Genomic DNA, 61,263 nt, shown 5'->3' on the forward strand with positions numbered 1-61,263 from the left:
GCTGTGGCAAGGAACCCGACACGGCAGAATCAGGCCCCAAACACTCGCACATGTCCTGTGGCGGAGGAGGAGTGCTACGGGAACCTACGGTCTGTCATACACTTTCTGGGGACCAAGGGAATCAGGCCTCCGTGGGGCCGGTGTGCGGTGGCCTGAAAACCCCCAGCCAGGGGGCCCTGGAGCCCTGGTGCTCGGGGCGGCGGCTCGATTCTATCCGATTGGTAGTATTATGATGGCTCATATGTATTTTATGTGCCATTGTTGATTACCCCTATCACGCTGTAAGTCTGTTTTTCCTGAAAATACGAATCCTGTGTTCAATACCTACTCCTGTAGCAGATAATCCCCCAGCTGCTGCTACTCCACAGCGGGACACATAATTGATACACAGTAAATTAGGTGTGGAATGAATGAAAGATTGAACAGGTTACTTATGTTCCTGTGTCCCTCAGTGCTCTTGCCCATATGCAGTCAGTATCAGCTTGTGGAAAAAGAGTGGCCTGTCCTCTCAGTAAACAAAGGAAATTGCAGCCATTAAGCCATCAGCCGTGGCAGCCACCCTGACTGTGCACACTGAGGGGATTCAGGTGGAGAGAAATAGGATACTGGCCCTAGTGAGTTAAGGTGCACATCCAAGAGACCACACTATTGCTTCCTCCCATACACAGAAAAGTTTGACATTCGTTACTTGGATGTCTGTTTTTCCTCAATTAACAGTCATCTTTTCATGTTCAAGATTTTGTTGTTGTTGTTGCAAAAAACTCGTATGTATCCTGGCTGTCCCCTTACCTCTTCAGAGCAGTCCCTCAGAGTGATGTGAGGGGCCGTCTTTTTGGCTTAAGTCTTCAGAAAGTCCAGGGAATAGAACATCATTCTCAACTGTTAGGTTGTGCATTTTTTTTCAGTGGAAACCCCCTATGCAAATAACTACAAGATTTTCTATTTCTAGGCATGTGTTCAAGACTTACAACTCCACCTTCCTAGGGGACATCTTCAGAGAGCTGTCCCACTGCCACCTCCAGGTCAACATGGCCCAAACCATCCTGATCAGCTTCTGCTCATGACCTGGGACATTTAACTTCTAATCCTTTTCACCCCCCTCTTCCTCACCCCTCACGTTTCTATCAGCAGCAGCATGGGCTGAAATTATGCTTGCATGGATCTCATTTCTGTCCCTGCCTTTTAACAATTTCCTCTCGCTCCCTTGGGGAGCATTCGTCTTGGTGTAACCTGCTCACAGAGGTCTATGGAATCTCCAGGGTCTCTAAGTCCAGTCTACTGCCAGGGCCCAAGTCCTTTTTCTAGCCTTTGTGGCAGCTGGTCATGCTTTGAGGTCCTGCTTTGCAAGGATTAGATCTGATAGACAGAGTGCCTAAAGAACTATTGACAGAGGTTCGTGACATTGTACAGGAGGCAGTGATCAAGGCCATCCCCAAGAAAAAGAAATGCAAAAAGGCAAAATGGTTGTCTGAGGAGGCCTTACAAATAGCTGAGAAAAGAAGAAGATAAGTGAAAGGCAAAGGAGAAAAGGAAAGATATACCCATTTGAATGCAGAGTTCTAAAGAATAGCAAGGAGAGATAAGAAAGCCTTCCTCAGTGATCAACGCAAAGAAAGAGAGGAAAACAATAGAATGGGAAAGACTAGAGATCTATTCAAGAAAATTAGAGATACCAAGGGAACATTTCATGCAATGATGGACACAATAAAGGACAGAAATGGTATGGACCTAATGAAGCAGAAGATATTAAGAAGTGGCAAGAATACACAGAAGAACTATACAAAACAAGATCTTAATGACGCAGATAACCACGATGGTGTGATCACTCACCTAGAGCCAGACATCCTGGAATGTGAAGTCAAGTGGGCCTTAGGAAGCATCATTATGAACAAAGCTAGTGGAGGTGATGGAATTCCAGTTGAGTTATTTCAAATCCTAAAAGATGATGCTGTGAAAGTGCTGTACTCAATATGCCAGAAAATTTGGAAAACTCAGCAGTGGCCACAGGACTGGAAAAGGTTAGTTTTCATTCCAATTCCAAAGAAAAGCAATGCCAAAGAATGTTCAAACTACTGCACAATTGCACTCGTCTCACACGCTAGCAAAGTAATGCTCAAAATTCTCCAAGCCAGGCTTCAACAGTACATGAACCGAGAACTTCCAGATGTCCAAGCTGGATTTAGAAAAGGCAGAGGAACCAGAGACCAAATTGCCAACATGCGCTGGATCATCAAAAAAGCAAGGAAATTCCAGAAAACCATCTACTTCTGCTTTATTTACTATGCCAAAGCCTTTGTGTGGATCACAACAAACTGTGGAAAATTCTTAAAGAGATGGAAATACCAGACCACCTTACCTGTCTTCTGAAAATCCTGTATGCAAGTCAGGAAGCGACAGTTAGAATTGGACATGGAACAACAGACTGGTTCCAAATCATGAAAGGAGTATGTCAAGGCTGTATATTATCACCCTGCTTATTTGACTTCTATGCAGCGTACATCATGAGAAATGCTGGGCTGGATGAAGTACAAGCTGGAATCAAGATTGCCGGGAGATACCACCTTCATCTGGCTCCCAAGCAGCTGTGGTTCTCCACAGAGAGGTGAGGGGGGTGCAGGTGGGTGGTTGTCTGAGACCCGCCCCCCTCACCCCAATCAGTGCAGGCCTGCCCTCTCCACATTCCTGCAGGGCAGGGTAGAGACACAGGCCCCAGCCCTCTGCCCTCACCCCCTGTCATCTGCCCCTTTGGGAATTCAAGACCGAATACCACTTCTCTCTCTTCCCACCCACCCCCACACACGCAGAAAACTAGCTCTTGCCAGTGTCTTCAGCTTCAGATGTTGTGAATTACGGCTTCACTCAGCACCTCACTGACTGCTGTGTTCAGGCTGTCTCCACCTTCTCCTGAGCTCATTAGGGCATTAGACCCATGGGGAGAGAACGAAAAGCTCCCAGAAGAAAAAGAACCCCAGCTTCAAGTTTTAAACCTTCTATAACCCATATGGTGGTGGTTTGGTGGTTTAGTCGCTAAGTCGTGTCTGACTCTTGTGACCCCCATGGACTGTAGCCTGCCAGGCTCCTCTGTCCATGGGATTCTCCAGGCAAGAATCCTGGAGTGAGTCCCCATGTCCTTCTCCTGATAACCTATATGCCTCCTCTCCAAATAAATGGAGGTCAAAATCTGTGAGTAAAAGCCAAGGCGACATGGGTCTAATTTGCCCCAATCCTGATGTAACTTGAGCAAGGAGAAGCAGGGGTCCCTCGTCATAGCTCAGAGTAACTCACCACATCAGTCAGTGTTTCTTTGTTTCCACACTGTCCCACAGAGAAAATCACAGGGTCACCCTGCCTTCCCCTGAATCCAGTAGAGGCACAGACCACTTGAGCTCCTGCTTTTATCCATAAAATCTGGGGCCGTTTTGAAGTTGGCACCATTGTCATGATTTGTGCTGTGGGTTCTTATCATAAAGACTTTGTTTTACAGGAAGCTGGGCTTCTGTGCTCAGAGTCTGCTGGGCTGGTTTTGTGTCATGTCTGAGGTACTTTCTGCAGGTGTCCATGTGGGGACGATGGTGCAGGCTCAACAGCAGTGATTTTTGGGGGGTGTTCCAGTCCCAGGCCCTCTGTGTGCAGCTATCCCCCATGGTCCCTAACCTCTGGAGGTCACTTTTTCCCATTCTGCCTAGCCCACCACCCCCAGTGGCCTGCAACTTGGCCACACCAGTGGCATCTCAGCAGAGTTGACAGGCATTTGGTGGGGATCCTGATGGGCAGTGGCCTGGGAGATGCAGCTCCATGGACACAGCTGGCGTTGGCTTCTCGGGAGGGAGGCAGAGGGGAGAAAAAGCAGAGGATGTGATTCTAATGAGGAAGAGGGACATTGAGACTATTTCAGCATTTTCCCTGCACTTCTCCACGTGGGGGCAGAGGCGGCACCTGAGGTTGACACGATCGTGGAGGGGGGGTGCTCTTTAAGAAAGAACACTGCCTGGGGAGAGATCCCTGGTGTTCTCCTTACTTGATGCAAGTAATCAATCCTTTCTTCTCCTGGCCAAAAAAAAAGAGAGAGAGAGAGAATACAAAATTATGTGGACATAATTAGTTATAACATAAATCACAACAGATTACATATTTTAAAAAGCTAACAAATAAAATCAGATTACATATTTTAAAAAGCTAACAAATAAAATCAGATTACATATTTTAAAAAGCTAACAAATAAAATCACAAAATCCAGGAAAAAAAGACTGCCAGGAGAAATATCAATAACCCCAGATATGCAGATGACACCACCCTTATGGCAGAAAGTGAAGAGGAACTAAAAAGCCTCTTGATGAAAGTGAAACAGGAGAGTGAAAAAGTTGGCTTAAAACTCAACATTCAGAACACTAGATCATGGCATCTGGTCCTATCACTTCATGGCAAATAGATGGGGAAATAATGGAAACAGTGACAGACTTTATTTTGGGGGGCTTCAAAATCACTGCAGATGGTGACTGCAGCCATGAAATTAAAAGACACTTGCTCCTTGGAAGAAAAGCTATGACCAACCTAGACAGCATATTAAAAAGTAGAAACATTACTTTGCCAAAAAAGTCCATCTAGTCAAAGCTATGGTTTTTTAGTGGTCATGTATGGATGTGAGAGTTCGACCATAAAGAAAGCTGAGCACTGAAGAATTGATGCTGTTAAATTGTGGTGTTGGAGAAGACTCTTGAGAGTCCCTTGGACTGCAAGGAGATCCAACCAGTCCATCCTAAAGGAAATCAGTCCTGAATATTCATTGGAAGGACTGATGCTGAAGTTCCAATAGTTTGGCCACCTGATGCGAAGAACTGACTCAATGGAAAAGACCCTGATGCTGGGAAAAATTGAAGGTGGGAGGAGAAGGGTACAACAGAGGATGAGATGGTTTGATTGCATCACCGACTCGATGGACATGAATTTGAGCAAGCTCTGGGAGTTGGTGATGGACAGGGAAGCCTGGCGTGCTGCAGTCTATGGGGTTGCAAAGAGCTGGACATGCCTGAATGACTGAACTTAACTTTGGGTACGTCTGGTGACACTGTCAGGAAAGGATCTGATTGGGAAGTTCTCATTGTTAGAAAATTCATTGTTATACTGAAGTTATTTGTTTTCAGACATGTATACAGTATCTTTCTGTTGGAACATGACAGGCCTGAAAATGTGTGAAGATGTATCTAATCCTCTGTGGTTTTAGTGTTCCTCTTGTTGCCTAATCTCCCTCTGGTCAGGAGGATTATACTTGGCTTTGTGCCAGTGAGACATGGTTGGAGAACTAACTGATCTATAGAAGCTGAGAGGGAGTGGCAGGTGTCACTTCTTGGTCGAAGTTCTGAGAGCCAGCTTGTGTGTGTGTTTGTTTCAGCTGTGCCCTGCCTCTTGTGGGATCTAATAAGTTCCCAAACGATGGATTGAACCTGGGCCCTGGGCAGTGAAAGCACAGAATCCTAACCGCTGGACTACCAGGGAAGTCCCCAGAGCCAATTTAAATGACCCCTTTCCCTCTACCATAAGCGAAGCTCAGCTCATGACAGAGGCTGATCCATCAGTCTGAGTTCCAGTGCCAAGGGGACATAGAGCAGAAGCTCTGCCAAGCGTCGAGTGACCTGTGATATGAACAGGGTACAGGAGCACCTCATGTCCTTGAAGTGACTGAAGATAAAAGTCCATTGTTCACAGAACGTCACCTAAGCCACCTCACGGTAGTCTGGCTTTTCTCTGACTCACTTAATCATTCTTGGCAGGTCACAGTTTCAGTTCCTCAGCATTCTGACCATAGTTCCCAGGACGGCACTCATTCTTGCGAATTTGCCCTTAAAATGTGAAGTCCGGGTCTGAATCCAGTGTTCCAGGTGCAATCCCACTAGGGCACAGTTGACCCTTTCACCTGGGATCTCCTCTGAGTAGCCTGAAGTTGCTTTTGTCTTTGTTTCTTCATGTGTGCTTTCATTGTCTGTTGTGTCATTGCTGTTGTGAAGTCTCAATGAAGTTGTGAACCAATAATTAGAGCCAAAGGCTTTTCCCATTGGTCTCTCACTGTTTAGCTGGGGAATGGATTTTTGGATCTGTCAACAAAGCATGAATAGTCAGCCTCAGAAAGAAATGGAAAGTTTCATTTGAGCCAACCTGAGGATGATAACCTGGGAGACAGCCTCTCAGAGAGCTCTGAGGACAGTTCTGAAGAGGGGAGGGGAGGGGAGGCCAGTATGTCTGTGACTTTAGAATTCAGGGGGTACAGTCAAGCATACATCTTGCTGGAAGGCTACTGCTCTTCATTCAGGAATAGACATCTGAGTTAATGGTTTTAGTGCTTTTCCAAGTATGGGAAGATGCAGGAAACTGGGTTCATAAAATTTTCACCCAAAAACGCCTAATGATACCTGGCATCAGTTCAGTTCAGTTCAGTCACTCAGTCATGTCCGACTCTTTGCGACCCCATGAATTGCAGCACGCCAGTTTTGTCAATTTTCCGAGTACAAAATTCCTCACTCTGGTCTTCACCCTGAATTCCTTTTAGGGTATAATTTAGGTCAGTGATTGCAATAGCTCACAACTAGATTCCTGTAGGACTGGATGGTGGGCAACAATCTTTGTTTCACAGACTCCTCCATTTACGTCTTAACTTCAACCAAGGTTTGAGAGGCATTGTGTGACTAATTTGACCCACAACACTAGGAATGCTCATTCCCAGTTCAGGCCAGGATTTCTTTGATAGGACCCTGCATGTGCTATTAGTGGACTAGGCCCTTCTGACAGTAGTCCACAGCGTCTGGATGGCTTGTCTTGCTGGTCTGTTACAGTCAGCAAATGAGTCCCTCTTCTTCCCATAGCTGCTGCTGCTGCTGCTAAGTCACTTCAGTCATGTCCGATTCTGTGCAACCCGATAGATGGCAGCCCACCAGGCTCCCCCCTCCCTGGGATTCTCCATGCAAGACACTGGAGTGGGTTGCCATTTCCTTCTCCAATGCATGAAAGTAAAAAGTGAAAGTGAAGTCGCTCAGTCGTGTCTGACTCTAAGTGACCCCATGGACTGCAGCCTACCAGGCTGCTCTGTCCATGGGATTTTCCAGGCAAGAGTACTGGAGTGGGGTGTCTTCCCATTGCTAGAGTTCTCCTATTACCATCATTGATCTTAGAGAGCTATCTGTTGGGTGAATGGTTTCAAGTCACTTAGTTATTGCTGTTTTTATCAGAGGCTCAGTCACACATCTGGTAATGCAAGAAACTATCATGTCGTCAAATAGGCAGGATATGAACAGTATAGCTAGTGAGATCAGTATGGTCTTAAGCAAGTATTTAAAGTGAGAATTTCTGGTAGGTGTGGCTCCATGTCTCCTCAGGTCCTGTGACTTCGTCTGTTCTGTACCAGTCCCTATCTTTAAAAGAAATGATCTACTGGCATTGTATGTGAATTTCACCAAAGATGTATGTACATCCCAGAGTGCGTGGTGGGTCATGGTGATCCCTTGCAGGATTGAGAGATTCATGTTATCTTTTAAGGAGTTTCCATGGCTGGCACTAGAAGAATTGATCTTTCTCATTGAGCAGGTGTGCCATTGGGTCAGATCAGTGCATAGGGCAGATTCACAGTGCACACACGAGAGAAAAATTGTTGAAAGTTTTCTTGTCTTGCTTTAAAATATGAATTTATCAGACCCTAGCTCAGACAGACCCGGAAGCCTTTTACAACTATTATACGATTTCTTAAAGACAATTTTGCAGCAGAACCGTCTATAGAAACCAGATGTTTTGTCTTTTGGCCCTTGTGTGTTAGTCACTCAGTCGTGTCCGACTCTTTGCGACCCCACAGACTAGCCCTCCAGGCTTCTCTGTCCATGGAGTTCTCCAGGCAAGAATACTGGAGTGGATTGCCATCCCCTTCTCCAGAGGAGCTTCCCAACCCAGGGATTGAACCCTGGTCTCCTGCCTTGCAGGCAGATTCTATACCATTTGAGCTACAGGGAAGGAAGGTAGGTGTTTTGTCTTTTGGCCCTTACCCAGCTATTAATCTTGGAAAGTATGGTTAGATAGCATCATCAACTCAGTGGACATGAATCTGAGCTAACTAGGAGAGATACTGAAAGACACGGAAGCCTGGCTTGCTGCAGTCCTGAGTTAGCAAAGAGTAGGAGGGGACTTAAGAGACTGATCAACAAGGCTATTAATCTTCATCATTCCGTGTGTTGAGCGAAGGCTGTTAAGTTGCAGCACGGGCAGGGTTGGATACCCAGTAAGATTCGCTTTGCACGGTATCCATTGTGCGTGGCTTAAGCTGGGTAGGAAAACTAGTTCCAACCCCCTCCCCTCGTCTGCCTCAAAGTGTGGCCCCACTTTCCCACGCAGGCGCCCTGGGGTCTACGGCGCCTCACCCGTCGGGGGCGTGGTGACGCGAGTATTGCTCAGCCGCGGCCTCTGGCTCCGACACCCAATGGCCGGCCGTCGTTCCCTTGGGTGGGCGGGGCACACCCTGGGAACCATCCTGGTTGGCTTGCGGCCGGGCGCGGCGCATGACGTGTTTCCGTCGCGTCGCGCACCCATTAAGTGGAAGCGTCAGCTCAGGGCACCTGAAGGAGACTTGGCCGCACCTGGGCCGCACTCCTCGGCTCATTGAAGGTTCGCAGCTGCAGCCACTGCCTGCGCTCCATGAGGAAGATGCTCGCCGCCGTCTCTCGCGTGTTGTCGGGCGTCGCCCAGAAGCCGGTGAGTCAGAGTGAACGACCCGGGGTGGGCGCGAGACTGGAGGACGGCAGAGGGCAGGGCGCGTGGGCTCAGTGGGCCGGGCGGCCGGGTCTCGTGCAGCCGCGGGCCTTTGTTTAGTTTCTACGTCTTGTCGCGAGAGTAGCTATGGTTCGGCCTCTGGCGCCGACCAGGGGGAGGGGGCGGTTTACAATGTCCGCGTGGCGGCCAGCCGCGGCTGCGGATGTCTGAGTAATCGAATCGCTCCGGAAGGGCGCGTTCGTTTACTACAGTCAGAAAAGGAGGCACTTGGGCTTCCTTGAGCGTACAGTTGACTGCCTCTTACTGGCCCACTCCTTTTAAATGTTCGTAACTTTGCTTGACTGGGAATCCGGAGACTGAGTGGCCCCGCTCAGTCAGAAGTTTCACCATTTGCTTATCCTGTGACCTTGGGCGAGAGTTTTGTCCTTCCTGAAACATGTCGGTGGCTCAGTTTCCTTATCTCTGAAACGGAGTTGACAGTACTTACCCCGTGGGGTGGCTGTGAGGCTTAAACGAGTGACAAGTATGCAGACCTTTCCCTATAGCGCTTGTTTCATAGTAGTTGCTGTCTATTACATATTGTTACTGAGTGCCCAGTTTGGTATACATTTGTTGATCACCAGTGCTGGTCTCTGGAGGACTCACGCAGGGTTAGTGTCCCCAGAAACACGCCTCCTGCCGTTTCGTCTTCCTCAACCTTGAGCTTTTCTTGGCAGTCAGTTCAGGAGCCCTCAAGCCGAACCTAGAGGGAGACGCTCTGTCCCTTGCACACCTGCTCTTAGGGTAAAAGTAGCTGAAGGAAACAGCCATGGTGCTTGGGAGGGTGGGGTTAGAGGTTATTTGTGGCTCCAGGGTTTAGATATGCCTAGACTAAGCTTGGAGCATTGACTAAGCTTGGAGCATTTTGACCTCTAGGCACTGGGGGTAGTGTTACTTGGTATAACTTCAGACAAGACTTGGAATTCTGGCTCTAGTAACTCGCGCAAGACTTTGTGGCAACTCTGCTTGGTATGGGCAGGGAGTTTGAAAAGGTAGAAAGTGTACCCCTCTAGGAATGCTATTGACTGGCAAATACAAAGCTTGTAATGGATTAATCCTTATTAGCATGTAAGATGAAGGACAGCCACGTTCCACTGTTGTTTATTTCTCCCTGTACACTTGACATACCCAACATTTATTGAGCTCTTCATGTGTGCCGGGCCCTTGGCTAGTTAATGTCCATAGCACCACTTTTTAGTTGAACGTAGGTAACAGAAACATGTTTTCAACATGATAGAGGTATGTAATGTAATACATGTATATTTGTATATAACATAATGCAGACCTAGTCCTGTATTGCATTAAATTTAAAGGATTGCATTTTAAAAAGTAAAACTTTGATTGAATTGGTGATGTTCTACAGGAAAAGAAAATTCCTGAGTTTTCAAATTATTGTCACCTCTGTGTCCCTAAGAGCAGACAGAAGCCATGGTTGAAAATCAGCCTCATTTCCTCAACTGTCCAAAGTACTCCTGATTGTGTTTTTGTTTTCCAGCAATATGTTGGCACGAAAGGCAAATGGCGCTTCATCTCCACCTCAATAAAACTTTGGCCTTTTCAAAAATCATATAATACAGCTCAAATCAAAGAAATCAGATTTGGCTTACAATGATCTGCTAATTGGATAAAACAAAAATGGAGTATACCTTTATTTAGTCAGAAATTCTAGTTGAGAGAAAAGGTTATTATGGCAGAAATTGATTACTGTGCAGAGCATTTCTCTTTTATTTAAGTAAGTAAAAATAATTTTTTAATTTTTTTGTTGAAGATGAGAGACAGTGAAGGAGTTAGGCTTTTTTGAGCTGCCCTTTTTTGGCTATTTTGCATGGTTTTTTTTTTTTGTTTGGCTGCCTGCCCTTGTGCCCTTAAGTCCACTTAAGGCCTAGACACAAATATTTTAAGAATTCTAATTAACCCTGGGTTGTGGGTGAGCTGAAATTTTGTTTAGTAGCTCCCACTCCCTGCAACAAAGCAAGTCAGCTAACCAGCATTTCTACAAACAGTAGTAATCATGAAAGGTTACCAGAGTGCTCAGTGCATTTTGGGCTCTTGGGTCCATTGTGCTCATTCATCTATCAGGTTTCAGATGTGTTAGCACAGGCTACTTAGAGAGTTCAGAGTGTTTGGTTTAAAATCATCACAGACATTCTGTTTTTAACCTATTCATTTTAATGCTACAAAGATCATTGTTAGGCGAAGAAAAAAACACTTAAAACTCTTAGGTCATGGACTAGACAAGTTTCTTGTTCCGTGAACCAATGTGGCAGATTCCCAGTATTCTGGGTTTAACACTTAAGTCAGCACATCGGACGTGAGTCCTTTCAAGACAGACGACAGCCAGCTTGTTACTCAAGCATAAGTGACTCAAATACATTTAAGGAACTTATTGTTTAACAAAATCATTGTATGAAGTAGTAGTAATTTAATAAACAAAGTAGTAATTTAATTCATTGCCTCCTTTCAGCCAGTCCACCAGAACTTTCAGAAACTGAATGCTTGCACCTGCTACAGAAAGTTGAATCTTTAAAATGAAAGCAGAGAGTAACTGAAGTTACTTAAGGTACTTAAGTACCTGTGATTTCATCTTTGAATGAGATTGTTTTCAGAGTGCTTATTTCAGTGTTGTGCTGATTTTTGCTGTACAGCAAATTGACTAAGTTATACACATATATACATGCTTTAGAAATATTCTTTTCTAGTATGGTTTATCCCAGGAGATTGAGTATTGTTCCCTGTGCTATAGAGTAGGACCTTGTTGTTTATCCAGTCTAAATGTCTTAGTTTGCATTTACTAATCTCAGACTTCCCAGTCCATCTCTCTCCCTCCCCCCAGCAATCACAAGTTTGTTCTCTATATCTGTGAGTTTATTTCTGTTTTGTAGATAGGTTCATTTGTGCCATATTTTAGATTGCACATATAAATGAAATCATATGGTGTTTGTCTTTTTTTTTCTGACTTCACTTACTTTGATAATCTCTCGTTGCATCCATGTTGCTGCAAATGGCATTATTTTGTTCTTTTTTATGGCTGAGTAGTATTCCACTCTATGTACCACATCTGTATCCATTCATCTGTTGATGAACTTTTAAATTGATTCCATGGCTTGGCTCTTGCTATGAATATAGGGGTGCTTGTATCTTTTTGAATTATAATTTTTTCCAGGTATATGCCTAGGAGTAGGATTGCTAGATCATATGAAAGTGAAAGTTACTCAATTGTGTCTGACTCTTTGCAACCGCATGGACTATGCAGTCCATGGAATTCTCCAGGCCAGAATACTGGAGTGGGTTAGCTGTTCCCTTCTCCAGGAGATCTTCCCAACCCAGGGATCGAACCCAGGTCTCACGCATTGCAGGTGAATTCTTTACTGCTGAGCCACCAGGAGGCTAGATCATATAGTTCTATAAATTTTTTACTTTTCTGAGGAACCTCCATGTTTTCCACAGTGGCTACATCAGCTCACATTCCCATCAACAGTGTAGAGGAGTTCTCTTGTCTCTACACCCTCGCCAGCATTTGTAGATTTTTTAGTGATGGCTCATCTGACCCGTGTGAGGTGGTACTTCATTGTACCTTGTTGTTTTGATTTGCATGTCTAATAATGAGTGATTTTGAGCATCCTTTCATGTGCCTACTGGCTATCTGTATGTCTTCCTTGGAGAAATGTCTGTTAAGGTCTTTTGCCTGCTTTTCGATTGGGTTGTTTTTTTGTTTTTGTATGAGCTGCTTGTATCTGTTGGAAATGAAGCCCTTGTTGGTCACATCATTTGCAAATACTTTCTCCCATCCCTTAGGTCTTTTTTATGGTCTCCTTTGCTGTGTAAAAGCTTGTTAAGTTTAAATAGGTCCCATTTGTTTGTTTTTGTTTTTGTTTCTATTGCCTTGGGAGAGAGACCTAAGAAAACATTGGTATGAATTATGTTAGAATGTTTTACAATTTATGTCAGAATGTTTGGCTTATGCTCTCTTTCCGGAGTTTTATGTTGTCATGTCTTATGTTTAAGTCTCTCTCTCTTTTTAAATTTATTTATTTAGTTTTGGCTGCCCTAAGTCTTCATTGCTATGCCTGGGCTTTCTCTAGTTGCTGTGAGTGGGGGCTAGTCTGGTTGCAGTTCACATGCTTCTCATCACGGTGGCTTCTCTTGTTGTGGAACACAGGCTGCAAGATGTGTGGGCTTCAGTGCTTGCTCTTCCAGCCTCTAGAGCACAGGCTCAGTAGTTGCGGTGCACGGGCTTAGTTGCCCCACAGCATGAGGAATCTTCCCGGACCTGGGTTGAATCTGTGTCCCTTGCCATGGCGGGTGGATTCTTAACCACTGGACCACCAAGGAAGCCCGTGTTTAAGTCCATTAAGACATTTTGACTTTATTTTTATGCATGATGTGAGGGTGTGTTCTAATTTCATTGATTTGCATGCAGCAGTCCAGCTTTTCCAGCACCACTTGCTGAAGAGACTGTTTTGGTCCCGTTTTATAATCTTGCCTCCTTTGTCAAAGATGAATCAACCATGGGTGTGTTGGTCTATTTCTGGGTTCTCTGTTCTCTTCCATTGATCTGTATGTCTGTTTTTGTGCCAATACTACACTGTTTTGATAACTATAGCTGGGAGAGTTAAATGTCCTGCTTTGGTCCCCCCCTGCCTGCTCAGGATTGCTTTGGTAATAACTGGGTCTTTAATGGTTCCATATAAATTTTTGGATTCGTTGTTCTAGTTCTGTGAAAAATGTCATAGGTAATTTGATAGACATCACATTACAGTAGATTACTTTTTGTCGTATGACCAGTTCAGTAATAGTAATTTCTCCATTTCAGGGGCATGGGATATTCTTTCATTTCTTTGAATTATCTTTGGTTCCCTTTATTAGTGTTTTATAGTGGTCAGTGTATCTTTCACCTCCTTGGTCAGGTTTGGTGTTCAGTTGTTCAGTTGTGTCTGACTCTTTGAGACCCCATGGGCTGCAGCACACCAGGCTTCCCTGTCCTTCACTACCTCCTAGAGTTTGCTCAGACTCATGTCCATTGACTCAATGATGCCATCCAACCATCTCATCCTCTCTCATGCCTTTCTCCTCATGCCCTTGATCTTTCCCAGCATCAGGGTCTTTTCCAGTGAGTCGGCTCTTAGCATCAGGAAGCCAAAGTATTGGAGTTCAGCTGGAAGCTTCGGTACTTCCAGTGAATATTCAGGGTTGATTTCCTTTAGGATTGACTGGTTTGATCTCCTTGCTGTCCAGGGGACTCTCAAGAGTCTTCTCCAGCATCACAGTTTGAAAGCATCAGTTCTTCAGCACTCAGCCTTCATTATGGTCCAACTCTCACTTCCATACATGACTACTGGGAAAACCATAGCTTTGACTAGACGGACCTTTGTTGGCAGAGTAACGTCTCTACTTTTTAATATGCCATCTAGGTTTGTCATTGCTTTTCTTCCAAGGAGCAGCGTCTTTTAATCTCGTGACTGCAGTTACCGTCCACAGTGATTTTGGAGCCCGAGAATATAAAGTCTGTCACCATTTGCATTGTTTCCCTATTTGCCACGAGGTGATGGGACCAGATGCCATGATTTTAAGTTTTTTGAATCTTGAGTTTTAAGCCAACTTTTTCACTCTCCTCTTTCACCTTCATCAAGAGGCTTAAAGTTCCTTTTCCCTTTCTGCCATTAAGGTGGTGTCATCTGCATATCCGCGGCTGTTGATATGTCTCCCTTGTGATTCATCCAGCTGGGCATTTTGCATGATGTACTTTGCATCTAAGTTAAATAAGTAGGGTAACAATAAACAGTCTTGACTCCCAGTTTTGAACCAGTTCGTTATTCCATGTCCAGTTCTAACTGTTGCTTCTTAACCTCTTGACATACAGAGTTCTCAGGAGGCAGGTAAGGTGGTCTGGTATTCCTATCTCTTTTAAGAATTTTCCACAGTTTGTTTTGATCCACACAGTCAAAGGCTTTAGCATAGTCGATGAAGCAGAAGAAGTTGTTTTTCTGAAATTTCCTTGCTTTCTCTATGTTCGAACAAATGTTGGCAATTTGATCTCTGGTTCCTCTGCCTTTTTTGAATCCAGCTTGTACATCTGGAAGTTCTTGGTTCACTTACTATTGAAGCCTAACCTGAAGGATTTTGAGAATTACCTTGCTAGCATGTGAAATGAGTGCTATTGCAAGGTAGTTTGAAGCTTCTTTGGCATTGCCCCTCTTTGGGATTGGAATGAAATCTGACCTTTTCCAGACATGTGGCCACTGCTGACTTTTCCAAATTTCCTGGCATGTTGAGTGCAGCATTTTCACAGCATTGTATTTGAGGATTTGAATTAGCTCAACAGGAATTCTATCATCTTCACTAATTTTGTTCATAGTGATGCTTCCTAAGGCCCACTTGACTTTGCATTCCAGGATGTCTGGCGTTAGGTTAGTGATCATACCATTGTGGTTATCTGGGTCAGGAAGATCTTTTTTGTACAGTTCTTCTGGGTATTCTTGCCACCTCTTCTTAATATCTTCTGCTTCTGTTAGGTTTATTCCATTTCTGTCCTTTATTGTGCCCCTCTTTGCATGAAATGTTCCCTTGGTATCTCTGATGTTCTTGAAGAGATCTCTAATCTTTCCCATCTGTTTTCCTCTATATGCATTGTTCACTTAAGAAGGCTTTCTTATCTCTCCTTGCTGTTCTTTGGAACGCTGCATTTAGATGGGTATAACTTTCCTTTTCTCTTTTGCCTTTCGCTTCTGTCCTTTTCTCAGCTATTTGTAAGCCCTCCTCAGACAACTGTTTTGGCTTTTTGCATTTCTTTTTCTTGAGTATGGTTTTGATCACTGCCAATGTTATGAATCTCCATCCATAGTTCTTCAGGCACACGGTCTATCAAATCTAATCCCTTGAATCTTTTTGTCGCTTCCATTGTATAATTATAAGGGATTTGATTTAGGTCATACCTGAATGGCCTAGTCGTTTTCCCTACTTTCTTCAATCTAAGTCAGAATTTTGCAATAAGGAGTTCATGATGTGAGCCACAGTCAGCTCCTGGTCTTGTTTTTGCTGCCTGTATAGAGTGTCTCCATCTTTGGCTGCAAAGAATATAATCAATCTGATTTTTGTATTGACCATCTGGTGATGTCCATGGGTAGAGTCATCTTGTGTTGCTGGAAGAGGGTGTTTGCTATGACCAGCGCATTCTCTTGGCAAAACTCTGTTAGCCTTTGCCCTGCTTCATTTTGTGCTCCAAAGCCAAACTTGTGCTCCAAAGCCAAACTCCAGGTATCTCTTGACTTCCTACTTTTGCATTCTAGTCTCCTATGATAAAAAGGACATCTTTTTTGGGGGGTGTTAGTTCTAGGAAGTCTTGTAGGTCTTCATAGGTTTATTCCTTGGAATTTTAGTTTTTAAGAGATACTGCTATTATTAATTTTTACATTCTCTTTCTGATATTTCATTTTTACTGTAAAGAAATGGAACAGATTTCTGCATGTTAGTCTTGTATCTGCCTACCTTGCTGAATTTATCATTTATTAGTTTTTGTGTGGAGTCTTTGGGGTTTTCTGTATATAGTAGCATGTCATTTGCATATAATGACCGTTTTATCTCTTCCCTTTCAATTTGGATACCTTTATTTCTTGCTCTTGTTTGATTGCTGTGCCTAGAACTTCCAATACTACACTGAAGAGAAGTGGTGAGAGTGACCACCCTTGTCTCGTTCCAGATTTTAGCAGGAAGGCTTTCAACTTTTCACCATTCAGTATTAATATTGGCTATTAATAAATAGCTTTTACTATTTTGAAATATGTTCCCTGTATACCCACTTTAATAAGAGTTTTTATCCTGAATGGATGTTGAATTTTTAAAAAATTGTTTAATTGGTGGAAAATTGCTTTATAGTATGTTGGTTTCTGCTGTACAACAACATGAATCAGTCATATATATCTCCCTTCCCTCCCTCCCCTCCTTGCATCCCACCCCTTCAGGTCATCATAGAGTGCCAGGCTGGGCTCCCCATGTTACTTACAATTTCCCTCTATTTTACAGATGATTGTGTATATACTTCACTCCTTTCTTAAATTTGTCCCACCTTCACCTTCCCCCACTGTGCCCACGAGTCCATTCCCTACAGGCTTCATCAGTACCATTTTTCTAGATTTCATGTATATAGAGTAATATACGATACTTGTTTTTGCTTTCTGACTTATTACTTCACTCTGTATAAGAGGCTCTGGGGGGGTGTTGAATTTTGTTGGGTGCTTTTTCTGCATCTATTGAGATGATCGTGTGGTGTCTGACTTTTGTTAATGTGGTGTATTACGTTGATTGCATATGTTGAACCATCCTTGCATATGTTGAACCTGGAGTTCACCACTTGGTGGTGGTGTATGCTTTTTTTTATGTGTTGTTGGATTTGGTTTGCTAATAAGTTGAGAATTTTTGTGTCTATATTCATCAGTGATACTGGCCTGTAATTTTCTTTTTTGATGATATCTTTGTATGGTTTTGGTATCAGGGTGATGGTGGCTTCCTAGAATGTGCTTGGAGGTGTTCCCTCCTCTTCAGTCTTTTGGAAGAGTTTGAGAAAATTCCCAAGTGTGTGTGTGTGTGTGTGTGTGTGTGTGTGTGTGTGTGTGTGTGTGTGTGTGTGTGTGTGTGTGTGTGTGTGTGTGTGTGTGTGTGTGTGTGTGTGTGTGTGTGTGTGTGTGTGTGTGTGTGTGTGTGTGTGTGTGTGGCAGAAGTTTTATTACACTGAAAAAGGACAGAGAAAGTTTCTGACAGAGACACATAGACATCAGAAGGGGGGACAGAGAGTGCCCCTTCTTGATAGTCTTTGCAAGGCCTTATATACTTTGACCAGACCCACTCCCACATAAGACTGGTAGAAAGTTCCTATTACAAGGAGAAATATGTTCTTGAGCAAGATACATTGTTGTTATATAATCATTAGTACAATGATTAATTTTTATTGTTTTAACTTGGTTTAATGACTGTTTTGCCTTACATCTGTAACTGTATAATGGGGTTCATTTCTAGCTGTCTGAAAGCTTTTAGGTTACAAATGATTGTTCATGCCCCTTCGTGTCCCTTGAGCAAGATGTGTTGTTTTGTTGTGTAATTATTAGCTCTGGGCTGAAAGAAAGTCTTCAAGATTGTTGTCGTAACAACTCAAGAGTTTAAGAAAAAATGTCTTATGTGACTAAGTGAGTGAAGTGTCTCAGTCATGTCTGATTCTGCAACCCCATGGACTGTAGCCTACCAGGCTCCTCCGTCCATGGGATTTTCCAGGCAAGAGTACTGGAGTGGGTTGCCATTTCCTTCTCCAGAAGATCTTCCCCACCCAGGGATTGAACCTGGGTCTCCCACGTTGTAGGCAGACACTTTACCGTCTGAGCCACCAGGGAAGTCTCTTATGTGACTAAGACAAAGCAATGTAGAAAAAAAAATGGTTTGTTCTTTTCTCCTCCTTGAAAGCCCTGGATCCCTTCCTCCTTGAGGGCCCCAGACTCCTTATCAACCTACCTAAGAATTAGCTCTCATTCCCCCCCCCCCCGTTTTCTTTTAGGAGAATTATGTTGCCAAGGGAAAGGGGTGGCATTCTCATTTTATAACTTCTTCTTCGAGCTGGTAAGGGAGGCAGACAGACCCTAAATTGTTGAGGCAACATACTCTCCTAATGCTCATATTGAGGGTTTCTGATCTAGGGGCCCCAAGTAATAGTTGGAGGAGGCTGTAGAAATTGTAGGGGCATGAACAATCATTTGTAACCTAAAAGCTTTCAGACAGCTAGAAGTAAACCCCCTTATACAGTTACAGATGTAAGGCAAAATAGTCATTAAACCAAGTTAAAACATAATAAAAATTAAGAGCCACATTATGTCCATAGTTAAGGTATAATGTGTTATACCAGTCCATCTTAGGATTGTTAGATGTCATCTGATCAAGAAGAGACATCACATATGATTGTTGTTGGTGAAGGTATTCGCAGAGTTGAACAAAGTCCTTTCCTTGAAGCAGAGGAATCCACCATATGAAGCCTTTCACTGATGAGGAGGTTGAAAAGCTGAAAGTTTGTCTTGAAGATCCCAGACAGGCCCCCAAGTTGATAGCTTATGGTGAACAGTGTGTCAGATTAATGACCTCCAAAGAAGATTTAGCTTTGGGATTAGGGAGCAGGCTTCATTATTCAGAGCTTTTGTGTGGCAGAAATTTGTAAGTGAAAAAGGAGAGAAAGCTTCTGACATAGACATCAGAAGGGGACGGAGTGCGCCCCCCCAAGTTTCTCAATTTTTTTTTACTTATTCTCAGATATTTTAATTAACTGTCTATACCCCCGACTTATCTGAAGCATTTATTTCTAGCATTTCACTTCTTCTAGCAATATCATTGTCTTTGTTGACTTTATTGGATTGTGGTATACTGATGGGTGTAGAGATAAGTAGGTAATAGCTTTCTGCTTTCTGGCTTGTATACTTAGCAGATCAACTTTATCCCTTCTCACCAAGATCAAGTCCAGTGTGTGAACATATCAAAAGTGCTTTTGTGGAATCTGAAGGATGTACTTCAATTCTGCATGAGAAGTGTTTGTTTACATATATGTGATGTGGCAGAATGTGGCTAAAACAGTACTAACTGATTAAATGTTTGTGATCTAACCTGGACCGTAGCCATCACATAGAGTACTTTTGCTGTGAGCAGAGCGAAAGAATGAAAAGGAAACATTTCTCCCAGCTTGCCCCTGCCCTCAAGTATTGACAGCCCCTTGAACATCAAGAAGGGACCACTAGGACTTCTCTTGTGGTGGTGTGGGTTTGAGGAGGCAGCTCACAGGGGTGAGGTAACAGACCTCTGAGCCAGATTTGCTAGGTTTGTACCCCAGCCCCAAAATTTAGGTGCTCTATGGCTTTGGGCAACTCAGTTCAGTTCAGTCGCTCAATCATGTCTGACTCTTTGCGACCCCATGAACTGCCAGGCTTCCCTGTCCATCACCAATTCCTGGAGTTTACTCAGATTCATATCCATTGAGTTGGTGATGCCATCCAACCATCTCATCCTCTCTCGTCCCCTTCTCCTGCCTTCACTCTTTCCCAGCATCAGGGTCTTTTCCAGTGAGTCAGTTCTTCGCATCAGGTGGCCAAAGGATTGGAGTTTCAGCTTCAGCATCAGTCCTTCCAATGAATATTCAGGACTAATTTCCTTTAGGATGGACTGGTTGGATCTCCTTGCAGTCCAAGGGACTCAGGTAGCATGGGATTCATCAGTACAGAGAGAAAGCTTCAGTGAAAACTCATTGCAGGTCCCACCCCTCAACTCAGATGCCCTTGTAAACCTCAGACCCATGTAGCAATGGGAATTGAGGTTAAAACACAGATGTCACTAATGTGCATCCCAAATGACATGAGTCAGTGACAGCAGCTCCGAGACCTGTTTTGAGCCCAAGCAGTGGTCCAAGTTGTATATAGGTCACATTGCTTGATCTAACAAGAGATCAACCTCAGAACAAGGCATTTTTGACAGAATTTCACTCACTGAAAAAACAGGTGGCTAATCTGGTTTTCCCCCAGTAATAAACAAGGATTATTTATTATTTAAAAGGGGGGTGGGCTTACTGTTTAGAGAACATCTTCTTTCTGGTGCTTCAGGAGGAGCCTCTGTCTGTTCAAATCATAAAATATCCCTCAGACCTTTTGTTTACTTAAGTCAGAAAATGCTGAGTATCTTTACTTTGCTCTTGTACCTTTCTTGCTAAAAGGGCTTCCATGGTCACTCAAGTCAGTAAAGAATCTGCCTGGGTTTGATCCCTGGGTTGGGTAGATCCCCTGGAGAAGGGAATAGCTACCCACTCCAGTATTCTGGCCTGGAGAATTCCATGGACAGAGGACCCTGGCAGGCTACAGTCCATGGGGTTGCAAAGAGTCTGATATGACTGAGCAATTTTCACTTTTCTCACTAAGGTGTTTATCTAATGTTTTGAGTAGATTAAAATATTTTTCTTATAGTACTCTTTTACAGAAGTGATTTTCCTGAGATAGGAATTGAAACATAGGTTTATCTGAAGAAAAATTCTGAAAGTAAAGCTTTAGCTTGCCCAGTATATCTAGTTATGACTAAGAATAGTATAAATAAACACACCCCACAGATCATCTAGTCTCTTCAAGTTCGCCATTAGCCTCATTATATTCTCACTAATTTCTTTGAAAACAAAGTGGCAAACTAGGTGGGCTTGGGTTTGCTCCCTTTCTCTTTCTGCTGTTTGCCTTCAGATGTGGGCACAAGCGTGTTTCATTGGCCAAAGCAGTTTGGAAGAAAGGATCCCAACACAGTGACCAGAATGGAAGAGAAAGCCCATGAATGTGTAGGGCTCTTGAGTTCTAGGACTCCATCCTGATAACCAATTAGTAAGAATAATAACTCAAAAAAAAAAAACCAGTAACAAGTACTGATATACTTGTGTATTTTGATCTTTCAAGGCAAGCAGAGTGCTGGTGGCATCCCGTCATTTTGCAAATGATGCTACATTTGAAATTAAGGTAAGAGGTGTTTTGCTTTCTGTTGAAATTTTTTCCACAGGTAGATGTTGATGTGTAGTTTCATCTTTGTCATAGGGCATTTTGATAATCATGCTTTTTCACCATCTTATTCCAAGTGTTCTAGAATCAAAGATGCAGAGGAGTTCAGCAAAAATTGGAATTTACTCCTTTTATGTAGCAGCTTATTGGTAGTTTGGAGCAGGAGCGCAAGCTAAAAAACAATTAAAGACCTACTCTAAGATTTAAAATGTAATTTGGTAAAAAGTTTGAATAATATTCTTAGAGTGATTCTTTGAAAGTTTGTCTTTGAACCTATAGCTCAGTTGACCTAGAGGTTTTCAATGAAAGTCATCTTAGAAAGATTTCCTTCTTCCAAAACTCCATTTCATTGCATAGTGAGTTTTAAGAATGAATCAGAAGCAATGTACAGCATTTCTGATATGCTTGTCTGCTGGTGTTGGTTAAACAGTAAAGATTGTAAATATTTAACTATTTTGAGTTACATCTTAGAATGGGTTAGCAGTGTTCACACTGTAGTGACTGAGGGATAATTGTCTGATTTCGTTTCAGAAATGTGATCTTCACCGGCTGGAAGAGGGCCCTCCTGTCACTACAGTGCTTACCAGGGAGGATGGGCTCAAATACTATAGGATGATGCAGACCGTTCGCCGAATGGAGTTAAAAGCAGATCAGCTGTATAAACAGAAAATTATTCGTGGTTTCTGTCACTTGTGTGATGGTCAGGTGAGTGGTAGTTTTGTAAGAAAGCTATGCTACTTTGGAATTTAAGTATAGTGTGTGTTTTTTTGGCTGTTACCCTACCTTATTTGTCTGAAGGATTTGAGGCTGGTATTTTAGAATAAAAATGAAATTGCAGAGACCTGCTAGGATGCATATGCTAAAGAACTGAGTCATGTATCACACTGCTGATTTCCTATTCCGCTATGGCATTACGATCACCTGCACTGGATATACTTTTGGAGAAAAGGGTTTTTGTTTTGTTTTGTGGGTTTAGGACAAGGTTTACAAAACCAAATTCCTACCAGGGACCAATTAGGTAGAATAAATGAGTGAAGGCTGCCAGTTATATGAAGGATTGAGAATGGTGACAGGAATTGGTGGTGAACTGGAACAGACAGGTCCCACCTGCAGGATAAGTCATAACAATACCAGCCAGTTGGTGCCATGTGGAAATACGGGGCTAACGCTTCCTGTTATTTGTCTTTGAAAGACGACAGACGTCTCCATTTTCAAGTGAAATTCCCCCAATATTTTGATGTAGACATCTGATGCAGGATTTTCTCAAGTCGCCATACAGGCTTAAAAGAAACAGCATATCTGTGGATTGCCACAGTTTATCGCTGTGGCTTCATCTTTACCCTTTGCTCTTTTCTGATGTAAAAGGAGCTACTTGTCGTAGTTATGAATGCATTCTAGGCCAAATGTTTCATAATAGTCAAGGAAGCCTGTGAACTAGAAATGTGTACTGTATTGCCTCATTGACGCTTCTTCCTTGAATGCAGGAGGCTTGTTGTGTAGGCCTGGAGGCCGGCATCAACCCCACAGACCATCTGATCACAGCGTACCGGGCTCATGGCTTTACCTTTACTCGTGGACTCTCTGTCCGGGAGATTCTCGCAGAGCTTACAGGTTTGCTATTAATTTACAAAAAACAGGGAATTGAGTGAATTAAGTTTTCAAATCTCCAATAAAGATGCTGTTTATAAGTTAACATTAAAACTTTTAAAAATTAAAACCTTTTTGTTCTTTTTTTTTTTTTTTAAAAGCTGAGAAACCAGGAAAAAAAACCCTCTCCCTTTGGGTGCTCTGGTACCTCCATCGTGCTTTTGAGTAAACTGACCATTTTTGAGGTTATCTGACCTCTTGGGTAAAAAGGTCAGCTCCATAAAATCAGAGTAGTGTTTATCACTCAAGCATGCCAACAGAAATCTAGCAGCTAGAGAAAGTAAATTGAATATAAGTATTTCATTGTGTAGAAATGAAATTGTATGCAGCTTCTTAACAGTCCCTTTGTGCCCCTTGACTTGTACACCAGTGCAGGAGAAATTGGAAGATGGGCCAAAAAAAGTCTAGAGTACCATGCTAACCTCTAAAGAAAACTTGGTGATTTGAGAGCTGGAAAGGTTTATGGTCTAACCTTTATTATAAAAGGGCCAGGAGACCAGGACGACTATGTATGTACTTTGAGGGACATGTGGTTATATAGTTGAGTTGGTCTCTTGAGATCTAATGGTCGAGCCAGCGCAAATACCCGCAGTGTGGTTTTGTTTATATGTTTGGTGTTTGATATGTCGCATTTGTGTGCTGCCATGTATAGGACGAAGAGGTGGTTGTGCTAAAGGAAAAGGAGGATCGATGCATATGTATGCCAAGAATTTCTACGGAGGCAATGGCATCGTGGGAGCTCAGGTAGCTGAGGACTGGGATTGCATCATTTCCTGGGTTGGGCCCTGGCCCACATCTTTGCAATATTTTGTTCCTTAGAGGATATCTCTCTGAAGTACTTGGGGGGGCATGATGTGTTTTAAATGACCTGTTGCTTTCATACTGTATTATTTGACCATTTAATAGAGTTGGACAATGATTTAAAGATTTTCCTTTTTAGGTATTTGCTATGTTTTACAAGTAAGCAAGAGCCTCTAGCAATAGAGCTATACCTTTGTCTTTTAATTGATATTTAAGTACCGTAATTGCTTGGTCACATCCTCTTCGCCACAGCCCTCTCCCTGCTGTAGATAGTGCTGGCGCTGGTACCAGACCAGGAGAGGCAAGAGGTGAGGATCTTAAGGGCCTAATTTGAATCTAAAGCCAGCTTCTGTGGTTGTGCCATCCTCCTCATTCTCATCAGTTAGTAAATAATGAACAAGTAGAGGTATAAAATCATATCTAGATCTGTTAAGTTTACTTTCTAATATATTAAGGTTTTAGCATCTGGGGTTTTGTTGTTTGAGGTATTTTTTTTTAACCCTTGGTTTGCTGGGAGATGCTTTTAGGATTGATAGTTGAAACTTTGATGCAGAAATGTTATTGCTTAAGGGTTGAAATAGAATACAATAATACAATAGCAGTTACTTGTGTTACTTTGCCAGTTTACAATTTTAGGGGTGGGGTAAGCAGAGATAGGGTTGGGTAGGGAAGAGTTTGTAGGGACTGTGTCATTTCTATCCCATTTTCTGGTCAGGAGCTAATGTTCGTAGCATTAATTTCTTCCCTCATGGATTTCTGTGGTTCCTTTCTTGCTTGTCCTCAATATTAGGTGCCCCTGGGAGCTGGGATTGCTCTGGCCTGTAAGTATAACGGAAAAGACGAGGTCTGTTTGACTTTGTATGGCGATGGCGCTGCTAATCAGGTGAGTAAGTGCCTCTTAACTTTGCAGTAGTGTTCAAAGTGTTGAATATTCATAGTTCAGTTTGTGGCGAAGCATTGTATTATTAGTTGAAACGGCCATTTAAATGGCAGGCTAAAATTTGGTTTTGTGGCCACATTAGAGATTTACATCTTGGCATTGTGTCACAAGTGATTTGTATGAGTGTACGCCGAAGAGGATGCTCACCTTTGTTCTATGTCAGTGCTCCACAGCCTCTGTGGTGAAGGACCGGTTTACATTGGAACCCTTTGCAAACCAACTCCTAAACCAGTACTGAGATGTGCAGACTCATTCTCTTGAATGCCAAGGCATTGTCAGACTCCTCTCATAGTTTTTGAGCCCTGACTCTTCCTACTCTTCTGTCGTGGTCTGAGTAATCACCAGTCTGTGGCCAACACTCTGTGAGGCCTTGCTGTGGATGCTGATTCTCAGACACTGGTTATCCAGGGGGTCTCATAGGATTTATAATCGAGCATTAAAAACACCCCCAAAACTAGGTAGCTGCAGTACATTTCTACATGTTGGTCTTTTCCCAGTGTACTCTATACTGCTGTCTCAGCCCCAGAAGCAAGTAGAAGTACTTGGTTTGTCACTTCCTTAGGTGCAAAAAAGGATGAGTTTGCTGCACCACCCCCCTCACACACTTCTTTGCCTCAGAATCTGGGTTGTAGGTGAGGCATTTCATCTTTATGAGAGCTTTCTCTTGCTGGGTAGAGCAGTGGCTTTTGGGGATGATGAAGTTGAGGAAAAAACAGCACAATGAAACCACTTGAACTTTTTATTTGTATTTCCAGGGTCAGATATTCGAAGCTTACAATATGGCAGCTTTGTGGAAATTGCCTTGCATTTTCATCTGTGAGAATAACCGCTATGGGATGGGAACATCTGTGGAAAGAGCAGCAGCCAGCACTGACTACTACAAGAGAGGCGACTTTATTCCTGGGCTGAGGGTAAGGATGCCTGTGGTAGACCTGGGGCAGCACTCTTGGCCCGATGTCTCACATCAAAAGAAGGGTTCTGTTTTCTTAGTGGATGAACAGGTCATAGGAAAAGAAAACTATTTGTCAGTTGGAGTTAAGCTCTGCCCTTATTTATCTTTGAACTTTCATGAAGTATAGTTGATTTACAATGTTGTGTTTAAATCTTTCCTACTTATTGACAGGTAGATGGAATGGATATCCTGTGTGTCCGGGAGGCCACAAAATTTGCAGCTGCCTATTGTAGATCTGGGAAGGTAAGATTTTTTTGGCCTCTAAGCTGCTGCTACTGCTGTTACTTCAGTCGTGTCCGACTCTGTGCGACCCCATAGACGGCAGCCCTCCAGACTCCCCTGTCCCTGGGATTCTCCAGGCAAGAACACTGGAGTGGGGTGCCATTGGCCTCTAAGCTAGAGATTTCTAATGGCATTTATTAAGAAGCGTCCATTGTGGCACTTTAGAGGTAGCTGCTAATTGAGGTGTATAAGACAGAAGCAGGATCCACTTGAGTCAGTCGGGTCCCTTTATAAATAACATGGTCTTGGTAGCTCACATCCTAGGAAACATTCCATGTTTCCCCCATTTGGGGTAAATCTTTTCTTCCAGTGTTCCCTCAGTATTCTGCCTCTGTCTTTGTTGTGACAATCAATCATCTATTTTGCCTTTTGGTTCATTACGTGCCTCCCACCCACCTCACCTTAATGATAAGCCCCTTGAGTGAAGAGATTAGGGACTCCCACAGTGCCCAGCACAGAACTGTGCTTATGTAATAGGCATTCAGTATAAGTTTGTTTTCTATAAATTAATATGTTTAAATTATGTAGTCTTATTGTTTTAATCCTAAGGATCTTGACCTTTCCAGTTACAGTGGTGGAAGGAGAAGGGAACAGTGAGATTGGCCTAAAAAGAGGCTTACCTGCTATTTGAATTGGTGGAAGGATGTTCTCCCTAAATCACTGTGCCACAACCCAGAAAGCAGACCCCTAAGATAATAAGTCCCTCTTAAAAATAGGGAGGATGAAAGATGCTGTAAATAGGCATTAGAAATGAGAAGAGATAACTGAATCAGTCAACTAAGAAGAAATTCTTGACAACTCAGATCTGATCAGAGTAGTTGATGGGGTGTATATTTGAGGCTATGCCCATCATCTCACCTAACCTCCACTGGGTTCTGTTTTAGGGGCCTATACTGATGGAGCTGCAGACTTACCGTTACCATGGACACAGCATGAGTGATCCTGGAGTGAGGTAGGGTAAAGGAAAAACTGAGTGTGGTGTCCAAAGTAGATGGGCTTAGAGTGGTACTACTTACATGAAAAAGCAAAAGCATTTCAAAATTTACTTTTGAATCCAGACACCAGTTGGCTTCATGCATTGATTTAGTAGTTTAGTCTGAGCCTGAAAACAGTGCTTTATAATAAGTTGGTTCCAATCTAGAAAGCATTCTGGAAACTTCTACACTATGTATTATGTACATGTTAACATGAGTACCAATAAAAAAAAATATAGGAAGGAATTGTGAGGAATTATTACCTAAAGCAGTTCTGATGGTAACAGTAGTATACTTGGGAGCATTTACCTTTTGTAGGCATTACCTCATGCTCCCAGGGCAATATTCCTCCATTTGAAAATGTTCTTCTGGCTGGTATGGTGCAAGACCAAGTAGCAGAAGGGATATTCCATGTATTGAAATAGATGAGTCAAAAAAAAGAAAAGTGACAAGTCCTAACTCCAGCATGAAATGCTGCAATCCTGGAGTGTGGCATAATTAAAGAGTAGATTTAGTTAAAGTAACCCATAAGAAGTCTTTAAGAGTGTAGGCTAAAGGTCTAAGGGAAAATGTTATAAAGAACTACTTTGAGGGGAAAAAGCACTTTGTGTAATTCTGCTGTTAAAAAAAAATGATAGAGCCTTGGCTTTTAGTATTATTTCAGATAATGTAGGACAAGGATCAACTATACATTCAAGAATTTCTCCAGGTTTTTGCCAGCCATGCTGCTTCTGGGGTCTTAAAGGAGAAAGGAAGGGCACAATTTATTCCTGGTTACCATTCTCCTGCCTCCAAGGTTACAGCTATCACCCCAGAAAACCATCTCCCCTGTCTTCACCCACTTAAAGAGCCTACATCTAGACTAAAGAAGCAGATAGCAACTGGGCTCCTGTTGTCAGAATGCCAGAGAAGCCCAGCGAATTGCCACTATAGAGTTTAGACAGAGCAGCTCTTATAGAATGTTAAGATGCGTTCTTGTGTTTTGAAGTATAATTCTGCCCTTCCTAGGGAGATGTAAGTATTGATACGCTGCTGTGTTTCACAGACTGTCTGCTCTACTGGAACTGTTCTTACTTGTCACTCTGGTTCCCTCCCCAGTTACCGTACCCGAGAAGAGATTCAGGAAGTTAGAAGTAAGAGTGACCCTATCATGCTCCTCAAGGACAGGATGGTAAACAGCAATCTTGCCAGTGTTGAAGAATTAAAGGTACACTTACTCTGGGTTTTCACAGTTGCCTTTCTCAAATTTTGAGCAGTTTTTCTCTACACAAAAATGCTGCCACTCTTAGGTGAACTAGGTAAGGAAAGTACACACTGTATTCTCATAGGGCATTCATCGGTCATATTGATGAAGCTTTTAAACTCCAATAGCACAGTTCTTCTTTCCTGTAAATACACTTAAGGTTTTTAAATGTTCCCTCACCAGGGTGTACGTTTCTGTCTCTTCTTAAGAATCTTTCTTTCTAGGTCGTTGTTACTTTTACCATAATAGCACCTTAAGTATACTTCTAGTACTAGTAGAAGAGTTGAACTACTTGGCACCTAAGAGGTGTATCTTCTAAAAAATCTCTCGAACTGTAATCTGATTTTTAGGAAATTGATGTGGAAGTGAGGAAAGAAATTGAGGATGCTGCTCAGTTTGCTACTGCTGATCCTGAACCACCTTTGGAAGAACTCGGCTATCACATTTACTGCAACGATCCACCTTTTGAAGTCCGGGGTGCAAACCAGTGGATCAAGTTTAAGTCCATCAGTTAAGGCGAGATACACACCTTCAGTGGGTTATTTGGCAGCAACTGTAAGGAATGCTTTGTGTTCTCAACTTTGTCAAGGAGGAAAGCCCATAGAGAGAAAGCGTGTAGATTGAGAGAGTGTTTGCATGTGGTTTGTACAGTGTTGCATTAAAAGAGGTGATTGCACACATAAGGTTATTTTAGTTATATAGGTCTAAAATAGGTAATAGTTTGCTTAACCCTCCAAATTATTTCTTTAAAATAGTTCTATTTGATTTAGTTGTATACTAGTTTTAACACATACTTTAGTTACTAAGGGCTTCCCTTACGGCTCAGCTGGTAAAGAATCTGCCTGCAATGCAGGAGACCTGGGTTCAATCCCTGGGTTGGGAAGATCTGGAGAATTCCGTGGACTGTATAGTCCATGGGGTCGCAAAGAGCTGGACACGAGTGAGCAACTTTCATTTTAAAAGGAAAAACAATTCCTTGTATGCCTGTCCAACTCTGCTGCCACCTCCTTGTATGCCTGTCCAACTCTGCTGCCACCTTGTGGGAGGATCAGTGTCCTGTCCCTCGCAGTGCCCAACAGCTTACCTCAGTTCAGTTGCTCAGTCGTGTCTGACTCTTTGCAACCCCATGAATTGCAGCACACCAGGCCTCCCTGTCCATCACCAACTCCTGGAGTTCACCCAAACCCACGTCCATCGAGTTGGTGATGCTATCTCATCCTCTGTCGTCCCCTTCTCCTTCTGCCCCCAATCCATCCCAGCATCAGAGTCCTTTTCAATGAGTCAGCTCTTTGCATGAGGTGGCCAAAGTACTGGAATTTCAGCTTTAGCATCATTCCTTCCAAAGAATATCCAGGACTGATCTCCTTTAGAATGGACTGGTTGGATCTCCTTGCAGTCCAAGGGACTCTCAAGAGTCTTCTCCAACACCACAGTTTAAAAGCATCAATTCTTCGGCGCTCAGCTTTCTTCACAGTCCAACTCTCACATCCATACATGACTACTGGAAAAACCACAGCCTTGACTAGATGGACCTTTGTTGGCAAAGTAATGTCTCTGCTTTTGAGTATGCTGTCTAGGTTGTCATAACTTTCCTTCCAAGGACTAAGCGTCTTTTAATTAACAGCTTTACCTAGTGTACCCTAATGTGCACACACCCCTGTTAGTGTGCACATCGGTGCTGAAGCCTGTTCACACTGAACCATCATGTCTCATTAATAAAACAATTATTTATTATAACTTGGCAGGGGTGGAAGGACAATTCCATGTTTAAATATAACTACTTCGTTTCAAAGGCCAAATAAGTTAGTTTTCTCCATTTATACATTCAATATAAATATGAAGCTATTTTCTTAAGTTTTCTATTTACATTCATATCAAACATTATTAACTACAAGGCATAGTCTTATTGATTTTTTTCTTTTTCTAATTTTAAGTGCAGTTCCCATTCATGTATGGAATGTATGATTGAAACAGTGAGTCCCAGCCTTTTTGTTAAACACCTGTTGTTCCACCTTTCCAGCAAATGTTTGAAGGTAAAGAATCCCATAATACTTGGGGATGTCAAGACCAAGTTTTACAATCACAGTTCTCAAAATACAGTTCCACTCACCTTTAAAACATGTTGAGAAATATTAACATTTTTTCCATAATTCTTTAGAACTTCAAGTTCTTAAATTTGTTCAATGAACAGTGGTGTTTTCCTTGTGGAATTGCAGCAGGATTGGTGTGTATGTAACAGAAGCTTTAACAAAGATGTCAGCTCTGGGCTCCCACTACCCCCCGCGTGGCTGATTATTAAGCCTCATCTTGGGCTGCTGGGGCCCCCTGAGCCCGTCTTCTGTACTGGGAGACTGCAGTCCAGAGCCTGCAGAGAAGACCACCGCTACGAAACAAACAGAAGTCTTCTTTAGAGTGAGTCGTAAGGAAAGATGACTTCAAAGCAGTACCACACAATACTTCTTTAGGAGCCCTTATGGCAAAAGCTATAGTATGTACTTCTAGACTTGTTTTGCTGGCTAGTCTTAAAAATGCAGTCCCTAACTTAAAAACTAAAATAGGAATGTGTTCCCTTCACATATGGAGGTGGAATTTCTACCCCAGCACAAGTGGGATGTGGCCTTAGAGGTATGTACAGGAGTGCCAGGGCATCTGCGCAAAGTAGGCTGTTAAAGATGACCAGTGGAGGAGAGCGAAAGGGTTTGAGTGTGGCCTGCTGTCAACTCCTGTCTTTCCTCATTCCGCTCCCAGCCTGGCAGTCTGCTGACTGTGCCTACTGGGCCTTTAGCTTCTGCTCCCTCTAAGCTTTTCCCCAGCTTCACCCTTGGAAACTCCAGAGTTTGGAGTGCGGTTGGGTAGTTTTTGTTTCCTGACTAAAGGAAAGGGGGAAAGCTACCAGCACTTTCTTTTCTACTGCTTTTATGTAAAAAGCCTAACCACACCAAAAAAGCCATTTTCTGTTACACAAAATGTTTTGAGGCTATTCTTACCGTAGTCTAAGGTACCTTAGGTCTTCCTTAGTGATGTCATTAAGAATATCAGACAGTGTGTAACCCTCTTCAAGAATCTGAAACAAAGATCACATACATCAAGAGCTAAGCAGCTTTGTAATAACAGCCTAGGAATGGTTTGGTTCTCAGCTTACCTTTTCAATTGTTCTCGTATCTGCTCCTTGCAGTTGCAACCACTCGACAAGCTCTTTATCTGTTCGCTGCTCATGAGACCCAGGAGGGGACACTGAGTTCTCTGTAATGATTAGAAATGTGTTATGTTGTATGCTGATGTGTAACAGTAAAAGTCTTTGAGTAGAAAGTTGGATGAAATAAACTATTCCAGAATGTAATTGTGCTGTGAAAAAGAAATGGTTTAAGCCTGGCTCAGCTACACACTGCATAAGAGTCCACAGTCCTTGGCATCACTTTATAGAGATTAAAGGTATCATACATAAATATTTTAGTTAGTTTGGAGTTTGATACATTATCTACCACTTTAAATGTGTTTTCCCATCTTTAAAATGCTTTTCTAAGGAATCATATCTCTGAAGTACACTGGAATTCAAATGAGGAGATAGGTTTCAATACTGAGTTTCGCTTCACAGCTTATCCACCCCACATTCCAAGAGGCAGCTGGAGCCCTTGTGTAGGTGGCACCAGTTGCTTAAGGCTGGCTGACTGAGGTACACCTTAGTCAGTAAACCACCCTTTTTAGGTGTGCAATGCTGAGAACTACTAAGCACAGGTAAGGAACCACCACTACAATCAAGAGAAATTTCTCTATCAGCCCCAAAGTTCTTGGGGCCTTCTATTATTCTCCTCCCCCACCCATTCTGATTTCTTTTCTGTCCCTATAGTTTTGCTTTAACAGAGTATCGTATAAATGTTCAACATTTATGGAATTGAAACATGTTGGCTTCTTTGCAATTCATCTGCTTTTGAATGTAGTGGTAGTTCCTTTTTATTGTTGATGAGTATTCTGGAATCTACTGGAGTACTTACTGGTTTGAGCTGAGAATAACCTCAGCTGTGTCAAGGCTGACTAGTAGTCTAGCCAGATTTTAACGGTCTCACACACACAAGTCCCAGCAAGTGGAAAATCACTCACCACTGGAGGTGAATTGTAACCGAAGGTGGTACAATTCTTGAGTTTTCTGTTCTAGGATGTGCCGTAGAAGATTCTGGTACTCTATCTCTTTTTGAACCAGGTGTTCCAAAAGTCTGGTTAGAACAAAACAAAACATCATGCAGAGAGCCTAACACCATTCAGCTCAACTCAAACATTTGTTGAACAGAAGTTTAAAAAAATGGCACAGTCCCAGGTCAGTCTAGGATCAGATTTCAGCCTGCACATGGGCACCTTCCTTGTGTTTCCTCCCCTTGTAAACAAAGACCAGCCCTGCTCAGTGTGTGGGTATCTTCTGTATCAAAATGTATCATAAACCAAAAGATAACCTGATGGTGATCAGGAGAACTCAGCCCACTTGTCTTCCTAAGTCAGGTCAAGTTGCGAAACGTGGTGAAGCTATTCCCTCCTCACTGGAGACTACCTCAAGATAGAAGCCTTGCTGCTGTTGACAGCTGGGGGTGGTGCAGGAAAGATGCCGCTCGGAAGGTAGGAGGGACGCTACGGCCAATACTTACCCAGGAGGGCACCAAAATGCCTTGTGCTCTTGGTCTCACCAGCACTCGGGGCAGACCTGCTTCCCTCAGTCAGGGCAGCGGGTGCCTCCCTGCTGAGCTAACAGCAGCTGAGGCATCTCTGTGCCACAGGGTGGGCGTGAAGCAGCCATGTACTTGTGAGCTGTGCCGTCAGGCTGGCTGCTATTGCATTACTAATTCTATTGAGGGGGGTAGATACAGTGCCCATGGACCCTGGAAATCAATCACCTTTGAATCCATGTATAACATTTGATGAATCAGGTGATTATTAACCTTACTGGAAAACCATTTTAAAAGAAGTGCTACATACACTGTCAACTTTCACATTTTTCAAAACAAAAAATCTGTCTACAGTTAAACTTCAGAGATCCCTATACAGGGGTGTATACAACTTTTCTTCTGAAATAGGGACACCCTATTGTAGCCAGGAACACTCTGCCTTTAAAGAAAGGCGTCCTTCCAGGTCCCCAGTTGAAGCTGAGAATATTCCCTTGCCCAGTTCCTTGGGGGACGAAGATGACTTTCTGAGACCTGGGTGAAGCACTGAACAACTCTGTCCCACCCCCACCTACCTGCTGGTCTCCTGCCTCAGTTTGCTCAGCTGAAAGCTCAGGTGCTGCTGGGGTGGGGCCTCCTGAGCAACTGCTGAAGCTGGCTCGCTCCATCCACGTGCCACCTGTGCCTCGCTTGCAGGTGGGTCTGCGGGGGAATAGTCCTCTTCCATCTCATTGGTGTCCTTTTCCATGCCTTCGGTCTCTGAGCCAGGCTCAAAGTGGGCTTGGAGCTCTGAAATCATGGAAGAGAAGGAGCACGGTTCAACAAGGTCATATGCTTGGTGTAGCTTATGTCCCAGGCCAGCAAACCAGGCAGGGAGGCCAGCCCGGCCAACGCGATGCTCCACCAGGAGACTGCTGACCTTAATAAAGGGAGAGGAGACTATTACCTCTACCTGAAGAGATGATCCAAGTTAGTTAGACAAGGGCAGTTGTAAAAAGGGACAAGCAGCCTTCCACCCAGGCCTGTGTATTTTCTGCAGTTCCCTGCTTGGAGAGGGGAGTAATGAAGTCCTGGGGTTTAACAAGCCACTTCCACAAGTGGAGCCTGGGCTGAGTGCAGGCAGAGGATGACAGGGAGGGAGCAGAGTAAAGAGAGGAAGCGGCAGTGTCAACAGAAGTGCCTCCGAGCCCCCCTTCCTAGGAGGCATCACAGAAGGAAGATCAACTTGGGTACTAAGCTGCTCTAACATTTGAAAATTAGAGCCTATGAAAGCCAGAGATTTGTGTAGTTACCACGTGATGAGAGAGAAGACAGCCATTTAAATCATCAGCCAACTAGGAGGTGGTCCTGAGCACACAAGGGTACAGGCCCTGAGGCTCAGTGCACTGGGTGTATCGTTAGCCTGCGGCGTGCTCCTTAGTTATGCTGGGGTGGGGGACATGTAAATAGCACCAGAAGGTGTGCTTGGAATCACAAAATACTGACACCAAAGGGGTCTGTGACATCATTTTCCTTAATTCCAAGGACGTATATAGCCCCGATGGGAAAGGAAGAGTAACAACTGGTGAGCACAGAGGACCTGGCTGACCTTTTCCATACCCACCATAGCCTAATTTACCATGACCAAAAAGAGGGGCCCTTACCTGGGATGAGGATGGTGACCGCAGCCTGCACTGCTCGTCGGATGATGTTGTCCATTGCAAACATCCAGTGGGGCCTAATTAAGTGGTTCCTCAAGATTTTATTTACCTGTAATCACAAAAATCCAGATTTCTGGTCCACTGTATTTTTTCAGAAATAGGAGTTCTTACCAATTCAAATTTGCTTCTACTCTGAGATAAAAGTGTTAACCATGCTGCCGTGGATTTACGTTTCTTCTGACTGAGTCCTCTAAGCTGATCCCAAGTCACACTGGGGTCGAGAGGGCAGGCACAGCGATTGGAGCTACTGCACAGGCCTCTCTGTTTATTCAGCAAATGTTTGTGGAGCACCTGTGAAACCTCAGGCTCTGTGGCGGGGTCTTGAGACACAAAGCTAAGCCAGACATGGTCTTGGGCCTGGAGCAGCTCACACCTATGTGTGCAGACACATAAGCTTAAACCACACACCTACTCAGCTGGCAGATACTGCTCATCCCCAAATCCTACACTCTGCTCTTTGATCTCAGTCTCATGTACACACACATTCAGTGTTTAGAGAACTGCTGGCACTCGGGATTCAGGTGTAATCAGGTGAGAAGAGATGGATACTATGGGAGAAGATGGTAATCAAACTCCATGGTCTCAGCTATGAGCCACTTTGGGGGGTGTCCTACCTTCTGTCATGTTTTTTAGGGCCAAATGGGACACTTACAGCATCCTGAAATCCAAACAGTACCAGGTGAATCTGATTGATGGATGAGCTGTCAAAGTCCAGGTCCACCTTGAGCTTTGATATTGTGGATGCCATCACCCTGTGCTCTGGGCAGCGGATGAAGTCTCTCAGGATCGCAATGATTTGCTTGATGTGGCCGACTGAGAGATGCAACTCTTCTGAACTCTGATCACCAAGCCCCCAACCAAAAAAATCAAGTCACTGAGTAAATTGGGGTGGGGGGCATCCAAGAAGTACTGTGGGCACCTAGATGAACCACACTGTCCACTAGCTTATGGAAGTGGGGAACCCCCAGCTGAGATAGCGTCTCTGGTCCTGGAACTGCCTCCATATGCTTCCTGTTAGAGGTTTACGAGGCCCCCTCCCCTCCCTGGAGGAATGGGCTGCCATCCTGTTTGACCCCTTGTCAACCACCCTCCACCACCAACGGGCCTTGTCAGAAGGCACAGTTCATAGAGAGCAGTGGCCTCTTACTAAAAGGACCTCATCCCATCCAAAATGAGTTAAAAGTCACATTTCCATCCACAGCCTTTCTTCCTCAGAGGCCAACTGCAGCTGGGGATTAACTGGGCTTTGTGCTGCCATGTGGCCTGTTTTCCACCAGGGGGCAGCACGGCCCCATCAGGGCCTGGTTTCACCTCAGTATTTGGCAAATTCAGGTTTCAGTGGAGTCTTTTTTGTATTCTCTTTGGTTGGAAAAGAGGACGTTGGGAAATACTTATGGTGATTATTGTAACTGCAAATGTTCGGGGGTGGCAGGCCCATTTGGGCCTCTCCTGGGACCCTGCCTCGGGCGGAGGGGGTGGGATTGCAGCCCCCACGCCCAGCCTGTACCTGGGCTACGCACTCCTGCAGGTTGGAAGCCACCTGATTCTGCTCCTCCCAGAGGATTTTGTAGAGGATGGCACGGCGCTCACTGTCCTTTCGCAGCAGGAAAAGGCCCTGGTCCCTGTCTTCCGGGGACGAGGCTGCGCTCCGGTCCTCCAAGGCCGAACTCTCATCGGGAACACTGCGGACAAACGCACGTGACAGTCCTCCGCTTCCCAGGGGCGCGGTCTCTGTGCGAGGGGGGGGGGCGGGGGGAGGGGGGCACCGTGGGGGAGGGGCTGAGAGATGATCCTTCGTGTCCCCAGCCTCGGGAAGATGAAACTGCAGGAGGCGAGACTAGCGTTTTTCCTAATCCCCAGACCACCAGGGTTTCGGGGGAGAGGAGGATAGAAGGGGAAGAAGGAAGGGGGAAGGAGGGGTAACAGGGTGAGGATAAGGAGGGATGGGGAGGAGGAGGAAATGGGGGGAGAGGAGGAGGAGGGGAAGGGACAGTAAGCGACCACATCGCCCGCTCGCTCGCAATGTCAGTGGCCGCCCGGCCACCCTTCTGATCATGCAGACAGGAAGACTCCGGTTTACGCAGGACGCACTTTGTGCCCAAGGGCTGCGGAGCGGCTGTACCTGAGCAGGTGGCTGAGCCGCTGCACCGGCAGGCGGGACTTCTCGAAGAACGTGTCAGGCTGGGCGTCGGAGTCTGGGGAGACGGAGCCATGCTCGCTGCTGCTGCTGCCCGGCAGCTCTCCGGATGGGGGCAGGGTCAGCACGGTGCCCCGGGGACCCTCTGTCGGGGGCAGCCGGGAGGGCAGAGTGAGCACGAGCAGCTCCTAGGGCCAGGCGACCCACCGGGAGGCCTAAGCCTGTGCTGCTCTAACTGGGGGCGCCAGTGATCACCCAGGGGTCCTGGGTAGAGGGAGGCTCTGCTTCTGTGGAGACGGGATGGGCCTAAGACTGCATTTCTAACAGCCAATGGCTCTCCAGGTGCAAGAGGCTGAGCTGGCCTCTGACCCCATCCACAGCAAGGCTGCTCTTCTGTCAGTGTCCAGCAGGACTTACTGGCCCAGAACAACAGACACCCTTTAATCAAAGTCGGGAGCAGCACAGGGTGAGAGGCCGGGCTCCAAACGTGAAGCCCTGGGCCTTGCACTTGGGGAAGACAGAACCCCAGCTGGGGCGCCTCTCTCCTTCCTCCCAAGCAGAGCCCTGAAAGCCAGGCTGAATGGAGGAGACGCTACCTCAGTGTCACCTACGGGGCTCCCTGTGACACTCGCAGGACTCTGAGGGACAGTCATTCCCTGGGTTTGGACAACCACACCCCTACTGTGCCCCCACTACTCTGTCCAGGGAGACCTCACCTGCCGGCTTGAAAGCAATCCGGTTCTTCTTGCCCTTGTGCACCTGCCTGAAGAAGCCCTCTTGGAGCAGGCCTGCAGCGGTCACACGTTTGTGGGGGTCAGGCTCAAAACAGGATAAGAGGCAGGCTCTGGCTTCAGCTGAGAGGGTTTCCGGAATCTCTGGGTGGATCTTAAACATCCCCACCTGCATTGAAGGCACAGTGAGGCCCACGCAGGTGCACACAAGAGCCACACAACCCCAGTGTCTGCCATCCCAGAGGGCTGATGCCGGATTCCAGCAACGGCCGTGCCGACTGGCCTCTGGAATACCACTGAGTATGATGTTTGCTGTAGGTCTGTCGTATATGACCCTTATTAATACGCTGAGGTAGAAATGCAATCATCTTATATGATACATAGAAAACAGTAGTTCAGAAGGCAAAATGATGAACTTTTCAATAAATGTGCTCTCCATATGGAAACAGATACATTTAGATGAGTACCTCACACCTTTCACAGACATTTAATAATTTAATTTCTGATGAGTTAAACCCTAAGAAAACCCTAAGTAAGGGCAAATATAAAGGTCAATCCTCATCCCAAGAAAGGCAGTACCAAAGAATGTTCTAAGCACTGGGCAATTGCACTCGTCTCCCATGCTAGTAAGGTCATGCTTAAAATCTCGCATGCTAGGCTTCGGCATTATGTGAACCAAGAACTTCCGGATGTCCAAGCTGGGTTAAGAAAAGGCAGATAAACCAGAGATCCAATTACCAACATTCACTGGTAGGTTGTATATTATACGTCTGTAAACTGATAGTAATTTCTCACAGTAAGGAGGGAAGAGAAGCTAAAGGTTTGGGAGTTGCTAGGTGGTGTAGTGGTTTGGACTTTGGTTCCCAATGCAGGGGTCACAGGTTTGATTCCTAGTTGAGATAGTAAGATACTGGCAGAGGCAGAGAGAGAAGGGAGAGAGAAAAGAAAAAAACCTATTTTCTTTCTTGTCCACCTTTGTGGAGAGGTTTCTGCATTGGGAGGAGGTTTTTGATTTGAATTCTCTCTCTCCAACACCAGCAACCTAAGTCACCCAACATGTCTTACCTTGAACATCACTGCCTGTGGCTCACCGAGCTCATGGAACGGAGGCTTGCTGGTGGCCATCTCAATGATGGTGCAGCCCAGGGACCAGATGTCAGCGGGGGCGCCGTACCCACGAGGGCCTTGGTCGATGATCTCCGGTGCCATGTACTGCAGCGTGCCTATTGGGAAAAAAGACAACAAAGATGGTGGGCACCGTGTTGTTCAAAAACAAAATGTACCATTAGTAAACAAGTGTGTGAGCTTCATTCTCCTGTTAATGACAGATGGGGTCTGATCTCATGCGTAACTGTTGCTGCATCTTTTCTTGGACTAGAGACATGCAGGGTGCCTTTAACACTAGTCACATTGAGAGAGGATTGCTCAAGCCCTTTGAGGGATAAATGAGCCTGATCCAATTCAGTCAACACATGTGAGAACGCCACAAAGACAGAGGGATCGGAATGTGAGACCCACGGGGCCAGACCTGTCTAGAGGAGGAGACAGGCATGATGATGGTGTGCTGAGCAGGGCGGCAGTGTGATGGAGGACATAGTCAGTGCTTCCCAGGTGGCGCAGTGGTAAAGAATCTGCCTACAATGCAGGAGACACGGTTCGACCTCTGGGTCAGGAAAATCCCCTGGAGGAGGAAATGGCAACCCACTCCAGTATTCTTGCCTGGAAAATTCCATGCACAGAGGAGCCTGATGGGCTACAGACCATGGGGTTGCAAAGAGTCGGACATGACTGAGCGCACACAGAGATTAACAAGTATACACAGAAGGCGCTGAGAACACAGGGAGAAGTGCCTGATTCTGCCTGGTTTGAGTCAAGGGAAGCTCTAGCTGTGTCAGTTTGGGTGTCTGAGAATAAATACCAAGTCAGAATTAGACATGACTTCCTGGGAGAAGGTGAGTGAAGGATAAAAGGTGGGGGGCGCAGTCTCTGATGGCAGAAGAGCTCTGAGACAGCTTAGCCAGGCTGCCCAGGCGGCCCTGACCCAAAGGTGCCCACTGGAAGAGCGCCACATTGGTTCTAGTACCTCCACTGTGCTTGGTCACTGGCTGGCAGTAGGTGGGGAAAGTATGACCTGGCCAGAACACAGTGGCCGAGCCAAACAGGTGCTGGCTGCGGCTGCCAGTGAAGTAGATTCCTGCCATGAGGCTTGGCCAAGTGGCCAAAGCAGGAGGACTTTCAGGCATGGGGAAGGGCTCGAGCCAAAGCCCGTGCATGGGTGGAAAGCACACAGTGAACCCAGGAGCTCTGTCTGACACAGGCCAGGGGGAGGGAGTAGGAAGCATGAAGGTGGCAGCTGCCTGGGTGCAGCCCGCATGGTGCGCTGTGTGTGCTCTGAAACCGCTGGCTTTGAACTTTCTCCTGTGGATCACGAGCCACCAGAGGCTACCACAGGGAAAGCAAGGATCAGGAAAGAGAAGGGCTTGTCGGAGAGATGGGGCAGCGAGGTCAATCAAGGGCTCTAAGAGTAAAATCTTTGCTTTTCCTTGAAACTAATCCTGAGGAGAGGAGAGGGGAATGTGGAAGCAGCAGCAGATGCTGTGTGCTGGCAAAGACATTTACAATAAACAGCCAACTTGGAGGTGATATTGGCCAAAGGGTGAATCGAGAACATCAACGTACCAAGAAACTCCAGTGCCTGCCTCAGGATCACAACCATATGACCCAGCAATCCCACTCCTGGCATATACCCTGAGAAAACCATAATGCAAAACGATACATGTACACCCCAATGCTCACTGCACCACTATTTACAGTAGCCAGGACATGGAAGCAACCCAGATGTCCATCAACAGAGGAATGGATAAGAAGATGTGCTACATCTATACAGTGGAGTATTACTCAGCCAATAAAAAGAATGAAATAATATAATTTGCAGCAACATGGATGCACCTACAGATGACCATACTAAGTAGAGTAAGCCAGACAGAGAACAACAAATATCATATATTAACACATGTATGCGGCTTCCCTAGTGGCTCAGATGGTAAAGAATCTGCTTGCAACGCAGGAGACCTGGGTTCAATTCCTGGATTGGGAAGATCCCCTGGAGAAAGGAATGGCAGGCCACTCCAGTATTCTTGCCTGGAGAATTCCATGGAGCGAGGAGCCTGGTGGGCTACAGTTCATGGGGTCACAGAGTCGAACATGATTAAGTGACTAACACTAACTATGGTGGAATTTAGAAAACAATGGTACGGATGAAGCTATTTGCAGGGCAGGAATGGAGATGCAGATGCAGAGGAAGCAAATATGGACACAGGGTGGGAAAGGGAGGGTGGGATGAGTTACGAGATTAGAACTGCCATATATAAACTACCATGTGTAAAACAGACAGCTAGTGGGAAGCTGGTATACAGGGGGTTAAGCCTGGTGCTCTGTGATGACCTAGAGGGGTGGGATGCAGGTGGGAGGGAGGTCCGAGAGGGAGGGGATATATGTATACACAGAGCTGATTCAAGTTGCACAGCAGAAACTAAGACAACATTGTAAAACAATTATCCTCCAATTAAAAAATAGTCACACAACCAAAATAGGTTTCCTGAGTCTTGATCAATGAAATCAAAGGGCTCATTGGTTAAAGTAAGTTTGGAGATGCCACCTACTACATCTTCCTCTTGAACATCCAATGTCTTATCAGCATTTTTCTTTCCTGTAAGCATTTTAAAGGCTCTAGGACAGCTCTGACCAATAGAATGTTCTTCAATAATGGAAATGGTCTATTCTGTGCCGTTCAAGATGGTCGCCACTAGCCACATATGACTGTTGAGCTCTTGAAATGTGGCTGCTGAGACTGAAGAAATAAATGTAAATTAAAAGAATTTTTTTTAGATTGTATTTGATTCTTCCTGATTTAAAGTTAAACATAAATTGGGCTGTATCAGTGAGTGCAAGAGATTAGCAGGGCAAAAATGATGGCTTTGGTCTCCTGAGCTGAAAGTCTGGTGGGGAAGTGTTCAGTTGGCAGCAGGGTTGGGCAAGATGGAGGCTTATAGCAGTGGCTGCAGTGTTAGGAAACCTCAGAGCCCCAGGAAGGGAGCCTCCAGTGACACAACATCCCCTACAAGCTCCTACTACAGTGAACAACACAGAGCGAGGCCTCCACAGGCGATGTGCCTTCTAACTGACCAGTAATTCATTAACTTAGGAGAACCATGCCGCTGTGCTGTTTATCAAGCTGTTATCTCTCAGCTCTGCTACACTGGGTCTGGGACTGTGCAAACCACATTTCTGCTCCGCCTGCTGCTCCCTGGCCACTTGGGCGCCTGTGCGCAAGTGACAGGAAGGAGAGGTTAGCAAGTTTCCCTCTGGACCCTCAGCTGGTTGCAGTAGCAGTGGTTGGCTCATTACCAGCTTTTTCTTGTCCCTCCATACTTTCAGAACCAGCCTCATCTCGTCCCTTCAGAATTATGTGCTACAGCCCAGTTAGCACCCCTGATGGAAAGCTTTGAATTCTCCTCTCCTCTCTGTTCCCTCAAGCCCCAGGGATGGAGGCTGCTTTCTGATTATCAGTAAACAGTTCTTTCAACTAAATTCTCTCTGTAAACTTCATGTGCACATCTGTGCTGTTGTGTCCAACTCTTTGAAACCCCATGGACTGTATCCTGCCAGGCTCCTCTGTCCATGGGATTCTCCAGGCAAGAATACTGGAGTCGGTTGGCATTTCCTACTCCAGGGGATCTTCCCAACACAAGGATCGAACTTGCATCTCTTGTATGGGCAGGCACATTCTTTACCATCAGCACCACTTGGGAAGCCCCAAAATAACTGTGGTGATTTCAATTTTCCTGCCTGGGTCCTGACTAACACAATCGCTAAAAGTTAATTCTTAAAAGAGCAAAAGAATAAACTTAGCAACTTATGAAGCAGTAGAAAATAGTAATAAACCAAACTGCAATGGCTTGTTAACCTCAACTAAACAACTGTCCTTAGTATAATGGCTTCACAATTGGAGGATTAGTCTGCTTCATGCTAAATTTGGAGATTTTCATTATATGGAACCACAGTGAACATCACTGTTTCTAAAGGCAGGGACTTCACAATGACATCCATATCAGTTATTTATTGCTATATACTAAACTACCCCAAAGAAAAACAGAGCTGGAGAAATCAGACCCCCTGCCTTCAAGTATAGTACAAAGCTACAGCAATAGAGACAGTATGGTACTGGCACAAAAACAGAAATATAGACCAATGGAACAAGATAGAAAGTCCAGAGATAAACCCATGCACCTATGGTCACCTTATCTTTGACAAAGGAGGCAAGAATATACAATGGAGAAAAGACAGCCTCTTCAATAAGTGGTGCTGGGAAAACTGGACAGCTATGTGTAAAAGAATGAAATTAGAATACTCCCTAACACCATGTACACACACACAAAAAAAACTCAAAATGGATTACAGACATAAATGTAAGGCTGGACACTATCAAACTCTTAGAGGAAAATAGCCAGAAGACTCTTTAACATAAATTGTAGCAAAATCATTCTTGATTCACCTCCTAGAGTACTGAAAATAAAAACAAACAAATTGCACTCAAAAACTTTTGCACAGCAAAGGATACCATGAACAAAAAGACAACCCTCAGAATGGGAGAAAATATTTGCAAACAAAGCAACTGGCAAAGGATTAATCTCCAAAATATGCAAACAGCTCATACAGCTCAATTAAAAAAAAAAACCTATTAAAAATGGACAGAAGATTCAAACAGACATTTCACCAAAGAAGTCATGTGGATGGTCAAAAGGCACATGAAAAGGCTCAACTTCACTAACTATCAGAGAAATGCAAATCAAAACTACAATGAGGCATCACCTCATGCCAGGCAGAACGACCATAATCAAAAAATCTACAAACAATAAATGCTGGAGAGGATGTGGAGAAAAGGGAACCCTCCCACACTTTTTTGGGAATGTAAATCGGTGCAGTCACTATGGAGAACAGTATGGAGGTTCCTTAAAAACTAAATAGAACTACCATATGATCCAGCAATCCCACTCCAGGGCATATACCCAAAGACAACCATAATTCAAAAAGATATATGCACCCCAATGTTCATCGCAGAGCTATTTACAATAGCCAAGACATGGAAGCAAGCTAAATGTCCATCAACAGAGGAATGGATAAAGCAGATGTGTTACATACACACAGTGGAATATTACTCAGCCATATAAAGAATGAAATAATGCCATTTGCAGCAACATGGATGGACCCAGAGATTGTCATACTGAGTGAAGTAAGTCAGAGAAAGACAAGTATCATATGATATCACTTACATGTGGAATTAAAAAAAGAGGTGCAAATGAACTTATTTACAAAACAGAAGTAGAAAACAAACTTATGATTACCAGGGGGAAGGCGGGGAGGGATAAATTTGGAGATTGGGATTGACATATATACATTACTATATACAAAATCAGGGGCTTTTCCAACGAGTCAACTCTTTGCATGAGGTGGCCAAAGTATTGGAGTTTCAGCTTTAGCATCAGTCTGTCCAAACAACACCCAGGACTGATCTCCTTTAGGATGGACTGGTTGGATCTCCTTGCAGTCCAAGGGACCCTCAAGAGTCTTCTCCAACACCACAGTTTAAAAGCATCAATTCTTCGGCACTCAGCTTTCTTCACAGTCCAACCCTCACATCCATACATGACCACTGGAAAAACCATAGCCTTGACTAGACGGACCTTTGCTGGCAAAGTAATGTCTCTGCTTTTGAATATGCTATCTAGGTTGCTCATAACTTTCCTTCTAAGGAGTAAGCGTCTTTTAATTTTATGGCTGCAATCACCATCTGCAGTGATTTTGGAGCCCAAGAAAATAAAGTCAGCCACTGTTTCCACTGTTTCCCCATCTATTTGCCATGAAGTGATGGGGCCAGATGCCATGATCTTCGTTTTCTGAATGTTGAGCTTTAAGCCAACTTTTTCACTCTCCTCTTTCACTTTCATCAAGAGGCTTTTTAGTTCCTCTTCACTTTCTGCCATAAGGGTGGTGTCATCTGCATATCTGAGGTTATTGATATTTCTCCCAGCAATCTTGATTCCAGCTTGTGCTTCTTCCAGCCCAGCAGACCCTGATGCTGGGAGGGATTGGGGGCAGGAGAAGGGGCGGAGGATGAGATGGCTGGATGGCATCACTGACTCAATGGACATGAGTCTGAGTTAACTCCGGGAGTTGGTGATGGACAGGGAGGCCTGGTGTGCTGCCATTCATGGGGTTGCAAAGAGTTGGACACGACTGAGCTACTGAACTGAACTGATATACAAAATAAATAACTAATAAGGACCTTCTGTACAGCACAGGGAACTCTACTCATTACTCTTTAATAGTCTATATGGGGAAAGAATCCAAAGAAAAGAGTGGATATATGTATATGTAAAACTGATTCACTTTGCTGTATACTTGAAACTAACACAACATTGTAAATCAATTATACTCCAAAAAAACACATATCGCATGCTAGAAAAAAAATAAACTACCCCAAAGGTTAGCAGTTTAAAACAACAGTTATGATCTCACACAGTTTCTAAGGATTTGAATCTATGAACAACTAGGCTGGGTAGATCTGGCCCAGGGTCCTTCATTAGGCTGCAGCCAAAGTTTTGGCTGGAGCTGCAGTCATCTGAAGTTATCTGAAGGCTCGAGGATCTACTTCCAAGCTCAAGTGAGGGTTGGGAAGAGGCTTTGGTTTCTCACCATTGGGATCCTTCATAGGGTGGATTAAAATATAGTTTCCCCCAGAGTGTATAATCCAACAGAAAGCAAGAGAAATGCCACACTGCCTTTTCTGACCTAGCATCCAGATCACACACCACCACCCTATTCTAATCTATTCATTAGAAGCAAGTCACTAAGTCCAGGCAGTGATCAAGGGGAGGGGAATAATAGGCTGTGAATACCAGGAGGTAAGGATGACTAGAGGCCATCTTGGAGGCTCTGGCCACAACATCTGACTTCCAGTTAGCACTCAACAGCATGCTACAAAGCATCTCCACATAGCATTGGCCATCTGACTCTCACAACTCCATTAAGGACGCTCAGAAGAGGTATGATGTACTGTTATTCTCATTTTATATATGAGGAAACTGAGGCTCAGAGAAGCTAGGGAAATTATTCAAGCTGGAGCCCAGGTCTTTGGTCTTCAAATGTAGAGCTACACACCATGACACTGCTGATCAAAGTAATGGATCCAGAAGCACAAGCGAAGAGAACGCTGCCTGAGTCAGAGCAGCTGATGCAAGAATTTTCAAAGCCATAATGTGACTTCTTCTCATATAACTGGAAGGCCTAAGGCAGTAATAGAAACCTGGGTGCCCTGTTTTACTTATTACTGTGTTCATAGGGAACCACTGAGTCACGCCAGCAGTGACACAGAGATGGATTCACATAACTATTTCTAAGAGTCAAGGGACCATCTTCAGACAGCATGCATGTTGTGGGCGTACATGAGCTGTACTACAGGCTGGCTTTTGTGGAGAAAACCAAGTGAAGATGCCATGGTGGGGCAAATGAATGGAGCAATCCTGGAAATTTTGCTCACCTAACATCTGGCTCTCTTAGGGAGTTTCCTGTGATCCTTCAGGTACCTACATGGGTGCAAAAGAAGGTGACCAGGGGACCCACAGAAACCTTCTTCTGGGGGTGGGGATGGTGGGGTGAAAGTGACTTTTTTGGAGACAGTGGTGCTGGGAGGTCTACGCTGTCCCATTACATGAGTGGGGAAGGGCTGTCTCCAGAAGGGTGTGGGGCCATGGCGACTCAAGCAACTCAACATCCACTCAAGATGAGTGCACCTGAAAGGAGGCCACATGTGTCAGCATCTTCTAGAGGCCCCTGGACAGTGTTAGAGCCCAAAGTTTCAAAACTTAATGAAGTAGCGAAAAGAGAAGTAAGGTGCAGCTTTCCAGTTTCCAGTACGACCCTTTCCAGGGTTACCCAGTTGTCCTGCCCCAGGGATGGGCCTGGAGGGAGGGGCTGCCACATCCTCCACACCCAGATCCTGTGAGGGCTCCTCATGGGGCCCACTCAGAGTCCCATATGTATGTGTCTCCAGCAAAGACACCACACAGAGGACTAGTTTCCATGGGAGCAAAAGCAGCTGACAGCAGCAGAGAGGGGACCATATGGTTGGGGGAGATCACCACACCCTCTTAACAGCAGGTAAAAGGCACATAAAGCCTGGACACCAGATGTAGAACTCCTTGTAGACATATCACTGGAGGGTCTTTTTAAAGGGAATCCTGCTCAAAGACAGCCTTTCCAGGGCCTGCTTCCCTCAGTAGAAAAAGACAGAGAGGTAGTTATATGGTGCAGGGTATCAGATCAGGGTGAGGGGACAGGGGACAGTCAGCTGAAGGACAGGCCCCTGCTGAGGACTCTGGAGTTACATTTAGAGGGAGCCAGCAGCAAAGAGTTAGCAACGACCATCAGCCAGGCCCAGAGCACAGGAGGCCACTTAGAATAGTGCCCATCAAGTGAAAACGTTCCCTGTCCCTTTCTCCTGCTCACAGCCACTAAGGAAAGGAGGTGAGGGACGGAGTCAAGGCCAATACCCCGATCCCTGCGGCCCTGCCACGGACCAGCAGGGACAGGGGCGAGGAGTCCGCCCTTTGCATGGGGACCAGTGTGTGGATGAGCACAGGCAGACTCTGAGATCCTGCAGGTTCGAATCCAGACTACCACAATCAAGTGAGTATCTCAATACGGTGAGTCACAGGAGCTTTTTGCCTTCTGAGCACATGGAAAAGTTATGCTCACATATACTATAGTCGATTAAATGTGCAGTTGCATTATATCAGGGGCTTCCCTGATGGCTCAGTGATAGATAAACCCGCCTGCAGTTTATCTCCTGCAGTCTCAATGCAGGAGACACAGGCTTGATCCATAGGTCGGGAAGATCCCCTGGAGAAGGAAATGACAACCCACTGCAGTATTCTTGCCTGGAGAATCCCATGGACAGAGAAGCCTGGCGGGCTATGATCCATGAGGTCTCAAAGAGTCAGACGTGACTGAGCGACTAAACAGCAACAACAAAGCATCATATCTAACAAAACAATGTACAGACTTAATTAAATAATCCTCTATCACCAAAAGATGCTCACCGTCATCTAACGATGCAAAGTTGCCACAAACCTTCAATTTGTTAACAACAAACAAACAAGCGCAGTATCTGTGAAGTGCAGCCAAGCAAAGCACAATCAAACAAGACATGCCTGGGTATCAGCCAGAACCCTTCCAGTGAATGGATTCGGACTGCGTTTGCTTCTCCAAGGGTCATTAGGCCCTTCTTTCTGTTAGCTAAGGGCAGCTGGAAAAGTCACGGGAAAGGCCCGGGATATAAGGGACCATGGGAGACAAACATTAAAATTAACCTCTTTTGAGTCCAACAGGTTCAATACGTTAGTTATGCGCATAAACCTGATTCTCTCAAAGGCTCCTGCCAGCTCTAAGTGTAAATGAGCATTTATTTCATTAATGCAGACTTCAGCCTCACTTGCTATGAGCCAGGCAGTGGTTAAAGTGCTTCATTCCAGTATCAATAAATTTAATCCACATAAAATCCCTCTGAGGTAAGTATTATGAGCATCTCTGTTCTACTTATGAAGAAACTTGAGACACAGAGAGGTTAAGTAACATGTCCAAACTCACAGAGCTAGCAAGTGGTTGAGCCAGACTTTGAACCGAGGCTGTTCACAGCCAGAGATCAGGAGAGACTTCCGGTCCTAAGTTCCACTCCTGGGTATCCAGCAGAGAGGAATGAAACTGCATCTCCACACAGAGGTTTCTATCTGAATGTTCACAGCAGTATTGTTCACAACAGCCAGAAAGTGGAAACAATCTAATGGCCATTAACTGGTAGATGGATAAACAAAAGGTGGTCTAGGGACTTCCTGGGTGGTCCCAGTGGTTAAGAATCCATCTGCCAATGCAGGGAATGTAGGTTTGATCCCTGATCAGGGAACTAAGATCCCATGTGCTGCAACTACTGAGCCCACATACTTTATAGCCCGAGTGCTGCCACAAGAGAAGCCTGCATGTCAAAACTAAAGAAAGCCTGCTGCAAGGAAGATCCAATGCAGCCACAAATCAAACCAAACCAAACCAAAATGCAGTCTTATCCATATGATGGAATACTATTCAGCCAGAAAAGGAATGAAATACCGATACAGCTACAGCACAGGTGAACATCAGAAAGATTCTGTGAAGCATAAGAAGCTGGGCAGAAGGGACCGCATAGGGTATCTTTCTGTTTATAAGAAATCTCCAGAGTGGGAACATTTACATAAACAAAGACAGAATAGATCAGTGGTGGGCTGGGGTTGACTGTAAGGTGGCACCGTTTTGGGGGAGATGGCAATGCTCAAAAATTGCTTTGCAGCAATGGCTGTACAACTTGGAAAATTTACCAGAAACCATCGAAATGTGCACTTTTAATGGGTACATTTATGATATGTGAGTTAAACCTCAATAAAACTGTTGCAAAACCAAAAGTGAAGGGGGCTGACCCTGGTCATAACGGCCCTTCCTCCTGTTATAGCTGGTTTATAGCTACGGCAAAAAGCCTTCAGAGGAACACCGGAGGGGAGAACTTCAGGACATAAGGTCGTGTGAAACCTCTGTCCCTCCTTCCAGGCTCTGAAAACTTCTGGGCATTTGCACAGAAATGCCTCACCACGTCCCTCTGCACCCAACTGGACTGTGGCACCAGGCCGTTGAGATTCCTTTACAGAACTGCTCTGTTTTGCAAAGAGCAATTATATGCAGGGGAATTTCCTACCCCAAATGAGACCCCTTCTTTATTATCCCCCAAACACCCCTGCATTATTTTGCAATGCAAAATTCCTGCCTCAAGCCAATTACTTGGGAAAATGTGATATGCTATAATGAATTATACATGTGTTTTCTTTATGAATTTTTTTCCTCCTTGGGGATGGTAATTACGAGATAAATTGTTGGGGGTTTCAAGTCTTTGAATAACTTCTGGCCCTATCAGAGCCCTCTTGCTATATGTTACCAAGCTAACTGGTGGCTTCCAAAGAAAAGGGGAAAAAAAAGTCATTAGACTAGTAAAAAAAAATATGCCAGTCATACATGCATACATACATACTCACTGATATATACATGTCAATATACATATATATACACATACATATACATATGTAAGTATAATTATCAGAAAAAAATGAATGAAAATTCAATACACTTCTTGGGAGATTCTGGTGGGGTCTTCAAAAGTTCCCCATTTTGAGGTGCATGTACCTCCCCTGGTGTTACAACTGAGAAGTCACTTCTGATGCGTAAAAGTTCTCTTCAGATAGAGAATGAATCTCCACTGTGGGCGTCCAGTGGCTGACACACAACAACTCTCTTGTTAAAGAAAAGTCTGTCGAAGCTAGACATTATTCACCCAAACTAAGGCAAAGTCTGTCTACTCTACAGTTTGGTGTTATAGGGATAGAACACAGTCATCTGCCGTTCATAGCTTATACTGGAGCTTTAATATTGTATAATATTGACAGAGGATGAGATGGTTGGATGGCATCACCAACTCGATGGACATGAGTTTGAGCAAGCTCTGGGAGTTGGTGATGAACAGGGAAGCCTGGCGTGCTGCAGTCCATGGGGTCGCAAAGAGTCAGACATGACTGAGCGATTGAACTGAACTAATAATATTGTAAGTGCTCTTTCATAATTCCATCAAACAAGAGCTTTGTGATCCTTTCATTACACCTTTGGGGACCATAAACCTTTACTTATTCAAAATCAGTACTTCTTTCCAAGGATAAAAGTTTCTGTTTTGCTTTTAAGTGGGAATAACAAAAAGCCATAGGCAGCTTTCGAGCATCATTCTACTCACTGGTTGAATAAATGGAAAGCTAGCTCACAGGTTTATACCACTCTTTGAATCCAGTTCCTCGCAACACATAATTGATTCTATCACTGACACACAGCAAAGAAAACATAAGTGTTCAAATCTGCTAAGAATACCATATTCCCCATAAGAATCAATTGCCCTTGGAAAAATCATCATATCAATGCACGAGGTGCCAGAATTCCCTAAACTAACAGGCCAGTTTTATGAAGGACCAATAAGATGTCCTGGTAAGTTGTCTGAAGGGCACTGTTACTCAGAATCACTCACGATTCTGAATAATGTGCTATTGACTTAAAAGAGATGCCACCATTTTGTTGGAAAACCTCAAGCAGAGTGCTACACCTATTCAACCTTGGAAGACAAAGAGGAAAGTAAGGCAACCTGGTTGATGCAACTGGCTGAGCTTGTTATCCTGACAGAACTCAAACACTCTGAAGTTGGGGACAATACACAGTCCACCTCAATTACCAGTTGCACTCAGGTGTTCGGTGAGTAACTCCCAATGGACTGCAGCTCCAGCAGCCTGACTCCAGGATGGCCACCCCCTAGCAAGCTTTGTTCTGCTTACCAGCAAAAGTCTCCGTACACGGATTCACTCCTGCAAGACGTTTTGAGGTGCCGAAATCGGAGATCTTCACCACTCCACTATAGGTGTTCACCAGAACGTTATCACCCTTTGGAAAAGGAAGAACATCAAATGCTTAAAGACAGAGTTCAACAAACTCATGTAAAACTAACTTGGGTCTTAACCAAGGGCCGTGCATCTCTAGGAAGACTAGATTCTGCTCAATCCACCCCCTCTGACAGCTCCCATGATCTGAGATGCAAAGCGACACCCCAGAGGCTCAGACAAGCAAGTACCTTGATGTCTCTGTGCACAATCTGGTTTTCATGCAGGTATTTGAGGCCTTCCAGGATCTGCCTGGTGTAGAATTTGATGGTGGGCTCCTTCATCGGCCCCCACTTTGATCGCAGAAGAGCTGAAAGGCTTCCTGGCAGACACAGCAAAAAGCTCCTTAAGGTGATGAAGATTCAAGTATTGTGGTTCAGGGAAATAAAATGTGCTGTTTCTAAAATGATGGAAGCACTTGTGCCCACATCACTGTATCTGGCCTAAATGCACAGTCTTTCTTCCGTCTTTATGGCCTGTTTCCCAGATGTGCAAGCAGAGAAGGGACTGGATGAGACCTGGCCCATGAGGCTGACCAGAGGTGGAGGGTAGGAAGGAACCCCTGGTGACCCCTGAAACTCAGCCAGGCCACCTTGGAGCTTAGCTCTGTTCAGCTGCAGGGAGTCTGGAAGAGACCGTGGCAGTGCTCTCTGAACTTGGAGGGCTGGCCTAACACTGTAGGTCCTGCACCAGCATCTCACCCTGAAATCAGAGGTGGACAGGAGCAGAGTGAAGGGCCCCTGAAGGAGACTGGGACTGGGATCACAGGAGGCTGGGGTTCTCGGTGCTCAATGTGAGAAGCTCCCAAGGCCAGGTCCCAGGGGCAGGACTGTCTTAATATTACACCCCTATTACACTACGAAACACTGAACCTTGAGGCCAGAAGAAAACCTCCCTTCACCGCCTGCTGACCCTGTGTTTCTGAGCTCACTGCCCAGGCCCTTGGCATCAGCTAGTCTCCCTTACACAGTGTGGTGCTATGCCTCAGTTTCTCCATCTGCAGAAGGGGGTACACATCTATCTCCAACTCTGTAATTATCCTCAGATCTTATACCTGGAATACCAATTCAGATTCTCTGCTTAGGCTATGAGCAGCTTGAGGGAAGAAGAGACTGCACTTCATCCTAAATGTAACCCTCAAAATCTAGCCTTTTCATACTGTTCATGGGGTTCTCAAGACAAGAATACTGAAGTGGTTTGCCATTCCCTTCCCCAGTGGACCAAGTTTTGTCAGAACTCTCCACATGACCCGTCCATCCTGGGTGGCCCTAAATGGTATGGCTCATAGTTTCATTGAGACAGACAAGGCTGTGGCCCATGTGATCAGATTGGTTATTTTCCTGTGATTGTGGTTTTCACTCTGTCTGCCCTCTGATGGAAAAGGGTATGAGGCTTATGGAAGCTTCCTGATGGGAGAGACTGACTGAGGGGAAAATTGGGTCTTGTTCTGATGTTCAAGCTGGATTTAGAAAAGGCAGAGGAACCAGAGATCAAATTGCCAACATCCACTGGATCATCAAAAAAGCAAGAGAGTTTCAGAAAAACATTTACTTCTGCTTTACTGATTATGCCAAAGCCTTTGACTGTGTGGATCACAACAAACTGTGGAAAATTCTGAAAGAGATGGGAATACCAGACCACCTGACCTGCCTCCTGAGAAATCTGTATGCAGGTCAAGAAGCAACAGTTAGAACTGGACATGGAACAACAGACTGGCTCCAAATTGGGAAAGGAGTATGTCAAGGCTATATACTGTCACCCTGCTTGTTTAACTTATATGTAGAGTACATCATGAGAAACACTGGGCTGGAAGAAGCACAAGCTGGAATCAAGATTGCTGGGAGAAATATCAATAACCTCAGATATGCAGATGACACCACCCTTACGGCAGAAAGTGAAGAGGAACTAAAGAGCCTCTTGATGACAGTGAAAGAGGAGAGTGAAAAAGTTGGCTTAAAGCTCAACATTCAGAAAACTAAGATCATAGCATTCGGTCCCATCACTCCATGGCAAATAGATGGGGAAACAATGGAAACAGTGTCAGACTTTATTTCTGGGGCTCCAAAATCACTGCAGATGGTGACTGAAGCCATGAAATTAAAAGACACTTCTTCCTTGGAAGAAAAGTGATGACCAACCTAGACAGCATATTCAAAAGCAGAGACATTACTTCGCCAACAAAGGTCCATCTAGTCAAAGCTATGGTTTTTCCAGTGGTCATGTATGGATGTGAGAGTTGGACTATAAAGAAAGCTGAGCACCAAAGAATTGATGCTTTTGAACTATAGTGTCAGAGAAGACTCTTGAGAGTCCCTTGGACTGCAAGGAGATCCAACCAGTCCATCCTAAAGGAAATCAGTCCTGAATATTCATTGGCATGACTGATGCTGAAGCTGAAATTCTAATACTTTGGTCACCTGATGTGAAGAACTGATTCATTTGAAAAGACCCTGATGCTGGGAAAGATTGAAGGCAGGAGGAGAAGGGGATGACAGAGGATGAGATGGCTGGATGGCATCACCGACTCAATGGACATGAGTTTGAGTAAACTCTGGGAATTGGTGATAGACAGGGAGGCCTGGCGTGCTGCAGTCTATGGGGTCGCAAAGAGTCAGACATGACTGTGTGACTGAACTGAACTGCCTGGCTCTTAAGATAACTAGGCTTTTAATGTAATAGCAGGCTCTTAATAACTATGGGTTGAATGAACGATGGAATACAGATTTCAAGGTTTTTAGATTATTATTAATTTTATCATTATTTTCTTAAAATGAGCACTTACTGAGTCCTTGTTCTCTGCCTGGTACCATTTTGAGAGCCTTATATCCATTACCTCATTTACCCAATCCAACACTGAGATAGTGTCATGACTCCCGTAATTTCTACTACTCCAATTATTATAGTACTTATTGAAGGCAATGGCAGCCCACTCCAGTACTCTTGCCTGGAAAACCCCATGGGCAGAGGAGCCTGGCAGGCTGCAGTCCATGGGGTCACGAATAGTCGAACATGACTGAGCGACTTCACTTTCACTTTTCACTTTCATGCACTGGAGAAGGAAATGGCAACCCACTTCAGTGTTCTTGCCTGGAGAATCCCAGGGATGGGGGAGCCTGGTGGGCTGCCATCTATGGGGTCGCACAGAGTTGGACACGACTGAAGTGACTTAGCAGCAGCAGCAGCAGCAGCAGCATTAACACTCTAATTTTAAAGTTTATTCACAGAAAATTGAGGTCACACAGCTTGCAGATGGAAGGACCAACTGAAACTAGACAGTGGGCTCCAGATGGGTGGGACTCCTAACCCACATACTACTGCCAGTTTTCAGGGACTTTGTGGATCAAGCACTGCTGTTCACTTTTACAGTCAACATGTTATTTTGCAATGTCATTCAAAACACCTCTGTTCCCTCTCCTCCAAAGCATATTTCAACTCCTAGACTGTGAAGGCCTCAAGGCCAGAGACTATGCTTTATTCATTTCTATGTCTCTAGTGCTTGGCCCAGCGGCTGGCATGCAGCAGATCCTCAATGAATATTTGATGACTGAACTACCAGATCAGGGCTGGACTGTTTATGTGACATTGCAAAATCTGCATCTGACTCCTCTGGGAAACAAAAGCCCTCCCACACCTAACACATCTGTCATTTTTTAATGGCAGGATGGATAACGGTGCTCATGTTGTATTTTTGTCAGTGATTTTCACAGTGTGAGACCAGAAGACCAGCAAGCACTCACCCCCAGGCACCTGCTCCATAAATATCTTGATGTAGCCATCCTCGGACACGGAGCCTAGGTATTGAACAATGTTGCGGTGCTTGAGGTACTTGTGAAGGGCGATCTCCTCGTGCAGAGGCTGGGAGTACCTGGGAGCAAAAACAAAGCCAGCGTCACCTGCCAGCTCCCTGGGGCTTGGGGTCCACATCGTGTCCTGCCAGTACCTGCTCTGCTGCCAGCCATCTCTTCTTTCCGGGAATGTTCTCTCCCCAGGCTCCCAGGAGACTACTTGGCTTCCCATCTGTTCTAGTCTTACTCTGCAAACTCACTCCAGCAATAGTCACCTAACAGCCCTCCCAGCCTCAGCCTCTGGCCTCTTTGGTCTGTTCTCCTCCAGCTGCCACAATCCTCCTCCCTAAAATACACACCTCATCTTATTACTTCCCTTCACAAAGTCCACATAAAGACTTCAGTGCTGGGGACTTCCCTCATGGTCTAGTGGTTGAGAATCTGCCGTCCCATGCAGGGAACGTGGGTTTGACCCCTGGTCAGGAAACTAGGATCCCGCATGCTGCGGGGCAACTGGGCCCACAGGCTGCAACTGTTGAACCTGTGCTCTCTGGAGCCCACATGCTACATCCAAAGCCACAGCGCACAGGACCCCACAGGCCCCAACAAAGATCCAGTGCAGCCAGATACATAAATAAATATTCAACCGAAACCATACTGCTTAACATGGCACACAAGGACCTTCAAACCCAGGTCAGACTACATCTTTAAAACTGTCTGCCTCATCCCAAGAGCCCCCCAGTGCCCTACATCTTACAGTCAAGTCACAGCAGACAACTTGTTCATGCCAGCAGCTTCTCCCAACAAACAACTGCAATACCCCATCCATTGTGAAAATAAGAGACAGAATACTGGACAAGGAATTCACGACACTGGATTCCAGTCTTGTTTCTTCATGTCCTTGGAGAAGTCATTTAACCTTCTTAGCCTTAGAAGGTGGACGAGTTCATTTCAGATCCTGGCTTATAATTCAAATATCATAATGCTTAATCCCATCAAAAAGGAATGGATGAACACGTGCATAAATAAAAGAATAAATGATGAAGGGCCTTGTTGTCATTTAGTTGCTCAGTCATGTCCGACTTTTTATGACCCCATGGACTGTAGCCCGCCAGGCTCCTCTGTTCATGGATTCTCCAGGCAAGAATACTGGAGTGGGTTGCCATTTCCTCCTCCAGGGGATCTTCCTGACCCAGGGATCAAACCCGAGTTTCCTGCATTGCAGGTGGATTCTTTACCATCGAGCCACCAGAGAAGCCCAATGAAGGGTTCTACAGCAGCTAGAAATCACTTCTACTCTATCCCGAATAATTTACTGAGCCCCTGGATGTAGGGATGTTTGCACATATCCATCAGCGTTCATCACTGAAGGCAACATTGCGGACATGGTCAGAGCATGTCTGCGGAGCAGGGAGCTGCCATTTCTCATACCATGGTCATTACTGTGTATGTTGCTTCTCTACAAAAACATTTGACAGTCAACACATTCTTGTTTAGAATTAGGAGGTGTATGAATTTTAAATGGAATAAACATTTAGTTAACACTCTAAAAAATGTATGAGAAACAAATTGCTAGTACTGGTGGTTAAAAAAAATACTCTAAAATCTATGGGTGAGGTTGAAAGGCAGGGTACTGTAAAAAAAAGTCTGTATTGCAAAAAACCAAATTTCTTTTTACCACGTTTTCTGCAATGATACACCTGAAAACATCATAGCCATTTAAAATTGTTACAATGGGAAGTAAGGCACTGAGTCACATTTAAAAATATTGGCAAACAAATATCAATGTAAAAATGTTCATTTCTACCTGATGGGTGGGAAAAAATCTACAGTCCTCTTTTAAAATGTGACTCTGCAATCCACATGCCTGTAAGTGAAGTTGTTCCATTTTCTTGATCCATTTACAACATGCAGAGCATAAAAGCAGATCACCCTTATGAGAAAAATCTTATAACTTCTTGATGACAGAAAGCTTTCACCCTTACTCCCTCCTCTGCACCATCAGTGGGGCACATGGGACCTGGGGTATGGGGGTGGCAGCTGCGAAGGCCCGACTGACTTGCCTGCTGTCTCTCTCTGGAATTTCTTTGATGGCTATTCGCACTTGATTGCTCAGATCTCTGCCAGCGTACACGACTCCATACGTGCCCTTCCCCAGCACCACTCTCTCACCTTTCTCATCATGGTCGTACTCATACTATAGAAAAAAAGTAATGAGATAAAAAAGCCCACACACTGTCCTGCAATTCAAAAAAAAGTTACAAATAACATTATTTGAGTACCAGGCAGGTTACATTTCTTAAGTATTTTTAATTATTAATTACTTTGAAGGAGTAGAGTTCTGAGTTACTCATGTATTCATAATATGGTTTAATGAAATGAAATATAAGAAATTTAAAACTATAGCTCATTTGTAACTTGGTGGGCTGACCTGTTGGAGATCTCTCTCCACTTTAATGCTGCAATTTTAAAAATACTTCTAAGCAACGATACTCCAAGAAAAAATTATTTAAATTTTTTTAAAAAGACAAAATAAACATGCGCCTAATCATGTTGAGTACCACAGACAGGTGCCTTCCTACATGATGTCTATCAACTTGTCAGGAAAGCAACCACTTACTATATAGCCCAGAAGAGAACTGAAGGCAAATAAAACTGATTTCATACAAAGTACACATGCTGCCCCACCCCTACTTTTAGAGGTACAGATCTAGCACTAAACACATACTGCAAAATTCCACCTGTCATTAGTATTGCTCTTTTATTCCCCCAATCTTATCATCAAAAACCTGTGGGACTTCCCTGGTGGTCCAGTGGTTAGGGCTCCGTGCTTCCACTGCCGGGGGCATGGATTCAATCCCTGGTTGGGGAACCAAGATCCCACATGCCATGTGGTGCGGCCAAAGAAATAAAGTAACAAAAAATTGTACAGCTTCATTCCAGTTCGTTCTTCTCAGTGATAAAAACAAATGGAACTCCAGGCTGAGCAATATTTATTTAAAGCAGAAGTAGTCAGGCATCCTTTCTGTTATTTTCTATGTCCCACCATGCCTCCTTACAGAAGTGCATGGGACATGCATATGTGTCCCTTCCCACCCACATCTAGGGATGCGCACAACAATTATAATTACCAGTGGGTCCCATCACTGTCTGATTTAACCAGACATCAGCCAGACAACCAGACATTCATAACAGGCTTTTATCTCCCACCTTCCTCTGCCCCTACATTTGTTACCTTCAAAGGGCATCACTCAGTTCATTTTTACAACTAACTTTGATTCTAAGCTAAGAATTCGAGTACCTGACTCAATTATGAAAATGAATCCCTTTGATATTTTCTGAAAGAAACCTCAAAGAACTAATTTCAGCTCACTTGAAAGTATAATTAAAACTCACTAAATTACATGGATCTGAATTAGTGGTAAGTCTGACATATTATGCAAGATTTAAACACATGTGTAGTGGTGTTGTATCTGTGAACCATCACTATACTGTCCAAAAAAAGCTTACAATGATCCTTTCTGAATATTATTTTCTTAATATTAAGAAATTAGCATTAATTTCTGAACATCAATATCATTATATTTAATATATGCAGTAGATATAACTAAAGTCATTTCAGACATAAATGAAAAAGTCTGCTTCTAGTCGTCCAACTATTGCTCTTGTGGTTTTACAAATATTAATTAGCATAGAAAAAGCTTTTCTGTCAGTTGTACACCAAAGGGAATTTTAGTCTAGTCCATGTCAGATTTTTCTTACACATTCTGGTTGACGGGGTCCCAAAGTAATGAGGTTTTTCTATAGAGATGCATTAAATTTAATCTCTGACAGTCATGAATAGTGGTTGCTAGCTTGTTCATAAATGATTACTTAAAAATACACACAAAGAACTTTCACACAAAAAAATGGGACTTTTTTTTTAAGTTTCAAAAGCACAATAAATAACTTTTTCCATGTTCCAGGTCTTCTGCGACTCACCTCTAAGGTATCCCCATCAGTCTCTCCCTCCAGCTCCACTGTGCTGCCCACTCCATTGGCTATCATCTCTTTGACCAAAGAGCAAAACCTAGAACACCAATCACAAAGATGCTGTTAACTATGATCATTCCTATTCCTTACCTCAAACTTATCCTTATTACATTAAACTGTGATTATAAACTACAAGTTACAGAGCAATCACTCCACCCCTTGAACTGACATGGTACTTTTCTAACGTGGCTATCTAATCTAGTTTAAATACCCATATGATATGCATCCCCACCAACTGGGTGGCTCATTGATACTTGAATACCCCCAGTGTCAGAGAACTCATTACCTCACAAGGCAACCCATCCTTCACTGAACTCGATGAGAAATGCCTCACTTATATTGAACTAAGACTTCTTTTATGGGGGTCCCATTAACAGACTGCTTAGAATTAGTCTCTTTTGTGCATAACTGCCCATTAAATTAGGTATTGGGTTGGCCAAACAATTTGTTCAGGCTTTTCCGTAGCATCTTATGGAAAAAAAAAAAAAAAACTGGAAGAAACTTTCTGGCCAACCCAACACATAATTCTATCTTCTCCCTGTAAGTCTTTCCTTCTTGTGCCCTCAATGTTTCCCCTAGTACTTGTTAATAAATAATTTCATTAACTGGTAATTCCTCAAAGGTATCCCTGTGCTATATCATTCTTCAAGTCTGGCCCGAGACCAGTGTTTCATGGGTAATTTAATCAGTGCTGAGGATATTGCTGGTGGGGGGTGGGGGCAGCGGGCTTGCCAGGTGGCTCAGTAATAAAGAATCTGTCTGCTAAACAGGAGGCACGGGTTTGATCCTTGGGTCAGGGAAGTCCCCTGGAGAAGGAAATGGCAACCCACTCTAGTATTCTTGCCTAGGAAATCCATGGACAGAGGAACCTGGTAGGCTTTAGTCCATGGGGTCACAAAAGAATTATGACACAACTGAGTGACTCAGAATGAGTACGAAGGATAGTGGGACCATCACCTCCCAAGTTGCCAATACTCTAGCTCTTAGTGACAAATAAGGTCCTGCATAAGGGGAGGGTGAGAAGGAAATGCATAAGACAACCTCATCGTTCTCTTCATGTAGACTAAGCTTAATATCAACTCTAATCCATAGATCTTCCTCACAAATGCTGGCTGAGGCACATCAGCCACTCCCTAAACTTGTGCAGTTGTTTCTTTGCATACAAATGACTTGCCTCAGAAGGTCTGTATTCAGTATTCTCTCTTAGGGTAGCACGGAAGAATATTGCAGACTTTAAGGGAATTTCTACAAAACATTAAAATGTTCTTCTCTAACACATCCCATCTCCACTTCTTCTAAACTTTGAAAGCTGGGAAACGTGATAAGTCAGGCTTCTTAGGAAACATATGGTATGCACTCAACACAATAACATTGAAAAAACAGGGTCAAATGTTGAGAACATGGAACAACTGGAACCCTCATACGTAACTGGTGGCAGTATAAATTGATATGACCACTTTGGAAAAGTACTGGCAGTATCTACCAAAGCTGAATATAAACCTCCCCTATAATCTAATAACTCCATTCCTAAGTACATACTGTACAGAAATCAACGAATATGTTCACTGAAAGGCACGCACAAGGGTGTTCGCAGCAGTTTTGATGATAATGGCTCGTAACTGGAAATAATTCACATGTTTGCTAGAACAGATAAACTCACATATATCCACAGTGGAATACTATAAAGTGAAAAAAAAGATGAACTAATACTTACAACATGGCTGAAATCATAGAGAAAGAAGTGAGAAATAAGAGTACCTACTTTATGATTCTATTTATTTGAAGTTTAAGAACAGGCAAAACTAACTATTGATGATAGAAATCAAAATAATTACCACTGGGAATGGGTTTAATGACTAGGAAGGGGCATGGAGCACCTGCTGGGGTGCTGATACATTTACCACACTGTATGCACTTCACTTGTATGTACGTGACATCTCAATTAAAAACTAATTTAAACACATGGCAAGAAAAGGCACTGAGGACAGAATGAGTGTCAGAAAGCTAAACTCTGTAGTAAAAGGATGTTGTACATGACATTTGACAGCATTTTCCAACTCTAAGTTGAAAATTGTGACCCAAGCGTTCTCTGGGTTGATATTTTGTCTGATTTCTAAATATGTTGTGATAATGACTATCTGAGACACACTCAATTAAAACGTTCTCAAATTACATGATGCAAGCTCTCAGAGACAAACTGTGAATAAAGGAATCTTCCTCAACCTGATAAAGGTTACCTATGGAAAACGTACCAGTAATATCATGCTTAATGGTGAAAGACTATATGCTTTCCTCCTAAGTTCAGGAACAAGTCAAGGATGTCTTCTCTCACCACTTCTACCCAACATTATACCAGAGAGTCTAGTTGGGACAATTTGGCAAGAAAAAGAAAGAAAGGCATCCAGGTTGGAAAGGAAGAACTCCTAACTATCGCTCTCTGCAGATGACATGATCGTGTATACA

The 61,263-nt window shown here is 44.2% G+C and overlaps 2 protein-coding genes across 2 annotated transcripts; one reads left to right on the forward strand and one right to left on the reverse strand.

The window, feature by feature from the left end:
* Positions 1 to 8,539: 8,539 nt before the first annotated feature.
* PDHA1 (pyruvate dehydrogenase (lipoamide) alpha 1) lies at positions 8,540 to 28,845 on the forward strand. The gene is made up of 11 exons (XM_018044485.1): positions 8,540 to 8,724; positions 21,225 to 21,284; positions 21,855 to 22,028; positions 22,808 to 22,934; positions 23,623 to 23,714; positions 24,562 to 24,654; positions 25,467 to 25,622; positions 25,835 to 25,906; positions 26,830 to 26,897; positions 28,018 to 28,126; positions 28,513 to 28,845. Exons 1-11 carry the CDS (start codon positions 8,668 to 8,670, stop codon positions 28,675 to 28,677), a joined length of 1,173 nt encoding a protein of 390 aa, XP_017899974.1. The 5' UTR covers positions 8,540 to 8,667; the 3' UTR covers positions 28,678 to 28,845.
* A 1,024-nt stretch (positions 28,846 to 29,869) lies between these two features.
* Positions 29,870 to 58,837, reverse strand: LOC108634540 (mitogen-activated protein kinase kinase kinase 15-like; the record flags this gene model as incomplete). The annotated part of the gene is given in 13 exon segments (XM_018044486.1): positions 29,870 to 32,373; positions 33,387 to 33,600; positions 34,455 to 34,560; positions 35,164 to 35,349; positions 36,019 to 36,193; positions 36,634 to 36,793; positions 37,365 to 37,548; positions 38,445 to 38,602; positions 50,882 to 50,987; positions 51,175 to 51,305; positions 54,721 to 54,848; positions 56,832 to 56,965; positions 58,750 to 58,837. Coding segments are annotated over 13 exon segments (1,891 nt in total), but the record flags the coding sequence as incomplete, so codon positions are not given.
* Between the last annotated feature and the right edge of the window lie 2,426 nt (positions 58,838 to 61,263).

The sequence above is a fragment of the Capra hircus genome, unplaced genomic scaffold (assembly GCF_001704415.2).
Source record: "Capra hircus breed San Clemente unplaced genomic scaffold, ASM170441v1, whole genome shotgun sequence".
NCBI classification, from domain to species: Eukaryota; Metazoa; Chordata; class Mammalia; order Artiodactyla; family Bovidae; genus Capra; species Capra hircus.

Coding starts and splice junctions, on each gene's coding strand:
- PDHA1 (XM_018044485.1), top strand. CDS start 8,668: ATGAGGAAGATGCTCGCCGCCGTCTCTCGCGTGTTGTCGGGCGTCGCC. Junction 21,285..21,854: donor ATGCTACATTTGAAATTAAG/GTAAGAGGTGTT, acceptor ATTTCGTTTCAG/AAATGTGATCTTCACCGGCT. Junction 22,029..22,807: donor GTCACTTGTGTGATGGTCAG/GTGAGTGGTAGT, acceptor CCTTGAATGCAG/GAGGCTTGTTGTGTAGGCCT.